Here is a 57,273-nt window from a genome sequence, read left to right on the forward strand (position 1 = left end):
CTGTATGAAATCGTTTGCATATTGTGAACTTGCATTTGGCAGCTGAGCTGAAAAAAGCACAGAAAAAGAGAGAGGAGGAGAGAGAGAGAGAGTGGTGGGCAGTTGTAAACTACGCACAGGAAAGGAATTCTCCGTGAACTCGTGTAGTATGTCAAGTGGACGCAGTGCACGCCTACCGCCCACGCCGACGCCCACGCAAAACGCCAACAACAAGCATCGTGTGGGAGGAGGAGGAGGAGGAGGAGGAGGAGAACCGAACAGCAACAACATGATGCAATATAGCAACAATAGTGCAACAGCTAACGGCAGCACAGGCTCACAAGGTGCATCATCCGGTTTGGTTGGCACAACAGCTGCAAGCAACCTTCAAATGGGCATGAACTTGAGCATGGGCAGCATGGGAAGCATGACAAGTGGCGGAGTTACTGGCTATAACCTTGGCTCCATTTCCACCGGCGTTAGCATAGCCACCAGCGATGCGGCAACCGAGAGTATACCCGGAGAAACTATCGATGTTCTTGGTCCCGAACTGGCGGTCGCCACATCACAGGTGCTCGAGAATTTGTCGGAGAATGAACGAAAAATGATAATTGAGGTGCTCAACCGGGATGAGTCTGTGCGTCAGCGAGATGCAACCAGAATAATGTGAGTATCCTTCTCCTAAGATTATCAACAAATAAATAGACAAAGAAATAAATAGTCTTTAATTAAAATTCTCTGTATTTTGATGAGAAGAAGCATTTTAAGTTGTTTTAAAATTAGCTTCTTTTCACATTAAACACTACTCACTTTGCTTATCTGCAAATTTATACTTTAAGTTCTCCTTCAACTGAACTCTACTAAAAATCTCGTTATATCCGAGCCAAAAACTTTATATACAGTCAAACTTTTCTATTGTGAACTTCTGCACAAAAAAAGGTATTCCTGTTACAATTATTTAATACTTGCTTTTTTATATGATACCAAAATATTTAATTAACGGAAAACTGCGTTAAGAACTTTTTTTGTTAGAAATTAAAAAAAATGTTATTTTTTCATCTTTTATATTGTTGCCAAAGCTGTTTTACCATAAGTTGTTGTCACAAAGCTAACTAATTAAAACGTATATACACTTTTTTGTTGAGAGCATTAGTTTAAAATTTGTTTAGCTTTAAAATCGAAAATAATAATCTTTTTTTAAAGTATTTTTTATGATAATTTGAGTATTATATTCCAAGAAAATTTATAATTATTTTCAGTTATTAGGACTTTTCGTTCTAATGATATGTAAAATAAAAGTTGTTTTGTGGAAAAAAGTTGTAATAAAGGAAAGGGAAAAAAGATTGATTTTATTAGCAATTTTATTTATTTGAATTTTTAGCACAAAATTGTGTTATTTTTTTAAACAGAACAGTTTGAAATTGAAAATGCGGATGGATATAAACTTAGCACATGTTGTTTTTTTATAGATATGAAAATTTCTAAGGTCGCGTCCACCTCATGCACGTTTTGTACATTTCGTGAAACCGCAATTTATGACCAGAAATTCGCGACCTGGCAAATACGTGGATAGATTCAGGTGAACAGCAGAGTGCTTGTGGCATTTGGGCGACAAATCACGCACATGGCACACAGAGTCAACTCAGTCTAAGTTTCAATTCCAATCTCAATTCCAATCCCTATTCCAGGCAGTGCTTAAATTGTTATGCGCGAACAAAAACTGTTTTCACTTCGCTTTTATTCCATATATACTTATGTCACTTGCGACTTAGTTTTCCTCTCTTTCTTTCCTCAGACCTGCTTATGACTCGCCATTTTCTATTTTTTTTCTGTAGAAATTTACAGGCAATAGCACAAGAATTTAATGCTGCAATTTTGTTTTAGGCAGAATATCAAAAAAATCAAAATCAATTTTATTGTCTTTTTACTATACATACTTTCTCTTTGCGTGACAATTATAGTTTAATGTGTTTTCGCTTTTAGTATCGGTCATCAAGATATTGTAGGGTTGAATGACTTAACTGAACTTTCGGTTTAGATTTTGTAAGTGATTACTGTACTTACATGCGGTCAATCGATAAATCATAATGCGTTATTGATTTGGGTTACAGAACCACGAAATTGTCTTTGATTTCTGTCAGTGTCGAAATAGCAAGCTAATAACACGGTTTGTTACATTAATGTGCTGGTTAATTAGTTAAAGAATTAGTACATTTAGTCGTTTTGGTAGGGGTTTTTATGGTGCTAACGATAGGCATTATAAGAACTTAATAATAATCGTGAAAACAGTTGAATAATTGTAAAATCGAACTCCCTCTGTGGAAAAAGTTACATATATTTTATTTAATTAGTTAAGTTTTAATATTTTAGACTCAAACAAATTACAAAGATCTGTGCTTAAAATAAAGTCAAAAGTCATTTGACTAATTCCTTGATTGAAAATATAAAATTAAGTTAATTAAAGTTGAATTCTTTCATAGATTTTAAAGTCTTTATAATGAGTCTTGTGAGTATAAGTTAATTGCTTTACAATAAGAAATTAAATAATGACTATACTTATTTGTATTGATGTCCTTTTATTGCTGTTACACAATAATTTATTGCTAGCTATAGCAACTTATTGCTAATACTCATTTAAAATTCACTTAAAATGTTTTCGACCATTAAAGAGAATTGTGTTTGGAGTTTATATTGACATTTCCACTTACATTGTGTTGAGATGGTGGAAATACAATACAAACATTTAATGCAAGTTAATGCCTTGCGTGGCAGAAAGTTCGCCCCGGTTTTTAGTGCCAACTCATAAAGATTTCGATTACATAGCTCTCAGTTGAAATAATGTGGACATAAATCCTTTCCTTTCCTGATTTACTTAGTTAAAATGTGGCCGCCTTTTGGGCGACTCTCGGCACTGATTTTGATTGCTTAATCATGTTGTGTGCCGGAAATGACGATATTGAAAAGCACCACTGGAGATGGTGACCAGCTGTGAGAGGTGCCAAAGTGTGGGCAGGAAATGATTGCCTTCATCAGCGTTGTCGCCGTTGGGTCACATGTAGCCATAACGACAACGTCCTTGCCAGCGTCACCTTCTGACCCCCAACTCCTCCCCCCCTAAAATGCTTTCACTGCCCACTGGGGCAAAAGTAGAAAAAAAGTGTGATTATAAATATATATTGACAGTATATTGAGTTAAGCGGCAATAATGACGCCCGCCCACAGACATATAAAATAAAATGATTGATGAAAACGCGATGAAAATGTTGATTGTTGTTGATGATGCTGCCTCTGCCTAGTTTCAATCTCATACTTCGTATGTCTGTTGCCAAAGTTGCTAGCGGAATCATTAAAATACTTTGCCATTTCATTATCGTCTCAATCATTGCGATTCTCGCCATTAACATAAAGCTGTCGTTAAGTAAAAGTAATTAATTTTGCAGCCAGTTTATGTCCTTTCGACTTGTAAGCAAGCTGTGTTATTCGCGTCCTGATTTTCTCCCAGCGATAAGAACTTCAACTCGAGCAGGCAGCAGTTAAATTTATAGTGTGTAAAAAGCAATATAAATAGGATGGAATTGAAGGACGTTTCTATGACCGATGTGAGGACATATGTTGAACTCGAAGTAACAAATGAAAAAGTGAGGTCATAAGTTCGTAAAAATCCACAGAATCGTGGCTTTTTTAACTCGAGAATGCAGTATTTCAATTTGTAATGAACATACAAAAAAATTTAGGAAGAGGGTAAAACTATTGTAAATATAACGATTTATTAAATAAGCCAGAAAGCTAGCTTTATACATTATTAAATTCTACTGTTGACTATGGTTGATAAAATGTAAATGCATTCCTTCTTTTTTATGCAAACACATAAAATATCGTGCTATTTATCTCTGGAAATAAATGATAAAAATTTTGTTTAAAGAGCTGAAAATATTTTGATTGGTAATAAATGTTATTTTTTGATTTGTTGAATAATTTACTTAGTTACTCATAATTTACGATATTAAAGATTAGTATTGAACTTAATTTTTCTTAGTCAGCAGCTATTATTAGTCGACTATTAAAAGTTGTTAAAAAAAAGTATTTTGTAGACTTAGTTACATATTGTTTTGTTGACATAAAAAATATTTTTTATTTGGTGATATTTTAATGGCTTTAAAACAAACTGGTATTAAAAATACATTTTCCCAAATAACGTAAGATACAAACAAATAAATATAGAAAAGCTCAACCTTCCAGTGCTTTAAGTTAGGCTGCCAAATTAGAGATGCAGTAATTCAGGCTAAGGGGTCTTCTCAATGAGATGACATCGCACACGCGACACTTTATTAAATGCCCCACGTAACCAGGCAACGCAATTAACGTGATAATCTGCAGCATGTGGCAGACATAACGTAACGAACATTGTTGTATCCCCTGTGCGGCACGTTGCCATTCAAGTCCAAATCTTTGCTACCTGACGGCTGTCTATCTGCCTGCCTGTTATTCTGTCTGTCTGTCTGTCTGTCTGTCTGTCTGTCTGTCTGTCTGTCTGTGTGCCCTTGAAGTTAAGTTGAGATGGCAAAGGCAAGAGAATCTCAATCATATTTTGGTTTGTGCTTGCCACCAGCTGTTGCATGCAACTGGGCACAGATAGCGCGCTTGCAGCTTACAAACTTGAAATGCAAGTGACTTTTTGTGCCGTCTACCAACTCGTAATGAGCTTGTAACAAACTTAACTCATTTCCGGCTGCAAATTCATTGCGTACCTATGATAACCTTGTCGCTCCCCATCTCTTCCCGTCATCCCCATCTGTCTGGTATTTATCAAAGCTCTTGACTAAATTAAATTTAATGGCGTGCCACGTTCGTCTTTTCTTCCGTTTGTCTTACTTTATGCGAAAGAACTTCATTAAGTCTCTGAGTCTATCATCTTCATCTTCATTCCTGCAACTCTGTCTGCCGTTTGATGATGTGCTACTATGTTTTAACTGCACAGATACTTGCCACCAACATAAAAACAACAACAACAACAACAAGGTGAAGGTTCCATTTAGTTAGTGTTTTTTTTTTTCTTGTTTGCGTTTGCTTTTGTCGACTGCGGCTTTTGCTTTTCTGCTTTGCAAATTTCACTTGCTAATGCTTTTGATTACTTTTAATTACAATTTGGCTGCTAGGCTACGCTGCTCAACGGTCGACCAGAGCATCCCCCCAAACTCCCTGCCTGCAGATTTTAGTTAGGTTCATCAGACTTTTGTGCAGTCAGCTGTTATTTAAGCCGGGTCTTAAAAACGCCTCGCAATGTTGTTACTTTTCAGAGTTTTTGGCCATCATCCAGCTTAATTGGTCGCTTAAATCCCACGCCAAACTCATAAGCTGACTATGCGCTGCTCACTCACAAGATCCTCCACATGCCGCACTATTTGCTTTAATTTTCTTTTTAGGTGTCCTTTTGGTTTTTGCTAGAGGCAAAAAAAATTAAAAATGCCTAAAAGCCTGCAACAGTATTTTTAATGCTTACATTTTAAATTTTATAACTGCTGTTAATTAATTTCACACATGCCGCATACACGATTCTTGCCGCCAGCCACTACAAATTTTATATTCAACACAAAAACACGGACACACACACAAACACACACTCAACTCAAACCCCACACAATTGATTAGCCCAAAGCCAAGTGAGCATACTGAAATTCACGAGTTCATACCGCATTTTTATTGCCACACGTGGGCTGGAATCTGACCAATTATTTAATGCGCTTTTCAAATGATGTTAAGCAATTATGTTATTTGCTGACGCTGCGCCACATCATATGACATTTACTAATCACACTTAAATTACCAAAAACCAGAGATAACTCTGTGAAAATTCGCACGCTATTCAGTATCAGAATCAGCAAAAAGATCACCGGATTTTTTAAATACACTGCATTTTTCTTTTAAAAAATTTAAATATTATATTCTTTACAAAACTAAAATATTTTTTTGCTTGCAAGATTACAATATTTGTAATATTTGTGTTTAGTTTTTATCACCACGAAACTCCAAATTATTTTAATCAGTTTGTAAGAGATTTTTTTTTATTCTGTCAAGTATAGACATGCAAGAGAAGTTCAATTCCATTTTTGGTGTACAAACTTATAAAATTTGTTTTATTTTTTTTTTTATTTTTTTAATAAATATGAGCTTAACTGTTAGTTTAAACTAGAATATATATATTTAATCTTATTTTCAATTCTAAGTGTATAAACCAATTTTACAAAATTATCATAAAATATCTTGTTTGTGCACATATTTGATTTAAAGATTTTTGAATTTAAAGCATCTTAGATATTTTTGTGTGTTTTTCCTATCAAGGCACTGCGTCAACACGAAAACAATATGATAATATAATGTCTAGAATTAGTAATTTTAGTAGTTCCAGATAAGAAAATTTGTTCTCAGATAATAAATGAAACAAAATCTTTATTAACTTAAGTAGGTGTTGAATTGAGAGATTCTTACATTTTAGTCGCTGAAAACAATCACTTCATCATACACCTCTGACAACTGTAGTGTATAAAAAATGGGCTGAAGAATTCACTTTGGGAAATCTATTTATTTTTTTTTGCATTTCTTATGAAAAGAACTTTACACTGGCGAGCCAGAGACGACAACACGAAGAAGAAGAAAATTAAGAATATTAACAACAATGCGACTCGACTTTCTCATAGGTGCATAATTAAAATGATAGCAACAGGCGACGTCGCGTTCATCGTTCGCGTTCTGTTTAATGATAATGTGAGAAGGGCGCCTCAGGTAACAGGTAACAGGTTGCAGAAGCAGCTGAGCGAATTCAAAGCGGGCTACAAGACACTCAGAGGGAATATGAAAGAGAGGAAAAGAGACACGTTGAGAGAGCAGTGATCGTACTCTCTCAATGCTGGTTGACTTTCAACCTGTTGCTTTCAATCGACTGCTGTTTCAATCGAGTGGCGCCGTTAAATCTCAACGATTGACTCCGAGCTCAGTCAACGAACGCGTCTCGAGTTAAGCGGACGTCACTTCGCAGTCTGTCGCTTTCGGTGTATCTGTGTGTGCGATTTTGAGAGTGTGCCTGTGTGTGTGTGCGATGAGATTGCCGGTTTAAGATTTTGTGTATTTCTACCTGTGGCCCGCAAGAAATTGTATTGTATTTTTGTCGTCGTCTTCTCGTTCCCGACTGATATTAAATGTGCGAGCAGACACCTCAAAGAAGTATCTGACAGATACCACACTGAAGACAACGCGACGCGCCGCGTAATCTAAGGCATGCAAAGCGACAGCAGACAGCGACGCGATATTAACCTCTAAGCAACGAACACAAACAAAACGAATTGGAAATTTTATAAAGAAAAGCAAAAAGCAAGAAGCAATTTCAACAAGTGCAAAGCAAAAGATAAAAGTTCTTACCGACAAATACATATAGTTATATGTAAAAGTTTTCCAAAAATAATAATAATTATAATAATAATAATCAAATTATTATAAATTCACAACGATAGCTACACGACGCTCAAAGCCAACCGCTGCGATACAAAAAGTATCTCAAAACCAAAAGGTAAATTTATACAACTAAAAGAAGGCATAGTATTATAACAACAAGAACAACAGTTGCGACTGCTTTACGTGCACAATTGCGCAATTATAATAGTTTTCAGCTTATTTGCCACACATACACATGGCGAACTACGTATTCGCATGTGCAGAACGGAGTATGGATAAGGAATTTCGCTGCCGGGTTCTTTTAACGGTTCTGCTGTAAATTTAATTAAGCCAACAGGGGAGGGAGTGCGGAAAATTTTCAGTTGCAAACAAAGGCGCGACATTGGCTTTTGCATCTGAATCTCCTGTATCTGTATCTGTTGGTTGTATCTGTATTGTATCTATATATTTGTATCTTTTGCTGTTTGCTCGTTAAAAGCGCATTACACACACAGCACACGCATTCACGAATGCACCCACTCCACTCAACTCCACTCGACACGCAGAACCTTCTCAGAATACCTCTTGTTTTTGGATACCCTGTGTCGAGGCTAAAATATGTTATTGCTAGTGTATGTAACAGATAGAAGAAGGCAAGTATAGAGTATAAAAATTCCATATGAGCTAACAGATCTCTGAGATGTAAGCTCCTTAGATGTGCAGGATCTTTTTATTTTCAAATTTTGTATATTGGAACCCTAAATCAAAGTAACGAAGAACAATCGCATCTTTAGAGTTATAGCCGTGAGTTTTAACACTTACGATCAAATAAAAAACTCGAATGATATTTAACATATAAAATGTATTTTATATATAATATTTTGATGTTATGATGAGTGGGCGTAGGGTATTTCCTAGTCGGACATTCTCAACAAAAGCTTCTTTCTTTTTTTCATGCATGTATGCATATGTATAGGTATTATATACTTTTGGATGGTGATGTTGTTGTTTGCGTCTGTGTTTGCTTTTTCTTGTCGAACTTGGCATGCCATAAGTTCAGCTTAATTCTTATGCCGCACGTCGTCGCACGTCTCAAATATTTGTGTTTGTCTTGTTACCTGAAAAACCTTTCATTGCCAAATTGCAATCGTTATAGCCGCATATGCAGAAATCACATTTGATACTCTCTCAGTTCGCCATCAACTTGAATGAATTTGCAGTTTGCCGATTGAGATTGAGATTGTTACGAGTATTCCCAGTAATGGGCGCAGTAAATGGCTACTATGAGTAATGGAACGGTGCGTCAGAAAAACCACAACTACGACAGCAACAATAACAACTGTTTCTGTTCAGTAAAGTATCTTGTAGGTGTGAAATTGTAGGCGGTTCATTTGGGCCAATATACGAGTATTTCTGACTTTCCTACAATTGTTGTCAATGTTGTTCAGCTATCTTGGAAAAATAAGTAGTTCACAGTACTGTAGATACAAATGTGCTTACTTGTATATATATTTCTGCGATTCACATTATGAGGCTCAAATTTAATTAGCATGTTGTTGCACAATCGCAACTCTGGACCTTGACTCAAAGCAAGGCAAAACAACAGCGCCGACAAGGCAGTACTTTTTCCATGTACTTTTAACATACTTAAAGTCCAATGACACCAGCTGAAAACTACACTTGCACAGTAAACTGAAAGCTTATGACAGCGGCGAGAAAATGCATCTCAAAGATTTTTTGGAAATTCTCAGAATATTTTGCTAATAAATCTGCTTACAGCCAGCAATTCTTTTATCTAAACTACTACCTAAGGTATATTTCATAATAAACTAGTTGGCAATTTTAATGAAATGTAGACAGAAACTTCACTAAAGTTTCAGTTTATGTTGAACTTACTTTGCTCTACTTGATGAAACAAATTTCCTTGGGGTGACTTTAAGCCAGTGTCACCAGTTCACATATCTTGTTCAATTTCATAGCAGCCATGCGTTTTATAGATAAGACCAAGAGTTAACTTATCAGGTGCACACAGTTTGTATACTTGAATATTTATGGGCATAAGATTTAAATATTTGAACATTATGTCATGACAATGTATCTATGTATATACAGTGAGATAAGTCATAGTCTATTTTCTTTAATAGCACTTGAAGAATTTGAAGACACGTAGCTAGCGTGTCGTCTTTGGTAGTTTGGAATAAACCATAAGCCACAGAAGCTGTTGCTTTAAATTCGCAGTAAAGTTTTCTGATTGGACGTTGAGTACATTAATCATTAATAAATATTCATGTAGCTGGACGTGAGGAATGAACCACGCCCAGTCTCCACGCCACCTACTGCCTTTTTATGTTTGGCTTTCACATTTATCATTATCATTTCACCAGATTTTCCCAAAGTTCTGATTTATTTGCTTTTACTCTGGCTAACTGGTTGTTGTTTTTCAAATTTCCGTTAAGTAAATCTTCGAGTGTCTCAAGTTCGTTTTGCGTATTTCCGGCCAAATGTGCGTATGCGTAATATATTATAATTAATGCATAGCATAGTGACAGTTATTGAGTTTAATAACAATATTATTTACTTTTTACATTTTGTGCTAGCTGCTTTATTTGCATTTTAATCAAAACCAAAGAAAGCAGCTGCCACAAATGAATATAAAGCATTGGTCAAAGATACTTCTGGTTGGGTTGAACTTTTTGCCAGATGTGTGGCAAGCGATAAAGCAGAATGCTCGCAAAACTCTAATCAAGCCAAATGCAAATTAGGTTAACTGTAGTTTAACGAGACAGACATCAAAAAGTCACTCCCCGAGATGAGTTGAGTTGAGATACGAGTACTCATGACTGATGAAAGCTTCAAAGCGAGTGTGAAAGGTAATAAAGCAAAAGTCCAACCAACTAATGAAGTTGTCGTTAGCGTTAAACGACATTAGTGATGGAGATGGACAGTGTAGGAAGTGTTAATGATAATGATGAGCACGTCTCTCAACAACATTAACTTGTCTTCTTCTTCACGTGCCAACTGGTGGGTGGCCCATAAATTTTTCTTCTCGCGTTTCCAACTGTCAACATTAAATGCGAATAACAACAAAAAAAAATTAAACGAATTTCCTTTTATGCTGATTACAAAACGTTGGCTTCATTTTTTGCCCATTAGCTGCCGAAAAACTGCACAGTGAATAAGTATTTGATTAACAATAAAATTATGAAACGATTATAAGACAATTAGTTATTATTATTTCATTATGGTATTATTCACTGTTTGTTTACTTTCTGTTATTGCCACACAACCAGAAATTGAATTCTGCGCATTAAAAATATAAAAGTGAAATTTTAGCTCCATAATTAAACTATTTCAATGCGCATAATATTAAAAAAAAATAAAAATAAAATTTATGGAAAATGTTAAAAGTTTTGTGTTAAATTTAGTGTAAAACAACACATAAAAACTGATTTGATTTTTGATTTTATCAGATAATCGTACAAATTATACAAAACTTGATGTGTAATGTGCTTAGTTGCACGAGAGTTAATGATTTTTCATAAACTTTCATTACCCTAACATTTTTTAAAGAAAATCCATTTGGAATTTTTTTGGCTTGTAGATTAAAATGTCTCATTTTTATTTTTAATTAATACTCAAAATAAAAAAAAATTTTTTGAAAATATGTTACTATATTGACTTTAAAAAAAAATCACAAAAAAAAATTTGACAAATTTTTATTAAGCCAAATAAAAGTAGTGTAATTTATTTTAGACGGTTTTTTATTTTTCTTTTTAGTTTTGACTTGTTAATGGTTCACAATGAAAACAACAAATAAATCTGTTAAACTACCCCAAGTTTCTATTAGTTAGTGAAAAACAATAGCCGCATTTCATTAATATTGTCCGCAGTATCTGTTTCTGAATCTGTTTGATCGTGTCATTATCTCGTACACATGCAGCTGTAATTATAGACAAATTAACGCGCTAGCTTAGACTTAGACAAAAACCCAAATTGGTCAAATCGTATTAAAAATCGCAATTGAGCGGCAAGCAAACAAAACGTGGCCCCAACTGTTGATGTCGCCGTCAATAGCCCGTCATTAGATGGAAACGCTATTTTGTTTTTTGTTTTTTTTTTTTAACTTTTTGTGTTATCTGACAAATTCAATGGCCAAAAGCGTTGGGAAACTCAGTTGAGAATGTGACGGAAAAAATCTGTAAACAAGCTCGGCGAGAAAACGAGGCTGATTTTAATCAGTCGTTGATTTTTGTTTTATTTATTTGGCTAGAAAATTGGCAGGGAGGTTTGTGGAGAGGGGAACAGCGGGGAATTGATGATTCAGAAGGCGGTCAACGGAAACACAGCTGGAGTCGTTTTAGGAATTGTGAATATTGTTTGGATTGTTCTTTTTTTGTTTTTCTTATTATTTTGCACATGCCGCAAAAAATTGTAACAGATTTCGGTCCAAAATTTCATTTAAGTAAGTTGTTGTTATTATTGTTTGATGTTATTGCTATTTGTTGTTCGTTGTTGTTGGTGGCATCAGCTGTTGTCAACTCAACATGATTCAATTTGTTGTTGTCTTTTGGACTATTAAACTGCCAACAGTTCAATATTTTTTAGCTCTCAGTGTGTGTCTCGTAAGTCAACAACAAAAACTAACAATTGAATTGAGGTTTATATCTAGAATGGAAGTTGAATATCAATTCGATACGAATGCATAATAATTAAAGACCAATTTGCCGACTCAAGCCATAAACATAAAGCTCGATTGCAACTTAATAACGACACAAATACTCTTACACATACTCTATAATATGATGAGTATCTGAATTGTTGGTTGTGTCTACTTTTGTGATTAATGCTTGATTCAAAGCGAAGTTTACTTCAGTTTAAATTGGATTTTTTTATTTACTAGAAATGCAAACATTCTTAGACAGTTCTGTCATCCTTTAAAGCGTATTTGATAGTCATAAGACTTTTATTTTTATTTTTGTAGCAGCTAAACTTTATTTATAGCCATTACCAAACTGGTTTGCTGCCTTTCAAGCTGTCCGACGTCAACAAACGCAAACAATAACAACTTCTGGCCAATTTAGAGGCATAAGGGAGGTAGAAGAGTTGAGTTGAGTTTACCTCAGTTTTTTCTACGGTAGCTGCAGTTGGCCGTATGCAGTTGGTAGTTGGCTTTTGGCCCCGCTGACTGTTGGCGTCTGATTTCATCTTTTGATAATTGCACGCAATTTTCACGCGGCGCCCACACAAGTATCTCAAAATGAGGCACTTAAAATTAACTTGAATTGACTTGAGTTGAGCATTGGCAGCCTGACTTTATATGGGTTATGCATACAGTCAATGTGAGTGTGTGGGTTGATCTTGAGAAAGGCAACTGAGAAAGTATAATTTGTATACCCTAGTTGAAGATATAAAAAGTTTGTGCAAGTGTATGTATTCTAAAATATATATTAGAGTGGGTAAATTTGTATGGAGTAAAAAAAAAGCGCAAAGCGGTTATGAAATTCGTAATCTACGATGAATTCTAAGAAGAATTGCCTAAGAAACCATGAGTCTAAAATCAATATCGAGCTTCCACTTTTTACAGAGAATATTTCATATATTGATAATTGTCTGTTAGGTTTTACTTACCTCTAAAAAAAAAAAAAAATAAAAACTTAAATAGAGGGCGATCTATGATGAATTTAGAGAATTTTTGAAATTCGCAAATATTTTGATATTCCGCGTTTTATAATATAATATTTTTTTTTAGTTAAATCAAATATTTTAGGCTACAGTAAATTTTTAAATTAAATTGAGTCGTTACCATCTTTTCCGCATATTGTTATTAAATTAAAAAGAATTAAAAAGAAATTTTTTTTCTGCTCAAAGATATTAAGAGCTAGATTTTTAATTTTGGATTGCAGTTTAAGGGTATTAAAGATTTTGTTTCTTTTCATTTATATATTTATGCTTCCTTTATTTTATTAACATTTATTTTGTTTCTTCTTCTTTGGTTCAAGGCATTAGTATTCAACGTCATTGCATTTTCCGTGTCAAGCATATGCGGATGGTAGGCATTTCCTCAGTCCATTTCCCATGCGTTTTTCCATTTCTTGCCTTGACAGACAACAACAACAACAACAACAACAATAAAAACGACAATAATAATGCCACTTCTCGTGCCTTTTATTGCATTGTTTCTCGTTTGTCGTTGTCGTTGTTGTTTTTTATTGTTGACTGGTTGCTTGTTGGCCAGGCCTGCATGTTGCCCTTTTTGGGCCTTGCAATGGGTTCCATTGACTTGGCTTTGTTGGGGCTTGGCAAAGTCAGCCAGTTTGATGCCCCAATGATTGCTGAGACACGTTTTCTCTGCAATTGTTTCTAAGTTTCAGTTTCTGTTTCAGTTTTTCCACTGCATGCTGACCAAAGTAAAATTAGCTCAATCACTCAACTTGCTAGCTTCATTTGCAATCGAGCACATTTCGTGCTAGGGCAAATCTTATATTTATAACATAAAAAAAAAACACTAAAAACAAAAACTGAACTCGGCAAAAGGTGCAGCATCTACTCAAGAAGTTGAAACAAAACCAAGCCAACAAGAAGTTGGCAAAAAGTTGATCTGCTTTTATTTCATACTTAAAGTTATGCGCAGAGAAAGTTTATCAAGCCATCAAAAGCATAGTTGCCAAAAATAAAATGAAACAAAGGAAAAAATCTTGGTCGAGACATTGTCGACAACATTCTACCTTTCTGTCTGGCATCATGAAATTGCAACCGCAATATAGACAAGGAGCGAGACAAATAGCTGCGTAGTTAAATTGTTAAAAGTAAAAGTCCACACACATGTCTGCCTTTAAACTTTAGCTGTGCCAAACCAAACAATATTATTATAAACACCTTTTCCAGCTGCGGTTGCAACCGGTTTGCATCGCTTGATAACTGCAAAATAGAAACCCAAGTAAAAGTTAAATAAATCTCTTGTATGCATGCAACCAAAGTGAGTCGGAATGCGTCAACAGAAGGACCGAAATAAGAGGGTCAACAAACAAACATCAACAACTTGCAACGTGCCCCTTTGACTGCAGTTTGGCATATTTAAAGAGCTGATGATGGACTCTGCTTCTGTTTGTGGGAATGGAATCCTCTTACTTATTTTCCCAGCAAAGGGTTGCAACTTTATGGGGCATCAGTGCATCTTGGCAAAATGGCTTTTAAAGGTCGTCCACTTATCGAAATGTGGCTTCAGGGTAACTTCAGGAATGTTTATCGATTGTGCCAAGCTTGTGTGCGACTTGTTGAATTGTTGGCTATACATTCTAGTAAAGTCTCCCGATGCCTACAGCTATTACTATTAAAACGATTTAAATGATTGATTGCAAAGAAATATCCACTTATAATGTTTATAAGAAATACCCATTATATTATCGTTTTATAGCTCTATAAATTTTTTTTTTACATATTTATTTAGATTTTTTTAAAGTTCCTTAGAACCCTTTCTGCATTTGTCCAATATTTTTTGCTCAAATTTATGACTATATTTATTTACAAAATTTTGTAGATCTTTAGTTCTATATTTCTATATTTTCAAAAATTTATACTTATTTTCTGCTAAGAATTTGTTCAAATTATCTTTTTTTTTTGAAAATGGATCAATTATGACCTTACTTTTACTATTGTTACATTTCTGTTAAGAATTTATTTGATTTTTTTTTATAAAAATGTTCATCATGTTGCTTAAATTTAACGTATTATTTTTTATACATTTCTTTTATGGGTCTAAGAATTTGTTGAAATTCTATTTCTGCACTTCACATAAATTTATACTTAGATCTTTAGCTTAAGATCTATAGTCGTCAATTATATTTAGTTATCTGATTGCTAAACGTTTGTTAAGAGCTGCCCTGTCATCATCATTATCATCGTCTTCGTCTTGGTCAGACCAAAACTCTGGTTTAAAGCTATCTCGACCTCCTCTGGCGCTGGACAGACCATCAGTCAATGTCCAAGACACAGTAGCAGCAACAGGAGTAACCACCACTTAGTAGTTGTTGTTATTGTCATTGTTGTTGTGGGTCTGCGGTTAAGATAACCTTACCATTTTATAACTGTCAGCTGGCGGTTTTTCCTGCTGCCTCCTCTGCGGATAATTACGCGCAGAGTTTTTCAGCTATGCATTGAAAATTGTACGCAATTTCCCAAAAGTGTCAACGCATGTCAAGCTACAGTAGTTGTAAAAAATGTTAATTTGTGACAATCATTGTTGTTGTGGATGTTGCATTCACTTTTTATTTGTTTGTTGTTTTAAAGTAAACATTTTGCTGCAGCTGGCGTCAATTTGTTTTGTCTCTTGAATTGAACGCAACTGGCATTACATGATACTCATTATTGCACATTTTGTTAAACTTTGTATGCACACAGAAAACAGAAAACGAAAGAGAGAAGGAAAGTTGTAATGGTCTCTGAGGTACGGACTGATGAGACAGCAGAAAACGCATTCGAAATACTATATGTGAAAACCCTCGTTGATTTCATTAATTGTTATAATATCCAGCTACTTATTTGCACGGAAGCTTAGCATTAAACATTCTCCAAGTCATCGTCACTTGGATAAATAATTGAAGCTAGATACGTTTAGAGCCATTAATTATAGTCGTGTAACTTTTAAGTTCCTCTTACAAAAGTTGAATGAAAGTGAGACAAAGTGTTGTTACAAATATATTTATTTACATAATAATACATAAATTTTAATATATATGTCTATTAAACATGTATAGAGGATCAATAAATTTTTTTTATTTATTTTCTTAACTTTTCTTAGAACCTTGTCTGCTGTTTTGAACTCAGACTATTATGATTTGTACAAACAATTACTTGAATTTTTGTATATTACTTCATCAAATTAAAGCGCATCTCCACAAAGTGAATTTTGAAACAAAAGTCCACTTCAATAGTATTTCACATTTTCAGTTGTGTACAATTTAACTCCGCTGGACAGAAATCAAAGCAATATTTTATTTTAAATTGCATCTTTCTTACTTGGCAGATTGCATTTCGCATTAGAGTTCGGGTTCAAGAGTAAAGTGCCGCAAGCGGTTTAGTTATAACGGAATATCAATCAATATAAAAATCAAGAAAAAAAATGGAAACAGAATGGATACTCTTTCGCCCCGCAGGCTGAGAAAATATTCACTTACTTGGGCGACATGAATAACTTTTAACTGGAAGTGACAGAAAAACTGCAAGGCAAAGTGTAAGGTCTAAGTGCAAGATATACAGAAGTATGAGTATATAAAAATATATTTTTATATCAACATATTTGTAAGTGCAAGTTTAGCAGCTATAAATAATTTAAAACTTGTAGCAAATACGTATCCATATCACGTTTGAGAATTTGTTCTGCTTGTATCACAGCTACTTTCAGCATAAATTTAATTAAATTGCGCTTATAAATAATGAGAAAGCCAAGCGAGCACAATGTTAGACAAATTGAATTACATAATTGGGCTGTGACCTAAGACCTAAGACAAACCAACTCGAAATCGTAGTCACAGTCACAGTCACAGCCAGAGTTGTATTTGTCATTCTGGTCGATATCAAAGAGCTTACATGCTTAATCGAATTTAGCAACAGTTTCACTCGATTTCCATTAGCCGCTGGTAATGGATGATTTTCCAATTACCGGCCTGCCACATTTTCGTCAAAAAAAAAGAAAAGCCTCAGCAGGGCCAACGGGGCGTATGCGTAATGTCGAGCAAATCGCACGCACATTCGTCATACAACACTTTGTAACTGTGTGTGTGTGTGTGTTTTTCCATGTGTGCATGTGTATTTTACGTTCTGTGACACACACAAAATGCAAATTGACGAAGATTGCCAAGGATTTTCTTGTGGTTTTGACAAATTGCTCGCTTTCTCTGTTGTCATTGTTGCAAGCGATGCTGCTAAACATCGTTTTGCCATTCAAAATGGTTACACTTTCCATTATATTCGTGAGTGGCTATTAGTGTCTGTGTGTGTGTGGGCGTGGGAGTATACATTTATGGATGACTGTGGTCTGCTCTTGTTGTGTTACGTCGTTTCTCATTTTACCCGGCAGCATCCATTTTTAATGACAAGTTTGAAGTACAGCAAAAAAAAAGAAACAGATTTGCACATACGAGTACAAATACGAATATAAGTACGAGTTTGAGTATGAGTATGAGTACTCTTCTCTATGTAGCTGCGGGGGAGCTGCTCTTGTTTTGAGTCGAACCGCATAAGCCGACTGTGTTGCAAGTTGCCTGTGGCATCCATCGGAGCGTTTCAAGTTGACGTACTCAACTCAAACAATGCCCCCGATACCTGCTGTGTCCAAAGAACTATGCGTTAGAAGTAGAGCCTCAATTTATATAGAACTTCATCATCGTATCGTTATTGAGGTTGGTAAACTATAACGTTATTAATGTAAGAGGAAAATATACTTGCGATCCATAGGATCTATTGTATCCAGAAAATATAACATAGAATGTCATGTTGATATTATTATAACAAATAAAATAAAAGTCGTAGAATCAATTTAATTAGAAAAAACATATTGCTTAAAAGGAAAGAACAATCTATTAGTATAAGTTTATTTACAAGAGATATTTCCTTATAAAAAACAATGTATTTTCAAGATATTACACAAACATATATCGCATAGAATGTATACTTAAAATTAATTTTATTTCGATACACATCTCTAATTGAACTCAGACTCAGGACTCCACCGAGCGTCGTAATAATGAACATCAATTTTTAATTATTTTTTATTGTTTAACGGCTCTTGTACTGTTTTTGAAACTGACAGCAACAAGGCAAAAGTTCATACACTGTTAAAATATTAAAAATTAATTATTGCAAAATGCAAGATATTCATGAATGTGCAAATTTACCTGTAATAAAATTTTACAAAATATGCCAGTATAAAAATTCACATTTAGACAGACACTGTTGCCGTAGAAGGGTGTCGGCGGGGTAGGGGAGCTTTGACTGCTGTCGGCTGCACATAATTTTACACTTAAATGCAGCAGCTGTTGATTGACACATGGCTGAAATTGAATTAAGTTTTTGCTATAAATTTTATGGCCAGCCAAACTGGAGACATAAAATAAAAATGGCAATGCGTCTCTTTGCCACAACGAAGTGCCGCATGTGTGCTGAATTAACGGCAAACATCAATATATGGTTGTGCCACAATATTTCCAACAGTCGGCCCACCCACACACCAAACACACACACACACACACACACACTCCTTAACAGTTACAGCAAAACTTGAATTCCTATTTTCTTTCTTTCATACGTTTGCAATTCGTCAAGTAAGTATTTGCTGCTATTTTCGTCTTTCTTTAAGCTTCTCTCGGCTACTCACAAGTTGTTAGTCCTCTAGTGAAGGATTTTCCAATCGAAATTGATCTTTTCCCTTCCAACTTTGGACTATGTTTGTTTCAAAGTAATTCAATTACTTGATGTCCTATTGATTTACGAAAGTCTTTTCGTTCTGTACTCTTAGTGCTTGCATTGGCTGTTTGGTTAAAGCCCTAAACCAGTTGACATCTAGCACATAAATCATAAAAACCAAATGGTGAGAGAAGCGTATCAATTTAATAGCACGCATAGTTTGCTTCACCTTAATCAATAAAAAAATGACAGTTCCGAAAGCGTTCTTAGGTCAGAAAGCATTGTGTCTTTATCTATTATAAGTCAGATAGCCGAGTGTCTTGTTGAATTAGTCTAAAGGACAGTTGAGATTTATTTATTTATTTAAGTTAAGTCGACTAAAATCAGAAGCTGTATTTATAACATTTATTTATTTATTAAAAATTACTACCTTTAGCGCTTTTAAAGCTCTTTTTCGAGTACGAGTACGAGTTATCAAAAGGATTAATTTATTCTATTGGCTAGCTAGCTCCCTTTAATTCTATGTATTATAAGCTAGAATAAAGACTAGACTGTCATAAATTGTTGAGAATATACTAAGGTTCTATTTTTAAAAGGTTACTTCCAAAAGTTCCGACTATATTATTATTTCCTTGAGATTGATTTCTTAGTGTCAACTAAATTAATTGACTTTAGCTATTGTTTAAACTTTAAAGCTTTTGTCGGCTATGACTTTAATATTTAATTATGTTATTTGACGCCAAATGCATTGAAAGCGTGCTCTTTATCTCAGATTAATCTATTAATTGAGGCTATTGTCATTGGCCTACACAACGCTTGAGCTGAATATATTATAATTTAGGTAAAAATTCAAACTCAACATTATCGACGGCTAATTTCAGTTTGACAGTTTGGGCGTTTTGACCATTTGGTTAGCGTGAAAAGCGTGAAAATGTGCTCGCAATTGCTGAAAGTAGACTGCGTCATAAATCGTCGTCTGGACATTACATAATTGAATGGATTGCGGTGGGCCCAGTCGGTGTTAGTGTTAGCGTGTGCGCCGACTTCAATTACTTAAAATTCTGAAGTGCAGCTGTAATTGAACATTGTCACGCTTTTCGCCAGAGGAAGTGGACAACGGGAATGGTTAACTATGGTCAAGCAACGGCACTTAGACTTGGATAACTAGCCAAAAAAAAAAAAAACAAAAATGTAGTAAAATAAAATTTGTTTGTATGCTGAGCCGTTATGGGACGGCTTGACGCGCGACAGTGCCGGCCATAAGTCAACAACCTTTTTGGCAGGCCGCCAATTTACGCACGTACAATTTGTTGCTGGCGACGTGTAGGCGACATCACTTAACGTTTACGGATACGGTAAAGGAGTACAGAGAGGAGAGAAGCAAAGAGAAGTTGAAATACACATGCGTGAGTGTTGAGTGAGTTGTTTGATTTGAGGCCCATAGGTCAAGCAGCACAAGGCAGCTGCAAAGTTGCGATTTTTAAGTACTTTGAGTTTGCTTTTGCTCAGTTTCTCTCACTTGTTACACCCTGCACCCTTTAAAAATTGCTATAAAGGGTATTACAGCGTTGTGTAAATGGTTCTATTCGGTAAGAGACTCTATTCCTATTTTGTTTATACGGCTCCGGTATCGGCTTGAGATTTAAAGTTTTTAACTTCAAAAAAAAAGTAATTGAATTCTAGTGAAATACAATTTTTTAGACAAAATTAATAAAGATTTGATTGCATAATTATTAAAGAGGCCAAAGATTGATCAAATAACATTCTTCTTGAAAATCGGTTTAGTTTCGACAAAGTTATAAATATTTGAAGTTGGCCGAAGAAAAATCTCCATACATTTTTGGGAAATTTCTAATTAGTTTCGGTTTCATAGAATTTTGTATTTTAATGTGTCTATATATATAAAACTATCTTAGGTCTGCCCACAGAGTATCTTATAGTCTAGCACTCTTTACTAAGCGGCCTTATATATTTTCTTTCAACTTTTTTGGCACTTTTTTCATTCAGTCAAGCATTTAAAGCTTTGCCTGGCCATGGCCACGCCTTGGCGATTTTTGCACACGCCAGGCATTAATTTATAATTTTACAACATTTTCCAACGCTCTCAGCTGGAAAAATGCGAACAAAATGTAACTATCGGACTGAGTGTTTTTGCAATTTTTTGTTGTTGCTTTTACATTTTGGCTCTTTCTTTTGGCTAAGCGCTTTAAATGTTTCCATAACTTTTGACTGCGTCTGTCAATGGGTTCTTTCTTCTTGAGAACTTTGAATTCGGAAACCCGTGTAACGTTACGTGACTTTCATCTCAATGACACACTCACTTAGCCCACATACAACGACCACGTTCTTTTTGACTTGCCCTCTGGTCATTTGATTTTCAGGACTTTCGATTTGAATATTAACACACGAAGGGAGAGAGAAAAAGAGATGGAGAGGGATAGGAGTGGAGGACAACGTTAAAGTGTCGCCCCTGAGGTCGTATTTGCCCAGATATTTTTAGATTAAAAATGAACAAATTTTCAACTTCAGTTTGCTACTTTTTTTATGCTTTTTTCGCTCTGCTGTTTCTAGCCTGAAGGTTCTTTGACCAATATACACCTAGATATTCCAATGTTGTACAATAAATACGAGTATGAAAGCTGTTGGGACATTTTTCTTCTGAAATGTTCACATAGTGACATTGTGTGTATTTGAGTGCGTTGCTCACCTGGTATTGATTTTGTTTTAGTTTGCATGTGGGATTTATGAAATATTAATAACAAAATATGGCTAGTAACATGTGCTATTCTCACACATGCGCACCCAACTCCAAAATGTCAAGCACCACACCGGAGGCATAAAATAAAATACAGTAATTTCCATTGGGGCTGCTGATTTAGTAGAGTACTTCCGACTACTTCTCATACTCTGATTTGTGTGCTTATTGAATGTTACAAAATTGATATTTCATTTAATTGAAACACAGCAGGTTTCTTTACTTGCCTGTCATATAGAAAGGGCGGTTTATTTCCAATTAATTCGAATTAATTGATTGATGACCTCAATTAAATTTCAAAATAAAAATATATAATATTTGTCAGCACGTGGATTTATATTTATTTAACATATTAGCACTACAACGAATGCAATTTGCATAATAATATTAAACTGATTAACCAATAAATATTATTATTTAATATCAATTAATCTTTAATTAATTACAGTCCATTTAAATGAGATATGATATGACTAAATTATTAATTATTGGCATAATTATGTGAATATTAATTTTAAATGAATAGTATGCCTCTTTTCAAATTTAATTATGAATTTCATAAAGTTCGTCACTTGCATATAAATGCTGAAAATAAAGTAAAACGAAACTTAAAGGCAAATGAATTTAATTTCAAACAAAAGGTTTTTAGAAAATGCATGAATAATGCAATGTTGTATCATTTCTGCTTAAATTCTATATTTAAATAAATAGATCTTCAATTTTCTTGTTGACCAACTTGAAAGTCAATTAGTCTATCATTCATTCTGTAATTGAATTTTTCTGCATTGTTCTGGGCATAGCAACAAATGGGCTGACAATGTTGGTCAAGAGTTGCTTTCTTTCAATTTGCATGCTCAGTTTTCCACAATTGCCCTGCATTCCCACTGGCCATAATCAACTTAAAGTCAACTGTAAACGTTGGCCAATTAAGGCATTCCAATCACAACAATGACAAGAAAAAATAAAGAAAAGGCAAAACAATATTATTATTTTTGCGAAAAAGGGCGCGTAAAGTCAGCAAATAAATAAACAGGCCAAAAGAACAGATAAACAGACAAACTGTGAAATTGACTAACAGAACAATGGTCAACAATCAACTGAAATACAATAATAAAAAGAACAACACTTGTGGCAATATTGGCGACAATGACAACGCTGCAATGTCGATTAAGTGTTATTTAGCTGATGCTTAAAATGGCTGCCACACCATTTCCGCTGCCATTGAAGTTGCTCCACAGCATACTTGCCCCATATTGACGCAGCTTGTTGCCAGTTGTTGGTCTTGTTGTTTACCGTTGAGCGCACAGTAAAGTAAATGAAAGTACAAATTGACGATTTGTTTGATTTGGCGCTAAGGAAAATCTCAGACAACAGTCCAACAATATGGCTGTGGGGTAGGCGGACTTTTGGCCTATAATTTAACGCACGAATGGCTTAACTAAGCGATGTAAAAAAGACACAACAACAACAAGCTAAGGCAACACTTTAAGCCCCTAAAATAAATGGCAACCCTTAAAAGCTCTTAACACAAAGTTTTCTTTCCTTTTGATGCTGGACTATATTCAATTTACTTAGCCAGGCGGACCGTTGTCCCCTTGGGCGGACCAACATTTATTAAGTAATACGCGTAAATGCTCTACAATTTCTAGGGATTACATTTGCACGGCCTGGTCTAGTGAAAGATTTGGCTAGGACATAAATAATGTTGAGCGCCAACATCAGGTGACAACAAATGACACAATTTTCGTTCTAGTTGCTATTTTGCAATCGTTTTGGTAGCTGTCAGAAATGTGACCTTGTGGCAGGCAGCAGCATCGCGACTGCTTTGTTGCCGCTTCTGCCATATCTCAGATGCCTTCACATTGTCGCACCGTGAGATGACATGGCCAACATTGTGGCAAATGGTTTATCTTCCGTTCCGTTGTTCCGTTGTTTCGTTGTTGTTTCTCATATTTTATTGCCCACTTTCAGCTGACGGCACGTGAAACGGCGTGCGAATTCGCTGCTCTGATCAACATTTGTTATATCCTTGCAGAGGGTATTATAACTTTGCCATGAAATGTGTAACGCTTGACAGTCGCCATAAATGTTCCAGAAGAATCGAATCATGTATCGAAAATCAATATTTAGTTAAAAGAATTGAATAACTTTTTAGGATTCGACTAAAATCCGACTACTATATCATTTATGTAGCTGTCAACAATGAGTCAACAATTTTACTAGCGGCTCTGGAAGAGTATCAAATCTTCGACGTTTCGCATATCACCATATCTTATTATTATTTTTTTTTTGTTTATGACCTCACAAAATTTATGCTCGCCTGTTGAGAGTCAATTTTATTTTATGCGCCACGCACTTTAAGCGTATAAATTTGCAAATTTTATGAAGAATTTTAAATAATGCAAAATTGTTGTTCCATTGCAGATCAATTATGCGTGATACTCTTTTTTTCATTTTTTAATTGAAATGCAGTTGATTTCGCCAACGCACACCTGGCGTATGCGTGATTTCAGCTCATGCAAATTACGCATACGTCGCAATGAAAAATATTTAATTGAATGCAAAACTCTTTGTAAAAATTCAGTCAAATCTTAAAATGATTTCGCTTACAATACATGTATATGTGCATAAAAAGGTTTATATTATTAACAAAATGCTAAGCTTCTGTGCGACGCCCACATAAGCTTATTATCATTCATTTGCCATTGTGCACATGGCCAGATTTGAGCTTACAAAGGACAACGCCTTATGAGCCATAAGCTAAGCTAATAGTTTCAGGACAGCATTAAGTAAATGCCACATCCATTAATTCCACACCGAGTGGGAAGATTTGCATATGCGCCGCAGGACCTCAAAACGGTATCGTAATTATGCAAATGTCAGTCCATACAGTCCACAAATTCAAGCGAAACCCTCGTCAACCCCACCGGTTATCATTGTCAAATCTCAACTTGATTGTGGCCCAGACTAAAGGCAATGTTAATAAAAAGAAGGCGTAAATGTTTATTTAGGTTAACACAAAATTCAAATTTAATTTGATTTCAACTCGATTGTGGTATATTAACACGGAAAAGTATCAACTGTTTTGATGACAGCTGAAATGGCGGGTAAACCGAGTGAGAAAAATGCACAGTAAATTGCATAAACTGTGTGTGTAAACTGTGTAAACATGCAACGCACCTCAAAGGATCGCGTGCACAAGTTTAAACTAATTAAAACTAATACTACTCATATTATGAAGTATACCCGACCACACAACCGCACATAAACCTGGGTAACTCGAATAGTGCATAATTAAAATGCGCACCAAAATGGTCGGCCATATCCGGTGGACAAACGAGCGAATGAGCAAACTTTAAATTACAGCCAACACGACAATATTAGCATGCATTTTTCCTTTTACAAAAAGTTTTCCATTTGATCCGGAAACGCAAAGCAAACCCGATAAACCAAAACAAGTTTGTGGCATACGACAATCCAAAAAAAAGTAACATTTTTAGTTAACAAATTTTCTCAAACAATGACCAAAGGACTGTCCTGTCCTTGCCACAGCATCCGGCATTGGGGCAACAACAAATCATATTTGGCACGGTAATTATTAATGGTGTATATTCTGTTTGCCAGCTCTGTTTCACTTCAACACCCCTGCGAAGGCATCATTAAAATCATAAATCTTATGGACCAGCTGCGACTCGAATTATGACATCTCCCTAGACTTTATTTTCCTGACAGCTTTCTCTTGTGGCAAAATTTAGAAAGAAACAAAATACAAAAACCAAAAAATTCGTATTCTTTTTTTATTCAACAACATAAACTTACAATAAATACTGAAACTTAACTTTAAAATTTAATTTACAACAGAATCGAAACATTGTTAGAGATTGATGGAATAGCAAATACCCTAGTTCAATGAGCCAGACAAAGGTGATTATAGGGGCAGGAAAAGGTTATGAATTGAGACACATCTATCAATCAATCACATTATTATTACATTGAAAGCAGGATGTTCTTAAGCCAATTAAAAATGGAAATAATGATTTCGCTTGTAACATAAATAGAATGTTCTTCATCATATCAAATGCATTAACCAAAATAAAGAGCGCTTAAGATTTGTCTTACATATTTTGTAATGCATGTATAGAAAACACCCTTTGAAAAACAGAACAGACAAAAAATATTTTTCTTAATAAAATAAATAAGCATTGTAAATAATAATCTCCATATTATTAAAGACAACAACCAAAAGTACTTGGCCTAAGCTAAGCTTAGGATTCGATTGAGAGTGATTGAATTGAAGATATTATAGCTTTAAATATATAAACTGATAAGTGGCTTACAAATATTCTTTAAATTCACTTCTTGTGGACTGCTTTTTATATAAACTCAACTCAACGATATGCTTGTCGAATGTGATTGACTTAAATATACCCTAGACCAATCACTATAATACACAGAATGCCAGACGGACTTGAATAGGAAATAAATACACTTATCAGTGTAGCTTACCTGTATCAATTTACCACACTTTTACAATTCTGAAATGTCCTACTTGGTATTTTTCACTATAGGGTATCGTGGATTAGAATATTATAGATGCTGTTGTGCTCCCTTTTCACATAAGCTTTGTGGTCATTGTGGCATGTAAAATATTTATGGCAAGCACACAAATTTCTGTTCACATTAAGTGAATAAAATGTGATTGAAACCCAAAGAAATGAATGTTTAAATGAATGTTGTTGCTCTAACAAAATGTGATTCGTTTCTTGCTTTAATAAATACATTAAAACTAAGCTGACAAACATCAAAAGGCAGAAGAGGACAACAAATTTTTTGTTTTGACTATTAGATAATTTTGTTGTTTGTTGTTGTCATTGTTGTTGTTGCTTGTGGCTGTTTCGGGTGCTCGGATTAGGCCACAAGCCGCATAGTTGGCCATGTCGAGCAGATGATTAACATCAGCTTAATTAGTAGCCCTATTTACAAGACCTGCGCTATTCACATTGTAATATTTATTTAGGCCTGCCCTAAACAGTTTCGAGACTTTTAACAAAAAACTTTTGCAAAAGCGTGACCAACTGTATGAAAAATCTGTAAGCAGCTGTTAACCAAGTTTTTACTCCGTCTAGCGCAAATTTATGGCCATTTTAGCTTAGCACTTTTTAGCTGGCCAATTGTAGTTCTGACCTTTTGTTTTACGGTCTTAATGAGTTATTATAATATTAATTCATCAGGCTCTACAATGGCACTTAAATAAGAAGTCAAGCGTCAGACTTCACATCAACATGTGAGTAGCTGTGTGGCATGTGGCACATGCCACAGTGGCATGCGGCATGACGCAGACCTTCCTTAAGCCTAACGCGTTAACCAGTCCAATAAAACATGTCAAAAGCACCACAGAATGTTGGAGTTGTGGTTTAACTCATGCAGTCATTTTTTTTGAACGAGGGTGGGTTGATAAATCTTTGGATTAAGTAAAAAAAAAACAAAAATATGTTTATCTTCTTTTTAATGAATTGCGATGACAATGAAAACTGAGCCGGATAATTCGACTGGCAATGGGTTTAATTCGGAGCTAAAGTTTACAGATCAAGCTTAAGTATGACAACCTATAATATTGTTGTAGAGTGTACACCAGTGTCTAATAGATGGTTAAGTTTCATAAAGTACCTAGTAAAGAACTGTGAAAGCTTGTCTTCTTTATAAGGACACACAAAAGATCATATTTATACTGGGTATTTGCATTATTTCGTAGTTTAAAATTAAAAAACTATCCCTTCAACAAATTTGCAAAAAATACGCACAATAAAGTCAGCAGAGAATCGTTATCGATATGTTAAAGTAACATCGAGATTCGAAATTAACATAGATGTATCGTAATTTTCCTATCGAGCTATATCAATAATTTAAAAAGGCCGATTACTTCTTAGCCCACCCTCGTATGTCAGGTGTGCGCACTCTGTGGCTGTCCCAACTTTTGACGACGCGTCGCCTAGAATCATGCAACATGCCACATGCCACATGCCACATGCCACATGCCACATTCGACTGGGAATTGTAGGTGGCTTCGATTCAAACTGAGCTTGGGGTCGAGTTGTGTTCAGTGTTGGGTCAGGTTGACTGTTTGACAGCTTTGTTCCACGAGCGTTGCTCTCGTTTGTTGATTTTTGTGGCACTAATAAAATGCACGCGCCACATGCGAGTTGAGCTAACGCTCGAATGCAGATAAAAATATAATTAAAAACTGTTGTATGTTGTGTTGTGTTGGATGGTGTTATGTGCTGTCCTTGCATAATTCCAACACAGCAACAACTCAAAATTCTGTTTGGCTTTTTATGCCGGCTGCGTGACTCTTTCACTGATACATGCCTTATAAATCTACCACATACATATGTGTGTGTGTGTGTTGGTTGTGTGTGTGTTGGTTGTGTGGCACCTCAGTGTGCTGTTGCTTGTTTTATGGCCTTGCCATTAAGTTAATACAAATTTTAGTTTGGTCTGTTTTCATAGCTGGATTTTCACATAAACTGACACTAGCTTAAAGTGGCACTCAAACATTGGATTAATCTTTCAGACTTTATACATTTACAAAATCAGAGAGCGAGAAGAGAATATATAATAATATTAATATAATAATCTTTATAAGCATGTTTAATTTAGCAAAAAAATGGTACGTTTATAACTTTCTTCTTCAAATTAAAAAAATAGCTGAAGTGTTGAGGCACCTTATTTTAAGCTCGTCTAAACATGCAATATATTTTAAGTATATTTACAATGAGAGGAACATATGTGATATCATTAAAAATGAGAGGAATATACTTCAGTCTCGGAAAAATATTCTTTGAAAATGTAATTATTATTCAAGATTTAAATTTAAGTATTAAAGAAAATATTTAACTCACTTCACTTCCCATGTATTAGGGCATCCATTAAATGGACCTTTTTATCAACATTTTAAATAATATATAGTTCAATTACACTCGAAATCTCCATTTTAAAATGCGTTTTAATCTTGCACACAATAAACCATTTTGCTAGCTTGAGTTAACTAAGATTTTTGCATAATTAAAAACTTAATCATAAATACACATTTTCAAATTATAAAAACAAACATACATAAATTTAAAATTTAAAAAATTTTGCTACTAACAATTGACTAATAACAACAATTTATGTATTCTCATTTTCTTTGTCTCTTTTCATCAATAACCACATTTGTGCTGTTGTTTTTATGCTAACACATACTCACACACACACACACACACACACACACACACACACACTCACCTGCTTATACCTCTTCTTATTGCTATCTCGCTCGCTCTCACCGCTACTACCGCAACTAAAAAATAAAATGTTGTTTAACCTTTTGTAACGTGTTTTTTTTTTAACCAATTTCAAACTAACAATTTTTGAATGTAATAATATTCATACGTTTGTCCTGTCAACTGGTCCCGTTTTCAACAAAACAAATATATTTAAACAACCAACACCCCTACAAAAACAAAAACAAAAACAATACCTGAACAACATCAACAACACCATGAACAACAAACAACAGGCTCTTACGTGCGGAATTGTATGCGCTGAGGCGTAAGGTCGTTGGTGGAGCTGGAGCGCAGCCACAGCTAGACGATGCCACACAACAGCAACAACAACATCCAGAACAACAACATCAACAACAATCAAAACAGCATACAATGCAACAGCAACTACAACAACAACAACAACTACAACAACAACAACATCAACAACATCAACAACAGCTTGAACACAAAAACCACAATAATCTACACAACGACTCGAGTCGCCACTGCGCCCGCTGCACCACCGAACTGGGCCGCATCACGAACCGCGGCGCCCCCTGCCGCGTGTGCAAACTGCGCGTGTGTAAAGCCTGTCGAGTCCATCACGCATTGGACTGGGTGTGCGTGGTGTGTCACAAGCAACTGTAAGTCTCTCTTTCACTCTCTGTCTGTCTCTCTCTCTCTCTCTCTCTCTCTGTCTGTCTCTGTTACTATCACTCTCTTTCTCTGTCGTTCACTAACAATTGCACTTTAATTTGAACTTTGTTGTCTAATCCTTACCACACACGCACACTACTTGTAACTAACTAACTAATTCACATACTAGCTGGTCTATGTGTCTATTTATAGTGGTTGTAGTTGGTTTCAGGAACATCAACAGAGTCTTTTTTCAGGGCAACAATTTTATAAAGAAATTCTATGTAGTCTACTTTTTAGAGCAGAAAGTAAGATTTTCTTACTAATACATTTAAAAGTAAAATTCCGAAGTAAAATTGAGAATATAAAAGTGGAATAGAGAACTCGAGCTTAGACTAGAAAGTTATAGTTCGTATCCTCTGAGGTTGTATAGTAGTAGATACAAATTTTCAAGAAAATTACTAACATTACGCTTCGCTAACAATTTATTCATAATATTCATTTCTTTAATTATTTGAAAACCTTTTCAAAAAGTATCTTTTGTATATTTTAAATCTATTTTAAAGTGAAAATGAGATTGACGATGCAGAATGCAGAATGCAAATACGTGACATCCTTCAATGCTATTGTTTTCACAGTTAAATTACAAATATTTTATCTTTTATTTTGTCAACACGAAAAAAATACTGTGTAAATTTTTACCCACCCCGGTAATCCAATTAAAAACTCAATTGATCCAAAAGTGTCAACAGTTTTCATGCAAATTGATGTATAACTTGATAGTGTTATTTTGTATATATCGAACTGGCGTTAAATAAACTGTATTAAACAAACTTTACTCTTCTTGCCCCAAGCGTTTATTGCAGTTGAAGTGAACTCGTATCTAGGAATTCGATTACCACTTTGTAATGCAAACGCAGCAGTTTTCATTGTTGCAAACTAATTTTGTTGCATTGTGGTAGCAAAACTGTCACCTGATGTGACCAGAAAAGAATTGCGACATATTGCATATGGCGTTATTTGACGATAGGGCATCGGATGACCTCAAATGATGTCAACTGATGCGTTGCATATTTGATGAGGCAACAATTTGAGTGTCGTTTTCGACTGTCTTCCGTTTTCATCAATTGTTGAATATTTTACGACTTTATCACTTTCATTTCACTCGCTGACATTTTGTAATCTCACATGTCACTTTTTAGTCTGTCTTTGTTGCATGCCACATAAAAAAGCTGAAAACTAAACTACATTTAAAATTCAATGTTCATTTTGCAACTGTAGCAAGTTTGTGTATTCGTTGCAATACAAATAAGTGTGTATTCTGCGGGATCTGTTATTTTTTTTTGCAAAAATTCAAAGGCAATAAAATGAAAAGAAATTCTGGGAATAATTTTGTTGTGAGTTTACTCTGGAAATGTTATTTTATAACGGTTTTTCTTTTTAATGGAACGACAATTTAATCAGAAAAAAAGTTTGCTTATCTCAAATAGCAACTGCGCATTAACATTTTAATAATTCGTATTATCCTATCAACTCGCTTTACAGCACTACAATCTCTCTCTTTTTCTAAGTGTTTGAAGTATAAGCTGCAATTCTGAGAAAAAAATAAAGCACACTGCAGAGAAGATTTAAAAATTCCTAGTTCAAGGACAGTGTCAATGCTTTATGCCAAAAGCGTATATTTAACTAATACCAAGTTCAAAAAGGACGTCCTCTTTGAAAACGAAGTGACGAAGCAACAAAAAATGAAAGCGTTTAGTAATGGAGCAGCAGATTAATTAAGATATGGTATACGAAGACCAAAGATTGGAAAAGTTTGAAGTAACTAGTTGAAAAACTAAACTCAGAGTGTTTCTTTAGAAAGACACTCATTTAACTAAATTTAAAAAAATATTACAAATATATTACACATACGCCATGTTGCATGCTAGGATCATTGGCTAACTTTGACTGCCACTATAAATACAACTTTAAGCTCAATGATTGGTTAATTGAAACAGAACAATTGTTGAGACAACAAAGCTAATATCTAATTTGTGTCAAACCCTTCTTCTGCAGGATTCAGCTTTTTTTTTTAATCTGATGATGTTTTTCACCTGATCTGCTTCTAAATAGTACTTAAATATTTATGCATAGAATGAATTGACACGTGTCTTTTGAAATTCTAAAAATTCCCTTGCCACCGCGGGAAATATGCGTAACAAGGTTGTCGGTGTCAAACTCATGTTCAAAACTACATTAAAAGTTTGAATTTGTTTTGTTTGACAGATTTGAAACATCACTTTCCAAATTAGAATTATTCTGAGAAACTGTCGTTTTATATACAAATTCAGCATATTAAGAGTACTTGGTAAAATACAACAACTTTATTTAAGTAAACTAAATGTACAAATAATTATTACGCATACGCTCTGTTGCATGAGATCAGCTATTGTTAACTGACAATTGTAATGTAGAAATTCGCTGTTGAAGTGTTGAAGCTGTAGCTGAAATTGTTGTTGTTGTTAATGATGCTGGCGACCCACACACACTGAGAGTTCAGTGTTAATTGCCAAGCCCCGAAATAAGTCGTAAAAAAAAGTGAAATGAACAAGGCCAGACGTAGACTCTGGACTAATTAAATGTTGGCCAACGCAACAGCAACAGCAACAGCATCAGCAAAAGACAGCAGCTGTAGCGTAACTAGTATGATAATTTGGAATCTTCAGATTCGGGTGGGTGGCATTTTGCGTGCTGAGAATTTAGCCAAGACAAGACGCGACGCTGTGGCAACTGTCGCCCACAGGTGTCAGTCGATGTGACGCCTCCCAATTGGCAGCCAGCTGTCAACGCAGGCAACGCTTGCAGCTGCTTGATGAGACTCCCTCGTCTGATTCTGAGTCTAAGGCGTTGCCAAATATACGAGCATATTGATAGCTATGGAAGCTGATGCTTCTGCTGCTGCTGTGCGCTTGATTGGAATTTGTTCATAAGTCTGAAAACGCCTGACAGTCTGCGAGTCTCCAAGTCTTCGACTCTCCCTCAACAGAGACGCCTTCAGTCATAGTCCAAAGCCAAAAGCCACCCGCCTGGTATAGTCATTACTTCTACTCTGCTGTGTGTTGGTGTCTTATGTTTCTTGTGAAGGGTATCACAGCACAGGGCATTCTAATTCAATATTGAAATGTGTAACTTAACATTAAAGTGCAGACACCTTGTATATTATATATTATTCCTTTATTGGAAAGTGTATCCTAGAAATTAATACATTTTTTCTTGTAATTTGTATAATAATATTAAAATCAGGTAAAAGGTTCTATTTCAGTTTTTGTCTTTCGGTTTCGGTATCAGTACCGGTACGTAACGGTACTACAAATCAATTTTGAAACATTTTAAAATATTAAGATGTCGTTTTATAATAAATATGACATCAAAATAAGTAGCTAAACCTAGGCCAAAAAAAAATTTTTAATGAATTTAAAAATAGTTGAATGCAGAATGAATAAAGAGACCAAATCATGATCAAAATGACATTCTACTTGTGAATCGGTTCAGTTTTGATCAAGTTATGACAGTTTGAAGTTGGTCAGACTGCGGACTTAGCCACTTTACAAGTCAATATTTTTGTTCAATTTCACATGATTTTTTACAAAAAAATGAAAGGTCTCAGAATCAAGTTTAAAGTGTTGTGTTATACTAATTACGATATAAGGAGTTGATTAAAAGTAAAAACTTGAGATTTAAAATTTTGAATTTTCAAAATTTCAAAGGGGGGACCCTTAGCATCGAAATCGATTCTTGGTGGATAATAATTAAATTTCCTAACCGAACAAAATTTGAATGCAGAATGAATTAAAAGGCCAAATCATGATTAAAATGACATTCCGCTTGAAAATTGGTTCAGTTTTGATCAAGTTATGACAGTTGGAAGTTGGTCAACTCTTCAACCACAACCGTACCGGTAAAAACGTTGCGGTATTCGTTTCTTGACAGATAATTTTCATTCGGCTACGGTTTGAGTTCCGGTACTAAAATTAAACGGTCTCGGTGTTATTCCCTGATGAAAATTTAATTAATATTTGTAATATATATAAAACATATAAGAAAAAATATTTTATTGTCAATGTAAATTTATAAATCATAAAATAAATCAACAAAAAAATGAATTTAATCTTAATAAAAAATATTCAATGAATAAACTAAATTTTGAAATCATAAAAAAAAAAATAAATAATAAATAAGTTATTTTTATAATATTTACAAATTTCATTACATTGTTGTGAGAGGGTATTTAATCTTTCGAGTGTCGCAGATAACTTTTCTGGCTTTTCTTGTTTGCTGTTTGTGTGTTTCTTTTTTGAACAATTTCAATGTGTTGTTGCTATTGTTGTCTGACACTCAGTCAGTCTGCTGTTTGTTGCTGCCACGGGCAGACGTGCATACAATTTAACTTTGTCTGAGGCGCAATGTTAGCCGATGTTTTATGGTTTTTTAAATGGCAATGGTCTTGTTGTTGCTCTTGCAGGGAGCTACAAGCGGCAAGCGGTGAGTGGATTAAGGAAGCCTATGCGTCCTGCGAAGCTGTCGATCATTTGAGCACCAGCGATGTGCTGAGAAAGAGCATACGACGCTCTTGGACTATATCAAGTGAGTTGGCAAGCAAAAAAATGCCCACATGTATTAAATAAAAATATTTCTATGCCCTACAGATCCCGAGGACGATCCTAATAATCCGAACTCGCAACAACCCGTTGCAGACAATTTGTATCCACAGCAGAAGCATTTGATTGAGGCACAATCGTCTGGCAGTTATCCCACATTGCATCAGTATCCGTTGCATCAACAGTTGCAGCAACAGCAACAGCAACAGTTGCATCAAACGCCTCCACAGACGCGTCAGACGCACATCATCAATTATAGTAGTGGCAGTGCCACGCCCATAAGTGGCAGCAAGTGGCATTTGGGGCGTCGTGTGTTGCGACAATCCACATTACCGAGCACGCTGAATAACGATCCGAATTTGAGTGGCAGCGGTGCTAACTTGGCCAACTACAACTCGGCCAATTTGACAGCGCCAACATCTCCACATCAGCTGCAGAAAAGTCCACTTTACCCGAGCGCCTACAACAGCGACGACATAATACATATGAACACGGCTCCGGATTGCGACAATTACACACAGATACAGATACAGCAGCCACAGCTGGAGACGCCAGCGACGCCGCCAACGCTCAGTCATCGACTGCAGGTGCGACGTCAATCGACGCTGCCGGCGAATCCATGTCAACCTCCACCTGGCATCTACATGTCCACCTCACCGAATCGCATCTACAGTCGCTCGCCGGAACGATCGCCGGGTGAGCAACAACGTTATCCTCCCTTCACGCGACAGACATCGTTTCCCGAGCCTCCGACGAGCAATTATCATCGCACCAAACTGTTGCCGAGCACCGTCAATCTGCCAGTGCCAACCACACAGTCATCGACGGCAGCTGCGCCGCCTTTGAACTATGAATCACAGGCGTCCAGCATGGCCAGCGATGAGATGGACTACACACAACCGTTTGCCAAGCCGCGCATGATGCGTCAGGCCACGTTACCCAATCCGGATCAGCATGTCAAGCTGTTGCCCACATCGCCTCCAAAGCGACAGACTTCGCCACAGTTTCGACGATCGCCGGAATTTACGCGTCAACAGACGCTGCCCAATCCGGAGGCATTCAACAGCGGCAACACGTTGACCGTGCATCAGACGCCACCTGGAAAATTTATGCCCATCTCGCCGCGCACCAAGCAGAATTTTCTATTTCCCAGCGTACAGAATCCACGACAGTTTCTCTCCCAGCAAAATGTGCCCACGGTGGGTGCTGTGGATATGGGTAGCGGTGGCAGTGTTGCAAGTGGCGCCGGTGAGCAATACTCCAGTAGTCAGAGTGTCAATATACATCATTCGCGGGATCCGCACTCCAAGATGATCAAGGTGCGCAGTCACAGCAATGAGGAGTACTCCAACAGCAATAAGACGCATGTGGAGAGTCGTCGTCTCTTGCCAGAGATACCCACAGCACAGAGGTCGACAAGTCGTTCTCCCAGTCGACTTGTGAGGCAGGATTGCCTCAAGGAGCAGGATCACTGTTCGCGTACATTTGGCGAGGCCAAGCAACAGTTCAATCAGTTTCCCGATGTCAGTGAGGAGCTGGAGATTCAACCGGAATATGTGGATTACTTTGGCAATAGCGTTACCAGTTTCCTGGAGACGGATGAGGTGCAGTATGAGAAGAACTACAATGCCGGATTCAACAGCGAGCCACGCATCATCTACAACGATGGCTCCGATGATCCTGGCTACAAGCCGCTCCCGCAAAGACCGATCTACAGTGCCGAGAACGTCCTGACAACTGACAGCAATTATATGACTTCCACTCAGCCTAGTTACTACCCTGACATGGGCAGCACTGGCCATAGCATGCACAGTGGAGCTGCCCTACCGCGCACACCTCTCATGCACAATCGCATGCGACGTCGCCAGTCGCGGGAGCTGCCAATGCCACAGGAGGATTACTCCCAGCTGGCCAATGCCGAACCCGCTCCTGCTGCAGCGCCAAGTGTCTTGAACGTTGCCGACACCAATGCGGATCGTCGCAAGCCGGAGCAGATGCGTTCCGTATCGGAGGACTCGGGTGCCAAGACAACTCCCAAGCCGGTCACTCGACGTTCCTTCTCACATCCCGAAAACGAATCGACGGTAAGCTGTTTGAGTTCCCTTCTGTAGACTGTAGAGCAACTCTATGACTATTGAGTAAATTTAAAGAGGCTCTACTGTAGAGCTCTACAAGGTGTTTATCTACCTAACTCTACTTAGCGCCATTCTTGACACTCTACTGAAGAAAACTTATAGTGTGTTTAATTACAAAAATGTTGACTTGATATATTTTAGGTCTAATCAACTTTAAACTGCCATAACTTTATTAAATATCAAGCGATTTTCAATCGGATTCCAATTTTGTTCTCTTAATTCATTTTGCAATCGAATTTAATTAATTAATTTCTTATTTAAACACAACTTCTGCTTTTTGCAGCCACCAAAGAAAACGGAAACCTCGAAAATCCCCAGTCCACGTCCGCTGGCCGATATATTGGATAAGACGCGCGGTGGCGCCTCAAAGTTGCCGCAAGTCCGACGACGCAACAGTCGCGGCGAGGAGGGTAAGTTCAGCTAAAGATTTCTAGTAGCTGTAGTTGCTTTTTGCACCCAATCAGCGGTAGAAACCCGTAGCTAATAGATCAATAGATGTAGTTAGTTGCAAACACCCGAGTTATTAAAATATGGCACATACTCCTTTCCCCCTCGTTCCCCAAATACATTAACGTTGAAATATAGGTAGAGTACCACAGCATCACTACTCCTTCCATGAACTGCTTAAGCACCAGAACTCTGATTTATCCAATCGCTTGAAAAAAACGCCCATTCCCGTTAACACAGTCCCCGCAGGCAAGGAGAATGAAACGGGTTCGGAGCCAACCAGCGACAAATCCCCCAAGTCCTCCGACAAAGGCAGCGTTAACAATGAAGCCAATGACACAGGAGGCGACACAACGGTAAGTTCACCTCATTATCCTGCCAGTTGATGCCACAACTGATGTGCTATTCTTTAGGGTGCCGCACACACCAGCACATTGGGGGAACAGGAGCTACAGAATGCAGTCGAGGCTGCCGCCGTTGTATTCAAGAAGGTGGTGCTCCAGCGACGCAAGGAGAAGGAAAAGGCCGCCGAGGAAGGTGAGTGCTAATTGCCATCTCCCCCCATCTTCTACTCTCCTACTTATATCTTGTATCTAAATATACAATAATGTATCTAAGTTTGTGTGTCGGTTGTCGGTTGTCGGTTGCCGGTGTTGGTGTTGGTGTTGGTGCATAATTACTTGTGGTGACGGTGACCTCTATCTAACCAGACCCTTTCCGTAGGGTTTCGCTTTTTCTCTAATTTCGTACAAAATTAATTAGACCTCAGTTTCCCTCTACTCTTGAAGTGGGTCATCATTCCCCTTTTTGCCGGCCATTGGCCTTAAGTACATGGCATTTAGTTAGAGCCAAGTTCTTTGAGGGCTTAAAAATCAAGTTTCGCAGTCTTATTTGTATGGGTAAGAAAATCTGAAATACATTAGGTGGAAAATATCATTACTCTTTTATTGCTAAGATAGTTTTCCAAAATATTGTTGCTTATTTCTTACCAAACTTATTTCATTTTGAAGATAAATTTAAATTGATGCCTAAAAGTATGCCACTTTTTTTTTGCTAAAGTTTCTCTATTTTAAAACTGTTGAGTGTGATTGAGCATTAAATATGATGGTGTCTACAAAACAAATAAAAATCAAATTGTGGAAAATAAAAGTTTATAACGCTTCATTGAAAGACATTTAATTATGACATTCTTTCGATTACAACTCTTCCTGCACGAGTTTAAAACAATTTCAAGCTCTTAGATCCTCTGTAAATGTAAAATAATTTTTTGTTATTAATTGAGTTCTATTTTGTACGAGAAAAATCACGGTCACAAGATATTCTCCAGTTGGAAGAGGCAATGGCATTGTATCCGTTCTGAGATGAAATCCGTTTGTATATATTGGACCCTATAATAATGAACTGTGAGAACTATATATCAAAGCAATTTCAATCAATGTAATACTTACCACATAGGGACATGTGTGATTAATGTTAGAAAAGCCTTTGACGAGTTTCCATATAAGAATGGCAAATGGATTGTATGCCCTCTTCATGAATCGACAGAGATCAACCTTGGTCTTATAGAGCCATGGTTTATATCCATTTGCCTTCTGAAATATTTGGCCTACAAGCCAAACATCATTGACGGGGTGAAGTAAAGTTCCATTAAAATTTAAATTGATTCGATTGCGATTCACAGCACGCAGACGGCATTCATATACTTCCAACAAAGATTTATTGTAATTTTCACAAACATAATTTGTAAATTTGAAGACGACAGCTTCCTGTGACCAACAAATATCTTTTATTCGATACATTTATTTTAAGATCAGTAACTTAAACTTACATTATAGTTCGTTATTAAAAGCAGCAGCTGAAGCCGGAGTCCCAAAATTAATAAGTTGATGCGCATGGCGTTGAATTTCAATTGAAATACTTCAGTATACAAAATAGAATAGTCTTTATATACGTTTTATAGATTGATACATTTTCGACATGGTTAAATAACTGAAATAATCGCTCTGCTAAATGACATGATTATGCGTACTTGTTAGATTTGTACCCTGAAACTATAATTGTACAATATAAATATATGTGTGAGTTAGCTTCATCTAAGATAAAATATTTTTACAAACCTCAGACCCTATAGGGAAAATCTATAAAAAAGATAAAATTTCAATAAATTAAACAAATTTTACACAGGGGCACAAATTGAAACATCTAGAGCAATTAAATTATAAGCTCGCTTTATAAAGTGACACCAACAAATTTAATCCTTGTAGAGGACTTAAATCCATTGGCACTCTTAGATAGCGGATTCAGAGACAGTTACATTTACATTCAGATTGAATATATCCGAATTTATAGCCCTAAATTTACGTTATAGCCTTCAATTAGATATTTCCTAAAACGGTGAAGTTTTGTATAATATTCATATGCTATAAATATTAAATAATATTATTACAAATATATTGTATTAATAATTATATTTATTGCGATTACTACTAGCTTGTAGATTGTATTAAGTTAAAAATTTCAACAGTTACATTTTAAGCGCTTTTCTGGGTATTTTAATAACAAAAACACACACACGCACACACACATAAATCGCCCACACACGTCTTTTCCCACAACAGTAGCATTTTTCCTCGGGTCGTACTTTGTTATGCTTTCATTTTATGTCCTGTTGTTGCTGCCAGTTTGTTGGCGATTGTCTGGAGCTGCGACTACAAAACCCAAATCCATTCAAAACTGCAACCTCGCTCTGCCCACGCTTAAAGCTTACGGGGGACTGACTGTCAAAACTCTACCGTTAATCTTGTGTTGTGTATGCGTGTGTCTTTGTGTGTGTGTGTGTGCTCTGCTTCCAAATTGGTCCTCCTTAAAGTGCTGTCTGAGAGAGCAATTTTCCAAACGGGCCAAAAGCAAGCGTATCTCAAATGTTTGCTTTGCGGAGGCGTAGATGGGGATGGGGATGAGGATGAGGATTAGAATGAGGTTGCCAGCGGCTTGTGCAACATGCATGCATATTCCGTGTTGTTTGTGCAAACACAATGATTTTATCGGAAAGTAGAGGAGCAGCTATCAGAACTCTCGTCTTCGATTCTGTGAAAAGCCTTAAAAGCTTTTTAGGAAACCGTTAATAACCGTACTCTAGCTATTGAAAGTGAAAGTTGAAAATGTGAAGCACCAAAGGGCCAATAAGATAGGGAAATGAAGGCACTAAGCTCTACAATAATAGTTGGAAATTCTGAGTAACTCCTTAAGATACACAATTCTTATAATGGCATGTGATGCAATAGCTATGAAGGACTTGCATGTCAATTATTTTCCAAAATTCCAAGGTTTAAGGTTTATTTTCCAGCCAGATGAATGATTGTAGTTTCTTATTGGATTATAGAACATGCGAAAAAAATGGCTTCTTAATAGAATAAGTAAGAATTTGAATAATTTAAATTAATCTAACAATTAATTGCTAATACTTTGCTTTTTTAACAAAACATTTCTTTCTATAAACAAGCTTCAGAGTCGATCTTGCTGAAATTATTTTAAATCAATTTTTATAATGATTAATAGTTTCCGCCTCAAAGTATGCAACAGTTTTTAACTTTTTCTAAATTGTGGTGGAAAATTAAAATTCTTTATACAAATTTAGGAGGTACACTGCAACCAAGTTTACAATACTTAATTGTTATTATAATAATTTAAAAATAAAAGTTGTAGTTTAATTATTATAATACATAAATTTAAAATTAAAGTTTTTTTATGATTTAAAAAAAAAAGGAATTTAGTTTTGGTTTTGTAGCTTTTTATACAGATAAAAAATAAAATTTTTGGTTAAGGCTTTAAACAACAACCATACATTATAATTGTTATTTTAAAATCCAAACCAACGAAAAATAACCACAATTTAAAGATAATAATTGTGTTGTCTTGTAAATTCGGTACGGTCCCGGATAAAAAGCTAAAATAAGATTTAAATTGTTGAAAACGAACTCTGAGTTAAGTAGTTGAAAAGAATTGAATTATAAACTTTAATATGGGTTTTGGCTTTGCTGATTAACACGTGTCTAATCTATTTTCATTTTATGTTCTAACATTAAATTAATAATCAAGTTGGTCTAACAAAACCTCGCTTAACACATTGTGAACACAACTTTCCAACCACTAAACATGGCCAAGAGCTGTTCGCCGCATTAACCACCCTCCCATTAACCAAGCTATGTGTTTAACCACTATTTCACCTGTGATAAACCAGTATTTTGCATTAATATTTCGTGGTGTTGGTCAACCGATAGAGAAAAAGAGAATAGTGTACAACGAAACCCACCCTATTAAATTGCAGCCTCGCAGGTGGCAGCTGCAACTTCCGGTGACAGCAACGTCGATGTCATGGAAACGTCGTCGTCATCGGAGTTGGAATTCAGGTGCAGCACAACATCGGGTTACGGTCACTCGCAGTACAGTGTCGAAGCGGATGAGTTCAAGTTGGTTTTTCTAAACTCGGACTCCTCGTCGTCATGCAAAGAAGAGGAAGAGGAGGAGGATGAAGAAGATAACGGAAACGATACAGATACGGCATCCAGTTCGTCATGCTCGACACATCAGTGCCACAGCATTGTAAGTAACGTGGAGGACTGTGACTGGGATTACTTTGAGCCTTCGATGATTGCTGCAACGACAACAACAACCACAACCATGATTGCCATGACACCAACGCCTCCGCCCCGCTTCCGTCGCAGATCCAGCGACAGCGACTCTCCCTTGTTGCAACGTCGCCAGCAGCTGCGCAGCTACTGCTCCAAGATACGCGAAAGCGACACGGGCACCGATGAGGAGCTGCACATGCAAGCGGAGAGCAGCTCCCAGACCAGCTCCGATCAGAACCACACACCGCCCAACTGTGCACCAACTGTGCCCCTCAGCATGAAGGCGCGCATCAAGACGCGCTTCCTGAAGAGTCACCACCACTACCAGCATCATCATCACCACCACACGCCCAGTCGCTGCAACTGCAACAGTGCAACTGCAACGGCGGCAGCTCAACCACAATACGTGCCCATTCCCGTGCCCGTGCCTATTCCCGTGCCCCTTGCCGCCTATCACCACTGGCAGCTGGAGCATCCGGGAGCGCCGCTGCTCGAGCAGGACGAGCACTTGGCCGCCTCGTTGCAACAATTGTGGCAGGCGGCAGCTGCTGCATCGGGTACGCCCAATTCGCCGCAGCAACAACAACAGGCAGCTGCTGCAGCGGCCGCGGCAGCAGCAATGGTCGCCTATTCACAGCAATTCGCCGCGGCAAGCAACATGTTCGACGCCACACCGCCGGCAACAACCAAAAGCTATCAGCAACTGCCAACCACAACAACAAGAACTGGTCGCTTAGGCAGTTTTGGTGTTGGCGGCTTTAAGTCCTCGGCACCGGAGCTAAGCGCCTCGTTGGGCTCACTGATGACGCAGTCGCTGTGCTCCACTGCCTCCATGTCTTCATCAACAACGTCCGGCTACAACACAGCGGGTCGCAGCCTGGAAACATTAGCCGGCTGTCTGTGTCTCGCACAACAGCAGCAGCAACAACAGCAACAACAACAGCAGCAGCAACAACAACTGGCCAGTCAAATGGCTGGCAATGCTTTCAAGCCAGCTCCAACAAGTTTAGGTTTAGTAGCGTCGCGCACGCCGTCGTGTGAGCAACAACAAACGCGTCACTCCGTCGCTGTCGATGTTGACGTCGCTGCTGACGTCGCCGCAACGCCCACAACAACACCGAGATTGTGTAATGCGAATGATAAAAGCAACTGCGACGACGACGACAACAACGGCAACAACAGCAACGACAGCGATAAATTTAGCGCACATGTTGCTGCGGTGACTGATAAAAGCGAGGCAGCAACATTGACAGCACAGCTGCCAAATAAATGCCAAAAACTATGCGAAACTGTGCAAAACATAAGACAACTAGCAACAACAACAGCAGCAGCAACAACAACAACAGCAACAGCAACAACTGTGGCTGGCAGACAAACGCAAACAGAAAATACAGAAACAGAAACAGAAAGACAAACCTACCTGGCGAGTAACGACAACCACAACAACAACAACAAAGCCGACGACGAAGCAGTGGAAACAGCAAACGAAACAAATATACATAAAAATCAAGTACCAGCAACAAGAGCAACAGCAACAACCACAACAACAACAACAGCGACTGCTCCTGCGGTAATAACTCGTTTCCAAGTTGCAGTCGAAAATGTTGAGATTGTTGCCGCCGTTGCGCCTAGAGAGCAACTACAACAGCAGCAGCAGCCGCAGCAGCAACAACAGCAATCGAGGCAACAACATTGCCAGCTAGAGTCGAAGAATTTTAGTAGCTCCTGCAATAAAGCAACAGCCATGTCGGAAAGTGATGCAGCTGAAGCTGTTGCATTTGGTTATTTGCTAAGCGAAAGCTGCGCGGCCAACAACAACAGCAGCAACAACAGCAGCAACAGCAACAGCAATAGCAACAGCAGCAACAACAACAGTGAAGATGAACGTGGCCCACGCAAGTTGGTACAACGCAGCTATGATGTTGCACTCGCCATGCAAGCTCAAGTGGAGCACGAGCAGCAACAATCGGCGGAGGTGGCACAGGCAGCGGCAGAGCAGGAAGCATTGGAGATGGCACCAGCAATTGCCATGCAAATGGTGCACCACAGCACCACCGACGGCAGCAGCAGCAGTAGCAGCAGCAGTGATTCCAGCAGCAACAGCAGCTCCAGCTCCGAATCTTGTGACTCTGATGATACGGGAACTGTGGCAGATCGACGCCCCAAGCGTAGACGCTTTAACAAGGTGTTTATTGTGAATCGTCAGGTGGGACAGGCGGCCAGGGTGAGACGCAGTTCATCCACCGAAGGTGATTCATTGTCATCGTCGGATGCCAATCTCGAAGATTCTTCGGATAACGATACAGATACCGAGCGCACCGATTGCGGCATTGTATTAAACTATGTGAAGGCATTGGGAGAAGAAGAAGAAGAAGAAGAAGAAGAGATAAAACAGCAACAACAATTGGCACGTGATGACAACGACCGCGACAACGAGAACGAAGATGAAGCTGATGATTATGATGATGATAATGCTGCTGATGAAAGTGAACGCCGCGTTGCCAACTCAAGCGATGAGCTTGCCAACTGCATTGTAGTTGTAGGCGGCTGCACGGACGATGATGCCAATGTTGTGCTGCATGGCATGCGTGCGTTGCCAGATCTTGTTGATCAGGTGGAGCCGGAGGAGCAGCAGCAATTAGAGCGCTGCATTGAACAGCAGCCATCAACATCATATTCTTCTTCTTCATCATTGGAATTGAGCTCTGTCCTGGCTGCTTGCGATGAATTGCATAGCATTTCCAACGATGTGAATCGTTTGTTGGCGCTGCACAAGCAAAATTCACAATTGGAGCTTAAATTGCAGCGACTGCGACGCGGCGTTGCTGAAATCAATGAGGATCATCTGCTGCCGCTGCCGGGTGGCACTGCTGCGGCTGCCACCCAGGCAGAGAAGCCAACCGACTGCAGCAGTGACCAGGGGTGGACAGCTGCAAATGCAGCTGCACTTCCAGTTCCAGCAGGTAATGCACAGGAGGCAACCCTCGTGCTATCCGGTTGCCATTTCCAAGCCCATTCCAAGAAAAGCGTTAATGTAAATTCTAATGACGAAAGCGAAGCAGCGGGTAAACATGTAAACGCAGAAGAAGCAGAGAAAGAGGCAGAAGCAGCGACAGCGGCAGAGACTCTTGGATTTTCAAGCGAGCAGCGGCCGCAGGTAAAAGCAAACAACGATAATAAAGTGGCAGTCATGCAAACAACAGCCACAAGAACAACAACAGCGACCGAAACTAACAGAGAAGAGCGAACAGCTGTGCAAACTCAAGCAGCAGAGAAGTGGGAGGAGGAGAAGGGAGTTGCGACGGGCAGCGAAGCATGCAAAATAAACGACGATTTGTTGGACTTCAGCTACTCGTCGCACTCTCACTCTCTCACACGAGCGAGTAAAGCACCTGAACGACAGCAACAACAACTGCAGCAGGTAGCTGTAAACACAACGAGAGCGACAGATGCTGAGCAAAAGAGCGCATTGTGTGCGCTCTCGCAGTTGCGCTCTCAGCTACCTGTTGCTATTGCTGTTGCTAAAGCCGATTGCGCAGCCGAAGTGAAGTCGCGGTCGGCATTGGTATGGGAAACGGCAGCGGAGTCAGTCGAAAATGAAATGTTAAACGTTGCGGTTGAAGAGACAAACGCGCGCGTAAAGTTGTACACTAACAACAACAACAGTAACACTAATAATAATAATAATAGCTGTAGTAGTAACAGCAACAACGTTGGCCATAATGACGGCGATTTCGCAGCACAAAAGACAAAAAGCAACAACAGCAGCGGGAGCGGCAATGTATTTGTTGTTGGCCAACAAAGTAGCAGCAGCAACAACAACAACAACACTAAAAACAACAGTAACTGTGACGTAGTGAATGTTGATGTGAATGTGAATGTGAATGAAGCATCGACGTCGTCGCGTGTGTTTGAAAGTTGTGAAAACGAATACGACAAAATATTTGGCAGTCACCAAGAACTGCAAAGCAGCAAAGATACGACAACAGCAACAACAACATCTATGGCAGCAGAAACTACTATAACAACAACAACATCAATTGCAGCCAAGAATTCACTTTCAGCCAAATATCGCAGTTTAGTGATGATTACTAAAGACAACGAAAGCCCAACAGCAACAACAACAACGAGTAACGATAACGATTATGAAATGCCAGCAACGATTGGCAAAAACACAAACAACTATGGCCAGAACTTTGGCAATGAGTCACTCGCCATCGATTTGCGAATGGGACATGGCCAAGAGCTGATTACAGTGACGCCAACACCAAGTGAACGTGAGATGTCGCGTGATTCCTACAGTGTGGATTCCCTCAATGAAACTAACTCCAATCCGAAGATGAGTCTGGATGATGGCTTGGCCGATGATGATTCCTGGGTGGAGGAGTTGAGTCAACGTGGCGACATCGATGATGACGATGATAATTTAAGCAATGCCACAACAACACCCACAGCCACAGACTCGGAGGATGCGGAGGGAGATGGAGAATTGGGTGGCAGGATCATGTACTTGGATCGAGAGGAGGAACTGCGTGGCTATAATCGTTCAGCAATTGATTTTACACTGCACACAATTGTCGAGGAGAGCTGTGAGGAGAGCGAAGTGGCTTCCATGAGAGCGGACAACGAAATGGAGCACGAGGAGGAGGACGATTTGGCCGAAAGGAGACGTCAACGCACACTGCAACATCACCATCGACTCAGTGCCTCCGAGCTGGAAAAGTATTTCTTCTTTGGCCTGGGCGATGGCAAAGTGATGAGCTCCATTGACACACGTGGCGATGACACTGCCTCCGAGGTGAGTTCCGAGTGCTCCGAGAGTGTCGACTCGCTGCCACATGAGGATCAGCTCTTGGATGGCGGTCACTCGGCTGCAGATTTGGCCTCATCTCGACTGGAAAAGTATTTCTTGTCGGGATTCATGGGTTTCAGTGGCGGCGAGAAGCAAGTGGACAGCGATGAGAGCGGCGGCAGCGTGGGCAGCGACAGCGAAGGTCATCCCAGTCCAAGTCAGCGACGCAAGCGTCTGGTCAGAGCACGAGGCACGCCACGTAGTCACAACTCGTCCTTGGATAACCTGCTCTTGCCTGAGGCGGATGCCCTGGACTCTACCACGACGGCAGTTGCAGCAGCGGAGGATACTTCGGAGTCGGAGGCCGGTTGTGATGATACCGTCATCCAGGTGATCACGTCCGCAGATCGTGCCTCCGACGGCAGCTCTTCGGATACAATCAAGCGTAAGAAGCAACTGAGGAAGCGTCACGACTCCCTCGATGAGAAGAAGCTGCACGAGGTGGCAGATGTGGCAACAAGTGGTGTGGCAGCCACAGAGTCGGCGCAAGCCAAGAAGCAGCAACATCACAGCCGGGACAGCGGTTTTGTGGGAAGCAACGATGATCTTTTAAAATCCCCCGACTGTGAGCCAAGCAAATCTCCAACGCCAGCTCTTGGCCAGATCAGTGAAGATCGCGAACCATTGGCAACAACTTCAGCTCTCAGTTTGCCCAAATTGGAGCTGCCCAGCACGAGTGGAGGAGAAGCTGCCTCGGCACGTCGTTTGGCCATGACAGTGACGTCACCGAATGTCACCACCAGTTCAAATCTGGTGCGCAAGGATAGCTTCAACAATTGGAGCTCCGACGAGGAGACAAATCTGATGATGAGCAAAATGCGTCAGTTCTTCAAGACGTTGATTGTGGCCACAGCGAATGCCCAACAGAGCCAGAGTCAGACAGCGAATCCCGGCCAGAATCAGAGTCAGAATAGTGCTGGAAGCACGCCCAGTTCGGTGAGGCGATTAGCCTGCAAAGCGGGCAAATCTCGTCCAGCTCAGTTGGCCTACTTTGAGAATGAGTTGACACGCTTGATGAAAACCGTACCGGGTATTAATGATGACCAGGTGCGCGAGATTGTGGAGTATTTGAGTAGCGAGGACACCTGGTCGGATTCATACGATTCCTCGGACTACACCAGCTCCGATCTGGAGGGTTCTGAGCACAAGGGACAACTGAAGGCACAAATCTCCGCCAGCTGCCAGCAGATCATTAACAAGTTCGAGGTGGATGAGGAGGGAGTGCGTGGAGACGGTGGACTGTTGGATGAGGCACATGCACTGAATGGAGATACGGCATTTGTCTACCAGAAATTGGTGGCATCCTTCAGCAAGGTGGCTGTGGGAGAGTCAGCCGAGGGAGAGGTGCAAGTTCCAGCGGTGCAGCCAGATGAGGATCGCATTTCCACGGGCAGCACGGAGCAGCAACGTTCGCCGCAGTTGTTTGCCAAGGTCATGCAACATATTGGGACACGTTTGGTGGCATTGATGCACGAGGTGAGCAGCGGCAACGAGACGCCAACGGCGACGCCGACGTCAACGCGCCACATGAATCGCCGAGTGCAGGCGAAGATCTCGGCGACAACAACGGAGGATGAGGAGGATGAGGTGGAGCAGCAGCTGCAGTTAAAGGCGTTGCCATTGAAGCAACTCAAATTGCGAAGTCGTTCGCATGATTTACTCTTGGATGGCTCAACGCCACACACACAACTGCACAGTGGCCAGTTGCATGCCACAAGCGTGGGACAACAACATGCAACGGGTACAGCAACCATTGGAGCAACTGCAGCCGCAACAGGTGGCGACAATCAGGGAGAGGAATGCGGCATGGCAAGCGATTATGAACGCTTCTCGTGGCGCGGCAGTTTTGAGTCGGCATTACTGGCTAATGGCGATTCCAGAACGAGACTCAGCCAGCTGAGTCAACTGGACAGGGACAACTCCTCGTCTGCGTCCGCTTTGGCTGTGGCAAAGCGTCGATCGGCAGGCGACTTGTTGTTCAGTCAGCATCAGCAGAGTCTCAGCCGCGAGCAGTTGGATCGCGTTCGCTCCTGTGGCAGCATCGGCGGCGGCGATGTCCATCATCATCAGTTGGAGGCATCACCCGCCAAGCCTTGGCTCTCATCCGCCAGCTCCTGCGCGGATTCCGCCAAGGATGTGCGTCGCTCCAGCGTTCCCGATGCCATCTACGAAACGGATTCCAGCGACGAAGGCGCCTCCTCGCAGTTCAATGTCAATCGCGCCAGCGCCACGTTGCCACGCAGTCTGACGGGCAGCGGTCAAGTGGCAAGCACCAATTCCCTGCCACGTCTGCCCACCACCAGTTCGGTGGCCAGTGCAGGCGCCTCCTTTACCAGCACTCCAATTACCAAGTCACAGAGTGCCCTCAATTACACGCCCACCTCCTCCTCGGGCAGCCAGAGCGCCAAGAGCGCACGTTATCGTTCCCCCGGCTTGGCGGCACGTGCAGCTGCCGTCAGTGGCAACAACAGTGGCAGCGGGCTGACAGTTGCAGGTGCAAGCAACTCCACTTGCAGCGGTGGCAAGAAACTCGGCGGTGGTTTGCAGCAATTCCTCTACTCCAAGAGAGATGCACGCAAACGTTTAAATATGTCAGCGGGTGAGTTAATAAACGCGTTCGATAAACTATCTCATAGATACACACACACACACACCTACACCTTAACATACACACACCTATATACAGAGGTCGTCCCCAGGGGTTCCATTTAACACATGCTTCACATAGTTGCAACATTTTAGCTACTTACGTTGCGCTTATCGAAACTGTTGCCTCAGAATGTCATTTCAAAAAGATTTTTCCTGCAACATGGAAGCAATTAATACAGATTAATCAGTAATTATAGTCAATGTAATAGAAAATTACACAATTATAGTATTTTGCTCAATTTCTTTTGTGTTGAGGTCAATATAGTTATTCCACCTGTTACCTGCGAATGCAATCTTGGAGGAGTTTAAGCTTTGTGGATGATCAGATTAATGGTCATGAATTTGAATATTATTTAATAATTATGAACTTTATTATATTTTATTTATTTTATGTTGCCAGAGAGAACAAATTTAGAATGAAAGCTTAAATATTAAAAAATAAGAATATAAAATTTAAATTCAAATTACAGTTGAAGTTTAAGTTTCATATTATAGATTAACTGACATATTAACGCAAATGAGTTCTTTGTGTCAAGGTGCAGTAAAAATTGTTTTTAAAAAGATTTTGGGTTTGAGCCTGATTAGATTAGTGACCTTGATTACATGGGTAAAATATTCCTTACACTTTGGGTGAGTAAGTTAAATGTGATTTGCATTATTGGAAAGTAACTTCAGTTTTAGAGATCATATTTTAACTTATCAATTTCAATTCGATGTCAAATACACCTTATAATTGTTTTGATACCCTTTAAACTATTTCTGTTTTCCCATTAGTCGCTGATTTAGGCCTCTTTTAGCAACGCTATTTGTCTCACACGTGTTCCCATTGAGTTATTCCTCTCTCTCTCTCTCTGTCTTTCGCTCTGTCTTTCTCCCTGTATCTCAATCTCTTCTTCTTGGTGTCTGCATTTGCCTGTGGGGGCTTTTTGTCCAAAATAAACTCAATCAAGGTCAATTAACTGTATCCATATTAAGCGTTATGCTCGTTGCCAGCTTCTCGCCTCAAGTTAAAGCGATTTTCGCAAAGCGCCAACTGTTGATGCCAGTTTCCGCTTGACGGGGGCGTCACTTGTTGTTCATCATCTTGTTGTTGTTGTTCTCGCTTATACTGTTGTTATTTTTGCCTATTTATTAGTTGGCCAAAAAGCTGTCTTGCAGCTTGGTCAATGAAACTCGAACTCTGGCTCATACTCGAACCTTGTGTTTTTGACGCGAGGGGGTATTGACTTTATTTCCATTGTGTCAAAACTAGGGATGGGTGCGTGAGTCAAAAGGGGGAGGTTAAATTGGAGTGAGAGAAGAGGGTGATTGAGTGGCAAGACAATACACCTATATAATTATGTGAAGTGCTGGGCATGTAAATAAATATTAAGCAAATCCATAAATTGTGGGAACGAATAAATTCTGCAAAATTCATAGACGTTATTTAAAGCAATTCCGTTTAATTGAATGTAAGACAATTTCAATTTCAGAGAGTTGTTGAACAAGTATAAACAATTAAAATATATGCTAGCTGAGCTGCTGAACTGTGGGATACCCTTTGAAGTTACCCAAATTGATGTACTTCTCTTTCGAGTTTAATGAAAAGATTCAATACATGTTACCAGCAATTTATGATTACATAAGCGTACGTTTAGTTTAAAATTTGTCAATTTATTCAATACTGAATTGTATTATTGACTTTACTTAGTGTCTAAGCACTTTCTACTTATTGTGAATACTTACTTTTGTTAACAGAAGTACAATAATTCGGTTGGCCAATAGTTCAATGGATCTGCAGTTGAAGTTAAAATTGATATTGAAATTGAAATTGAAGCATGAGTACACTCGAATGTCTGCGTACAATATCATTTAAGCTCTTGACGTTGATAAAGTGTTTTGCTTGTTTATTTCCTGAACGAGTCGAGTTGAGTCGAATATTTGCCTTTGCATAAAGTAATTAATGTTTTCGGAATCCAATGGGGCACAGTTGTGACAACATTTCGAGCACACAATATTTCAATGGATTTTGCATTATTTTCGTGCTTGGCTGCACCACTGTGCACAGTGTGCTGTGTTGCACCACGGAAGTGCTTGGCCATCCGGCATTTTAAATGTTGTTGTATTTAAAATGATTTTAACACATTTATACACATTTAAATGGTCAAACATGCCACACAATGTTGCCGCTTTAATTAAGTTATTATTGTTGGGGAAATTGAAGCACCCTGTATAACACAGACACACCCGTTAGTATCGTGCAATACTTGTAATCAAATTAACCTTTCGGCTCGAACGGAAAGATCTGCGACAGATCCAACTGTTGCCATCTCTGTTGCACTTGCCACATTTGTCGAATCGTTTCGTTAATTGCACTTTCATTTGGCGCTCGACCTTCTGCCAGAAAGTTCAATATTTCAATAATTGAATAAAACTTAGATTTGCGGGCATCTCGTTGGGTTCTCTCGATGGTTCAGTGGCTCAGTTATCGCGATACGCTTAACGGCACTTGAACACGCCGCGCTCTATAAGGTGCCACAAATATTTCAAAAATTTGAAATCGAAATGAATATTGAAATCGACAGCCGCATCGAAAAAAAAAAACAAAAAACATTAAAAATCTAAACACAACTCTTTAAAGTGAAAGTGTTTTAATGCTTTGTTTATATTCGTTATTTACGTTTCTTGATTGTTGGGGTTTACCTTGAAGTTTTTTAGTAACGCCCTCTCTCTCTCTCTCTCTCCGAACTCTCTTCCCTCTTTGTCTGCTTTTGAAGTATGCCAAACTAGCGGAAATTATGGCCAAGTGAAATATGGAAAAGATTGTGTATAAATCGTGACTGCATTCAAGAAAATTATTCGCAGCATAAAAAATTTAAATAAAAATCATTTTCGTGCTAATAAATGTATTTTTCCCAGTTAATAGAAAGAAATCTATTTTTAAAACAGTAATTTTCATTTTTTTTATTTTAATTGTGGGGTTTTCAATGTATATAAGAAAGTATTTGTTAATTTTAAAACATTTAAAATGTTTGGCGTTAATCTAAAGTATGCAAATTATATAAATGTTTGGAATAAATGTATTCCAGTTGAATATCTCCATTAATTGTGAGTCTTTTGGGCGTTATATGGCCCAATTATTTTGTGTATAATTTTTGGCAAGGCTTCAGCTTAATTATGGGGCGTTATTCTGACACTCAGAGAGCGGTATCTTAATATAATAGCGAGTTCATTTCAAGGCTGTGGCAAGTTCAAGTGCAATTTGACGATATTAAATGAAATCCAACCTTGATTTTACATTCCCAGTTGAACAGTTTTGCCAACTCGCCAACTGAGATAACATGGTCGAAATGCAAACCCAATTACGTGTCAAAGTTTTCCCCTCTACTCGTAGATTGCTTATCGCTCCACTTATCAAACAAATTGTGAGTCTATAAAAAGCGACAGCTGGCAACAGACACCAGTTGCTTGTGGCCAAATGCAACACAAACAGCAAAAATAACCAATAAGTAAGAAAGTCTAAAGAGAAGAGCGAACTCGACTTTGAAATACTCGCTATACAATTGAAGCTGAAAACAAACGAAATAAAAGAAGCAATAGTAAAATTAAATAATACAAATTAAATTAAAGAAAGTAAAAACTGGTGGAAAAGGTTTTTTTCGAGTTTATTAATGGACTGTTTTATTTTTATTTCTAAAATTTATATCTAAATCGTTTTTATTTTTTCAAATTGCGGGAGCCGAAATGAACTAAATAGCTGAATTTACACATTATAGGATCAGTCAGGCCACCTTTGGCTTTTTACCAAAATTTCTCACTTCGAAGCACCCAATAAACCCTTTGTCCTTTTAAGTACTGGATATAAAAACTCCTTTCACCTTTTAAATTTACATAAAAACATACTCTCTTAGTATACCCGGACCCGGTACAGGGTATAATAGAAAATATTTAAGCAATTGTGAACAAAATACAAAATATTTTGGTAAATGATCCTTTCTCCTGTTGCATACGTTGTCACAAAATTATAACACTCTTATTTTTTTGCTGTTGCGAATAACAATATATGACTTGAAGCGCTCTTTTCAGAGTCGTTTGTCAATTAATGGCAGATTCGTAGATTCGTTGAATTGTGAAACTCGTCGTAATGAGAAAAGTGACGCGTCTAATTGGCTATCGGAAGGGGGAGCGAGGGGGGTCGAGTAAGGCGTCCAAAGATGCCACTGGATACAATGCATTCATACGTCCAAGTCGAGTCACAACTTCGCCAGCTGCCGTCCACAATTATGGCAAAGTAATAAAGACATCGCCAACGGGCAACGAACAACAACAACAGCAACAGCAACAACAACATAGACAACAACAACAACATACGACATCGGGCAAAATTCAATATGCGGCATTGAATCGTTTACGCAACAGTGGAAGCAGCAGTTGTGCCACAGTCGCCACATCCAGTCAGAGGCGACATCATTGGTGGCGCCTCTGCCTCTGCTGCTGCTGGCGTCGACGGCGTGGGCGGGGACGGGGGCGTGGTCAACGTCGACGTCAACGCAACTTTAGCAATTATTATTGGCGCAGTGGCAAGTCGAAATTTATGTGGCTGTGGGATTGGGGCAAGTGCTGCAGACCGGGTGGCAGCAACAGCAGCAACAACAATAACAGTTATCACTATGACTCCGAGGAGGAGGACGATGACATTGATGCCAAAGTTGCAGCTTATTTGTTGGAGATGAAGCAGCGCGAGGTGGCAACCAACAGGCAAAGTGAGCAAACGATTGAGACGAGCGTCTTTATGCGGGTGCACGAGTCGGTGGCGCCACCACAGCAGCAACAGCAGCAGTTGCAACTGCAGCAGCAGCAGCAGCAACCACAACAGTTGCAGCCGTTGCAGCAACGTGCTTGGACTTGGGATGACAGTTTGCGTTCCAATTCGGATCGCTTTCTGGAAACGCTTGAGGAGAATTTGTCGGGCGATGTTGCAAGTGCAACTGCAACTGCTGCTGTTGCAACTGCAGATGGACGAACGAGGCTGTCGCTGACATTGCAACGCCGCACGCCGCTGCATGTCACCTTCCAGGAGGTGCAAGGTAGGCGGCACAGCTTCCTGCCACTTGCCACCTGCCACATGCCACCTGCCTGCCTGCCAGTTGCATGCGCCTTTCACGTGCCACATTTTGTTGCACCAACACTGACGATCGCTGTGAAAATGAATCATTGCTTTAATCGTAGCTTCAATGTGTGTTTTAATGTTTTAATGAGTGTGTGTTGAGTGTGTGCTGAGTGTGTGCTCATTAGTTTAATTGAGGAAAAGCTTTGTAATGACGTGTTGATTTTCCATTTACAGAGGAAGCCAAGGCCGCTGCCGAGGAACTCAGCCAGTCGCCAGTGATTGGACAACGTCATCCGGATGCCGCCTCCAGTCCCATTCAGTCGCGGGCCTCCAGCGAAGCGTGGCCAGCGCAGTCGGACGAGGACATCGATCGACTGGTGGCCATGCATCAAAATCGCAGCAGTCTTAGCTCTTTGGGGGTAAGTTCTAGTTATTCCCTCGTCTTGCCCACTTTTCCTCTCCACCTACCTCTTCCCCACTTGCTGCTCCACGTCATTCTCTCCTGAAACTCTACTCAAACTTTCGCTCTTCAACAGGTTCGCTCGGAGTCCATGGCCAGCGTTTATTCAGGCGCCGGCGAAGGTCGCTATGGCACCGTTGTGGTCAAAGGTCAAGTGGAGTTTGGCATGCAATACAACTATAAATTGGGTGCACTGGAAATACACGTGGTGCGTTGCAAGGATCTGGCTGCTGTGGACGCCAAACGCAATCGCAGCGATCCCTATGTGAAGGTAACTATCATTGGTTCTCGACAAACAAGGAAGACTTTCTCATCTTTATACTTCCTCTCTCTTTAAAGGTTTATTTGCTACCTGACAAATCCAAGGCTGGCAAGCGTAAAACCAAAGTCAAGAAGCACACACTTAATCCAATCTTTGATGAAACTCTGCGCTTCCACACGTCCATTGCCAGCTTGGAGTCGCGCACCTTGTGGCTAACAGTGTGGCACTCGGATATGTTTGGCCGAAACGATTTTCTAGGCGAGGTCAGCGTTAATCTTCAGGGTCGTCTCTTTGACAATCCCCAATCGCAGTGGTATCTGCTCCAGGAACGCGTAAGTGGACAAAGGGAATCCCTTAAAATAACTATGACTATAAACAGTTTATATTTTATCCTGCAGAGCGAACCATTTGACGATGTGGCCAGCTACCGTGGTGACATTGTTGTGGGACTTAAATACATTCCGCCAGAGAATCTGAAGTCATCGATCTTCTCACGTGGCTCCAGCTTGACCGGCAGCTCTTCCAATCTGCGTAAATTTGGCGGCAGCATCAAATCGGTGGCAACCAAGTCAGATCGCAGCGCCAAGGGTGGCCAATTGCATGTCCTGGTCAAGGAGGCCAAGCACTTGAGTCCCATCAAGACCAACGGCTCCTGTGATGCCTTCTGCAAGAGGTAGAGTCTAACCAGATAATCAGATAATCAAACATCTCCTAATCCTTATGCTTCTTTATAGCTACCTGCTGCCTGATCGCACGCGCAGTTCCAAACAGAAGACGCCTGTGGTGAAGCGCACATTGCATCCCACTTGGAACTACACATTTGTCTACGAAGATGTCTCTCTGGAGGATTTGTCGGAGCGCGCTCTGGAGCTAACAGTCTGGGATCATGATCGTTTGGCCAGCAATGAATTTGTGGGTGGCATACGGTTCTCACTCGGCACAGGTAAGTGAAAATTGAAGAATGATGAATATTTCATAGCCACTTGAATGATCTAACTGATATTTATTTGTACAATTAAACAGGTCGCAGCTTTGGCAGGCAGGTGGAATGGATGGACGCCACCGGCAAGGAGCTGTCGCTCTGGCAGAATATGCTGGATCGTCCCAACTTTTGGGTGGAGGGCAGTCTCGTTCTTCGCTCCAGCCTCGATGGCATACGCGCCAATTTGCCATAGGCACAGCCAGCGTCACAAATTGCATTGTAGTAATTTATTACGTAGCTACACTTTTAGCTTATATATATATGTATGTTTATATGCATGTATATATAGTATATTTATATATACATATACTTATTCATATAATGTTGCAGTTAGACACACTTATTGTATTGTATTGTATTGTGTTATACTGTATTAATTATAAACTATGTAGTTGTTACATCATAGAATTGAATGACAAGCATTACTAAGAACTTAAGAATGAATAGAAATCTAAATAAGATTGGATTCGACTTGATTGCACCGCACTCAAGATTCGATATACAAATATTAAGCACGCAATTTAGAACGATCTAGATTCTAGAAAGATTTTGAATACTCGAATATGTATGGCAATCGAATGACCAGAAATCAGCATTAATATAGCATTGGCATTCGTGATGACACTGCAAATAATTATTGTATTGTAGTCTAAGCAGCACAATGTTCAAATACGATAAACAAAAAAAAAAAAAGACAAATATAAAAAAAACAAGAAAACAGCGTTATCAAATTATTGTACTATTTTTAAGTGAACAACAACAAAAATTGTAAAGCAAATAAATATATGAATTGCTCATCTAAATAACGACGACGACAAAACAACAAAAAATAGCCCATACACAGGCTATATCTAGACACTTAAGATCCCATTGTGTGTGTATTTTTTCAAAAAAAGAAAACTTTGCAATTTTGCATACTGTATGCATTAAACTATGATAATAACTAAACCGACATAAACTAAGCTATAGAATAAATAATGTGTATTATTAACTATCAATAATAATCGATAAATACAAATAACAATTTTGTAAATGCAACTTTTACGTTTTGTTTTCCTCTTTATTATTTTCCCCCTAATACCACGATTTCTAGCACTTAAGCAAACGGCATTCTAGACTTTATACATACTCATTACATATTCGATATATAAACTATATCAATCCAGACTTCAAGCATATCGCAATCACTGTGCAAATAAGAACAAATAAACTCAGCTAGGCTTCATTATGGGTATTACCTGTTTAAATACTATTTCATACTCTTGTGACCCACCAGAACTCAATAATAGCCAAAAACAATCCTATATAAATATATACATACATATGTCTATGTCAATCTCCCTCCAACTCTTGATGCTAAAAATCTATTTGTCGTGGAATTTTTATATGAAAACATCTTGGCAGCTCTTTAAGGCGTTCGATAATACTTTAAAAACAAATACAAATGAGAAAATAAGAAAACCAATATAAGAAAATTTAATATAGAAAAACGAATCTTATGAATGCTTTTGGTGTAAGTTTACATTGTGAAAAATGTAATCCGCATACAAATTAATAACGTTGAATGATACTTAAAAGATTTATAGGAAATGTTTTTTGATAACATGAAAATTGCTGAATCACTCGT

General features: G+C 38.6%; 1 protein-coding gene across 1 annotated transcript; it reads left to right on the forward strand.

Annotated features, from left to right (window-relative positions):
- Nucleotides 1-268: 268 nt before the first annotated feature.
- On the forward strand, nt 269-56,942 carry LOC117792874. Its single transcript, XM_034633180.1, has 14 exons — nt 269-616; nt 29,311-29,507; nt 34,004-34,125; nt 34,188-36,223; nt 36,558-36,684; nt 36,860-37,077; nt 37,135-37,258; nt 41,049-48,803; nt 54,177-54,361; nt 54,479-54,673; nt 54,742-54,996; nt 55,063-55,337; nt 55,399-55,607; nt 55,688-56,942. The coding sequence occupies exons 1-14, from the start codon at nt 269-271 to the stop codon at nt 55,837-55,839; spliced, it is 12,198 nt and encodes a 4,065-aa protein (XP_034489071.1). The 3' UTR covers nt 55,840-56,942.
- The last annotated feature ends 331 nt before the right edge of the window (nt 56,943-57,273 follow it).

This window comes from Drosophila innubila, assembly GCF_004354385.1.
Source record: "Drosophila innubila isolate TH190305 chromosome 3R unlocalized genomic scaffold, UK_Dinn_1.0 2_E_3R, whole genome shotgun sequence".
Taxonomy (NCBI): Eukaryota; Metazoa; Arthropoda; class Insecta; order Diptera; family Drosophilidae; genus Drosophila; species Drosophila innubila.

Excerpts from the sequence above, each read along its gene's own strand:
- LOC117792874 (XM_034633180.1), top strand. The coding sequence starts at position 269 with ATGATGCAATATAGCAACAATAGTGCAACAGCTAACGGCAGCACAGGC. Across the intron at positions 34,126-34,187 it reads ACGCTCTTGGACTATATCAA|ATCCCGAGGACGATCCTAAT; the intron begins GTGAGTTGGCAA and ends TATGCCCTACAG. Across the intron at positions 54,674-54,741 it reads GCAGCGATCCCTATGTGAAG|GTTTATTTGCTACCTGACAA; the intron begins GTAACTATCATT and ends CTCTCTTTAAAG.